Consider the following 63,558-nt stretch of genomic DNA (forward strand, 5'->3'; position numbering starts at 1 on the left):
GGATTCTCCAGGCAAGAATACTGGAGTGGATTGCCATTTCCTTCTCCAGGAGATCTTCCTGATCCAGGGATCGAAGCTGGTCTCCTGCATTGCAGACAGATTCTTTACTGACTGAGCTATGAGGGAAGCCTGAGGAGAAGCTGTATACAGTCAGCAAAAACAAGACCTGGAGCTGACTGTGGTTCAGATCATTAGCTTCACTAGCAAAATTCAGGCTTAAATTAAAGAAAGAGGAGAAAACCACTAGGCCAGTCTGGTATGGCTTAAACCAAATCCTCTATGAGTATGCAGCAGAGGTAACAAATAGATTCAAGGAATTAGATCTGGTAGACAGAGAGCCTGAAGAACTATGGACGGAGGTCTGTAATATTGTACAGGAGGCCATGAACAAAACCATCCCAAAGAAAAAGAAAAGCAAGAAGGCAAAGTGGTTATCTGAGGAGGCCTTACAAATAGCTAAAGAAAGAAGAGAAATGAAAAGCAAGGGAGAAAGGGAAAGGTATATCCAACTAAATGCAGGTTTCCAGAGAACAGCACGGAGAGACAAGAAGGCTTTCTTCAATGAACAGTGTGTAAAACTAGAAGGAATCCACAGAAGGGGAAAGACTAGAAATCTCTTCAGGAAAATTGGAGCTATCAAGGGAATATATTGCCCAAAGATGGGTACAATAAAGGACGTAAACTGTAGAAACCTAGTAGACGCTGAAAAGATCAAGAAGAGATGGAAAGAATACACAAAAGAACTGTACAAAAAAGATCCAAATAAGCCAGATTGCTATGATGGTGTGGTCAGTCATCCAGAGCCAGACACTCTAGAGAGCAAAGTCAAGTGGGCCTTAGGAAGCACTGCTGTTAATAAAGCTAGTGGATGCAATGGAAATCCAGTAGAACTATTCAAAATCCTAAAGGATGATGCCATCAAGGTGTTGTATCCAATATATCAGCACATCTGGAAGACCCAGCCATGGCCACAGGACTGGAAAAGGTCAATCCTCATCCCAATTCCCAAGAAGGGTAGTACTAAAGAATGTGCTAGCCATCAGACAAACACACTCCTCTCCCATGCTAGTAAGGTTATGATTAAAATCTCACATGCTAGGCTTCAGCATTATGCAAACCAAGAACTTCCAGATGTCAAAGCTGGGTTTAGAAAAGGAAGAGAAACTAGAGATCAAATTGCCAACATTTGCTGGATCATAGACGAAGCTAGGGAATTCCAGAAAAACACCTGCCTCTTTCACTGACTACACTAAAGCCTTTGACTGTGTGGATCATGACAAACTGTGGGAAAGCTGTTAGAGTGATGGGAATACCAGACCATTTTACCTGTCTCCTGAGAAACCACCTGTCTCCTGAGAAACCTGATTGGTTTCTGAGAAACCTGATTGGTTCAAGATTGAGCAAGGAGTATGATAGGGCTGTCTGCTGTCACCCTATTTGTTTTTGTATACCCTAGTGAATTTGTATCTATACACTGAGCACATCATGAGAAATGCTGGGCTAGATGAGTTACAAGCTGGAATCAAGATAGGCAGGAGAAACATCAACAACCTCAGATACATGGATGAATAGCATTCTGATAGCAGAAAGTGTAGAACTAAAGAGTCTCTTGATGAGGGTGAAGGAGGACAGTAAAAGAGCCAGCTTAAAACTAAATGTTAAAAAAACTAAGATCATGGCATCCAGCCCCATTATTGCATGGCAAATAGAAGGGGAAAAAGTGGAAGTAGTGACAGATTTCCTCTCCTTGGGCTCTAAAATCACTGCAGAAGGTGACTGCTGCCGTGAAATCAGAAGACATTTGCTTCTTGTCAGGAAAGCTATGACAAACCTAGACAGTGTGTTGAAAAGCAGAGACATTACTCTGCCAACAAAGGTCTGTATAGTCGAGGCTATGGTCTTCCCAGTGGTCATATATGGTTGTGAGAGCTGAACCCTAAAGAAGATGGAGAGCCAAAGAATTGATGCCTTCAAACTGGGGTGTTGGAGAAGACTCCTGAGAGTCCCTTGGACAGCAAGGAGATCGAATCAGTCAATCTTCAAGGAAATCAACCATGAATACTCATTGGAAGGACTATGCTAAAGCTGAACTCCAGTAACTTGGTCATCTGATGCAAACAGCTGACTCATTGGAAAAGTCCCTGATGTTGGGAAAGATTGAGGGCAGAAGGAGAAGAGGGTGTCAGAGGATGAGATGTCTGGATGGCATCACTGATGCAATGGACATGAACTTCAGCAAACTTCAGGAGGTGGTGAGGGACAGGGAGGCCTGGCGTGCTGCAGTCCATGGGGTCACAAAGAGTCGGACACGACTGGGTGACTGAACAACAACAACTGTGTCAGTCTGTTTGGGCTGCTAGAACAAAAATATCATAGACTTGGGTCATTTAAAAAACAAACACTTGGGACTTCCCTTGTGGTGCAGTGGCTAAGACACTGCATTCCCAACGCAGGGGACCAGAGTTCGATCCCTGATCAGCGAACTAGATCCCACATGCTGCAACTAAAGAACCTGCATGTCACAGTGAAGATCAAAAGATCCCGCATGCTGCAACTAAGACCTGGTGTAGCGAAATAAATAAATGTTTTTAAATACCACATTTCTCAGAGTTCTGGAGACTGGGAAGTCCAACAGCAAGGCCATTTTTCTTAATTCATAGACAGCTGTTTTCTCACTTGCTCTCACACAGTGGCAGAGGGGGAGGAACTCTCCAGTATCCTTTTTATAAGGGCACTAATCCCCATCATGAGGGCACCACCCTTTTGAATATCCTCTTAATCATCTCCCCAAAGCCCCGCCTCTGAACACCATCATATTGGGGATTAGATTCAATATACGAATTTTGAGGAGACACAAACATCCAGTCTATGGCAATAATATCTTGTGTAACCACAATCAAGGAATTATTCAAACAATCCACACACTTTGTTCAGATTTCACTATTTTATGTGTACTCATTTGTGTTTATGGAAGTTTATCACATATAGATCTGTGGGATCACCACCATAGTCAAGACATAAAATAGTTCCATCATAAGAAATTACACTAATTTTTACAGTAAAAAAGTAAAATCAACTTCAGCATCCAGCATCAGGAGATAGCTTACACAAATTGTGGTACAGTTATAGAGTAAACTATTATTCAGTCATTTAAGATTGTGAGTACGTAAATATTATAAAATGTTTGCAAAGATTATTTAGTATGGGAAAATGCTTATAGGGCTTCCCAGGTGGTGCTAGTGGTAAATAACCCACCTTCCAATGTAGGAGACTTAAGCGAGGTGGGTTTGATTCCTGGGTCAGGGACGATCCCCTGGAGAGGGAAATGGTAACCACTCCAGTCTTCTTGCCTGGAGAAACCCATGGACAGAAGAGCCTGGTGGGCTATAGTCCACAGTGTCGCAAAGAGTTGGACATGACTGAAGTGACTTAGCACTTAGCAGAAAGTTATAAGACACAAAGTTTTTTTTTTTTTTTAAGACACAAAGTTTTATGTATGATATATATGTATATTTTAAAGTAAATGTTGAGGAATACTTGATGGAAATATACCGTAAGTTTCTAACACTATTTACCTTTTGATGGTAGGTTATGCTTTTCCTGTTTTATTTTTGTGTATTTTTCAAATATTTCTATAATAAGCACCTATTGTGGGTTGAATGTGTTGTTGTTCAGTTGTTAAGTCATGACTGACTCTTTGTAACCCCATGGTCTGCAGCACACCAGGCTCCTCTGTCCTTCACTGTTTCCCAGAGTTTGCTCAAATTCATGTCCATTCAATGGGGTGGGATGTGGGAAAACACATGGGGGGAAAAAACAAAGGAAAATCAAAGCAAAAGAAATAACCTGATAAAAATAGCGACTCAAGGTTGAGACTCAATCACGAAGAGGGACTGCTCCCAGGGGAGGCAATTGCTCTGTTTACACCAGGGGTCTGGGAATGCAGGGGGCTGTGGCCTCTTTTCCCATCATCCAGTGCAGTTTAGAGGAAGTCTTACAGGCTCTGCAGCTCCCAAGCCTAAACTGGGTCCAGCAGGAAAATGAGAAAGTGAGGGCATCCTCTGGGTCTCAGCCTTGTTTATCAAAGACAAAAGAGGCGAACAGACTGAGTGGCAGGGCTCAGAGACTTGGGGCTGGGGGGGGAAGCAGCCAGCTGGTTTACCCTTGCCCGGTCCACACTCACCTTCCAGATCTGCAGCCCTGGAGGGAGAGGAAGGGAGTGTGGAAAGTGAGACAAAGGATGGGTGGAGCCTCTGTTCTGGCCAACTGCTCAGGCAGTGACCTGTGGGAGACAAATGAGGGCAGAACCTGGAATCTGTCCGGCCCTGGCCCACACCCACTTGGCCAGGACACCGTGCCCTATCTGATAAGAGTATTGGCCTGGGAGTCAGCCATCTGAGTCTCAGGCCAACTGTGCTTCAAAGCAGGGCAGTTTGGCAAAGCCAACTTGATATGGGAGATATTCTGATAGAACTGAGTCAAAATACAAAATTACCATTTAGAAAGTTATCAAGTAGCCTATAAAAGACAAACCCAATCCTTCCTTTCTCTCTGATGCTCACCCTACCCCTGACTTTCATTCCTTCATTAACCTTGACTCCATTCCTAATTCCTACCATGTCACTGAGCCCCTTCCCATCCTGGATTTCCAGAGGCGAGAGCTGGCACTGGGTGGGGCTCAGAGTGGAATTGAGGATGTCTGCTTAGCACGTACCACTTGAAAGCAAAATATACATATAAATTTAGTGGTTTAATTTTAGAGTAAATTTCCTCATATGAATATAGGGCTGCATCAAAGCATCCACAGTTGAATGGCTGCTGGAAAATCTGCCAAAGGGATTGGAAGTATTTTCTAAATAAAGTGAGAGATCTTAGGGAGGATTTCCAGGTGAAAAAGCCAGAAGTCCCAGAAGAGAAAGAAAGAGATGATGCCATCTGGGAACTAAATACCCTGGAGTTCTTATGAGGATATGGGTGGTCTGTCTACCTGGAACTTCGCCCTTAGAGGGTTCTGGCCCTTCTGCCATCCCACATGGTTCTGTAAACAGTCAGTCACAGTGCCGTGCCTGCCCCGGGCATCAGAGGGGGCCACGGCTCAGGCCCGGCCAATTTCAGTGCCTAAATCCGGTCCACAGTGGCTGGTCCAAGAAGGGGGTACAGAATCGAATCAGAGGCAACCTCCTTCCACGGGGTCTAACAATAAGGTCCCCGGAGAGAACATCTCCAGGGTGTCCCTCTGGGGTCATGGACTACAAGGATGAGGAGATTCGGGGCTGCTGGCGGCCATCTTGCTACCATGCAGTCAGTCAGCAACCCCACTTCAAACTTCCTAAGTCGAAAAATTCTTTTTGCTTAAACTGGATCAAGTCTGTTTTCTGTCGGTGGCAACAAACAGAACCCTAACACATTCCACTCTTTATTTTGGCACTTATGGAGACCCCAAGGCTGCTAAAGGGAAGCCTGCTTAATAAGCCCAGGCCACTTATTAGAGCCCACAATCAGACCTCCCACTCAGGAAAGAGATCCTCTGTGAAAGGAAAACTTAGATGCCTCAGAAGAAACCTAAACCAAGGTTTAGGTTTGATTAGGGTTGATTATCAATCAACCGAGTCCTTCATTCATAAATGTCTTTCAATCAAAAAGAGATGCATAACTAGATATGTATTAGTGAAGTGTCTGACCTTGGAGGATAAAGGTCAGCCTCCAAAGGTTTTAGAAGTAAAGGATCAAGATGTAGATTGACATCACATCTCTTACCCACAAAACTAAATGCTGGAAGACAAAAGAGTGAGGTCTTCAAAGTTCTGAGGGAAAAAATGAATTTGAACCTAGAATTCAAACTCATTTAGCATACATAAGGTTGAGGTCCTAGAAGTTTCCCTCTCATGCTTCATTTCAAAAAAGTACTCATACTCTATGAGTATGAAAATGGAAAATGAGTATGAAAATGAAAAAGGAATCCCCAAACAAAATGGACCTGAGTGGGAGACAGGAAACAGGGGAACTAACCTTAGAGACCTATGAAGGTGGCATTTCATAAACTGCATGAAGAAGAGCCTCCAAATTATTAAACCCAGGTGGTGAGTTTGCAGGTGTTACTTGTATTATTATTTTAACTTTTCTCTGCATTTAAATTTTTTCATAATTTAAAAGTTGGAAAAAATAAAAAAGTTCAGAAAGAAAAAAATGATACATATCTGTTATGTAAACATGAAAAAAGAGGCAGTTAAACACTAAGATGAATTAAAATATTAGTTACTTAATGTTTCCTAACTTATAAGTTTCTGCCATCTAGATATTTAAACATATGCTCATTAAAAAAACATGTGATTTTAGGGTTGTACAACAACCTGAAAGTACTTAATAGCATAGAACTATACACATAAAAATGGTTAAAATGGTAAATTTTATGTTACATATATTTTACCATACCACAAGAAAAAATTTCACGAAGTGTGACTTTAAACCATTCAATATTTTAATTATTCTTAAAAACTCTAGCTGGAACTTTCCGGGAAACAATAGCTTTAGCTGTGAGGAAATATTTATACACTGCAGAACCATTTTTGTGTGTGTTTCCTTGCACATGTGCATGTGTGAGCAAGGGTTTCTTTAGGCATACACCTAGGGTTAGACTTGCTGGTTGGAGGATATGACCATTTGGAGTTCTGTATTCCAACTCACCAACTCCCACAGCAGAGTGTGAGTGGTCCAGTGCTTCGGCACTCACGTTTTCAGACTTGTACATTTTGGGTGTGAAATCTGAGTCTCATTTTTAAAAATCTCTCATTTATTCATTTACTTATGGCTGTGCTGGGTCTTCCTTGCAGCACAAGGGCTTTCTCTAGTTGCAGCGAGCAGGGGCTACTCTCTAGTTGCGGTACATGGGCTTCTTATTGAGGTGGCGTCTCTTGTTGAGAAGCACAGGCTCTAGGGCATGTGGGCTTCAGCAGTTGTGATGCATGAGATTAGATGTCCCACAGAAAGGGATCTTAGTTCCCAGACCAGGGATTGAACTCAAGTCCCCGGCATTGGCAGGTGGATTCCTAACCACTGGGTCACCAGGGAAGTCCCCTGAGTCTCATTTTTATGGAGTAGGAGTAAGTGGCGTGTGATTGGTCAGCCTGGCTTAAAGGGTCAGGATAGCACCCAGCACCTGGTCCAGGAGGGACACAAGCAGGTATGATGTTGGTTGAATTGCATTCGTCAGGGATACTTGTCCCTTGGGAAGCGCTTTGTGTTAAGGGGGAACCAGAGTGCACCCACAAGCTCCTGGATCGGAGATGCACACCAAGGAAAGTAAAACTAACAAACCAGAGAGAAGGTGCTGGGCTAGCTGATGTGAGGTTTGCAGGGTAGGATTCTTGGAGGAGGAGAGCCAGAAGCAATGCTAGGAAGAGAGGAGGAACAGAACGCAGTGAAGGGCAGGGGGAAGGGGGTATTTCAGAGATTAAAGCCTGTTACAAAGCTCAAAAGCAGGAGAAAATTCTTAGGCACTGAGGGAGAGAAGTGGGGTGTGTTTGGCAGAAAAGAATTCAAACTAGAGAATAATCAGAAAATAAATTGATTCATGCCTCAGTATCTTCATTCATAAAATTTGGATGTTGATGTTACCTATCTCAAAAAATTGCTGGGAAAGTTACATGAAATAATATTTCTAAGGCATTTGGCATATTGCTTGGAACAAGAAAATTCAGTAAGTACTAGCTCTTGTTAATTAAGATCTCGTTAGGACTTCCCCAGTGGTCCAGTGGTTAAGAATCCATCTCTCAATGCAGGGGACATGGGTTCAATCCCTGGTCTGGGAAGATCCACAACAGGAGAAGCCACCGCAATGAGAAGCCAACACACCACAAAACAGAGTCGCCTCCGCTTGTGGCGACTAGAGAAAGCCTTCGCACAGCAACAAAGACCACACAGCCAAAAGTAAATTAATCAAAAAAAGATCTCATTAAACCAAGTCATCCAAGATCAAACAGCTGATAAGTATGTGTCTAGGATGTGAATCAGTTCAGTCGCTGAGTCGTGTCCTGGACCCCATGGACTGCAGCATGCTGGGCTTCCCTGTCCATTACCAAGATTCTCTGATTCCAAAGCCCAAACTCTAAACCACTGGGCTCTATCTAATAACTTCCATTTACTGAGCACAGTGCTCTATACTCTGCATTCCTTATCTCATTTAAACTTTGTAACATCCCCAAGCTGGGTGTGGCTATTTTACAGAAAAGGAAATTCAGGATCATTTAACTCACTTGCCCAAGCTCACGCAGTTGGGACTCACACCCAGGCCTGCCCAGCACCAAACTGGGAGTTAGGAGGCTCGGGTCCCAGCCCTAGATCTGCCACTGATCAACCTGGTATCACTGAGCCTGTTTCCTCTTTTTTTTTTTTTTTAATAACAGAAGCTAGGTTAGAAAACGGTCCCTCTGGTCCCTTTAAGCTCTACTGTTCTGGGAAGGTGGATTTAATGAAGTCACAGAGCGGTCCAGGAAGGAGGGAGGGGTGTGTCTGAGCCAGACAGGATCACCATCCCCAGCTGACGGCACAACATCCACCAACAGAGATCCAGAGGCGCCAAGGGACAGGCCCGGGTCTCCAAAGCATTAGTCATCGTCTGCTCCCACTTCCCAGGGGACCAGCTGGGAAGCTGCTCCAATTATACTGGGATGATGAGGGATCTCTAGGATGATGAAAGTGTAGGAGAGGAGATGTCAAAATACACGGTGGGAGATCTGACTTATTCAGCCTGGAGAAAGGAAGCCAAGAAGGGCCCGTTTTCAAGTCTCCAGTGAGTATGGGGCTGGGTGGAAAGGTTAAGACTTGGGGTGTCTGAGACCTGGGTCCTAGTCCTGGCTCAGCCACCAACAAGCAGTATGACTTCTGTTTGGCAAGTTACTTCACCACCCAATCTTCAATTTCCATATTAATAAGTTAGGGAAATAACTTTAAAACACACTCCACCAATTTATACCAAAAAAAAAAAAAAAGTATAATATTACAGCCAAAAACAACTAGAAATGCTCAAATACCCTGGCAACAGAGAACACTTTTTAAGCAGGCCTGGGGGTGGGAGAGGTGTTGATGCAACAGAATGTTAAAATGCCATTTGAGACACTGAATAATAACAAACATTGATTGAACACTGTTTGCTAGGTGCTAGGCAAAGGCCGTGACACACATGACCTCATCTAACTAATATCCTCAAGTATCTTCTGAGGGAGGTGTTACCACCATCTTTCAGATGAGTTAGCTGAAGTCCCGAGAGGTTAAGTCACCCAACAAGTTAATAAATGAGGTCCGCAGGACTTCAGTCCAGAGGTCCCTCTGATTCAGAGAGCTGTGCCCCTAACCTTTACACTCACTGCCTCAGACTTGGGTATGAGGACCATGCAGAAATAGAGAAATGTATATATAAGGGTTAAGCAAAGGGGAAAAAAATCCTCCAGATTGGTTATGTTAATACAAGAATGTTGTCATCAATGTTAGGTTTGGAAGTTTATAAAAATGGGCAATTTAGAATGCTGAGAACTTATTTAGGACTGCTCAAGTTTAGCTATTTCTGCTTGATTTTTGGTCATAGAGACAATAAAACATATAATACCTGACTGAGGAGGTGAGCACTGATGATAGGGTCTTTCTAGTTTTAATATTTCATTTCCGAGGTGATCAGAGGAGGAAAGTACAGCTACATTTCCTCATCACTGAGAAGATACTGGAAATCTGAGGACATGACTCTCCTGTAACAAGCTTCTCCGTTATTTCACATTGCCTACCGCACTGCTTCTCGGCCTTGACTGCATATTGGAATCACGTGAAAAATTTTAGGACCTGCTGGTGTCCAGGTCCACTCCCAGAGATTCTTACTGAATTGATATGGGTACAGCTTGGGCATCGGAAGTTTTAAAATTTCCTCACAATATTCCTTAATGCAGAAACATGTGAAAACCCCTGACCCACCCAATAAAGGCCTAACTCCTTCACTTGGCAGAGAAGGCCTTCTCTGTTTTCTTCAGTAAACTTCCCTATAGTCCTACTTTTCACCCGTTTTCTCCAACCCAATTAGAATGTCCTGAACATGCTCTGTTCTACTATTTATATTTCTGTGCCTTTACCTGTTACTTCCTCTGACTGAAATAATTTCCTCTCTTTCTTCTCTCTTGTCTATCTGGAAAAATCCATTCATCTTCAATAGCAGGGCAGTCAGCCTTCAAGATGGCCCCCAATTATCCCCACTTTGTATTCCTGCCTTTCTGTGGTTCCCCTCCCACGCTGAATAGTCCTGACCTGTGTGATAATGATATTGTGGATAATGATGGAGTATGACTTCCAAGGGTGGGTCATCCGAGACATCACAACCACAACCCTAACCCTCTCTTGGATCACTTGCTCTCACAGAAGCCAACTACCATGTCTTCAGCAGCCCTATGGAGAGCTCCACGTGGTAAGGAACTGAGGCCTCCCGCCACCAGCCACGTGAGTGAACCAGCTTGGATCCTTCGATCCCAGTCAAGCCTTCAGATGACAGATATCCCAGCTGATATCTTGACTACAACCTCATGAAAGATCTTAAGCCCGAATCACCCAGCTAAGCCATTCTGGAATCCCTGAGTCCTAAATTGTGAGATAATGTTTGTTGTTCTAAGCTGCTACATTTGGGGATAATTTATTATACAGCGGTAGATAACTTACACAAATACCAAGCTCAGGTGTATGACACTCTGTGAAGCCTTTTTAGCTTCTCCTCTGCTGAAGTTGAATTGAACCCTGTGTGCTGCTGAGTCTGACACCCTCTCCCTCCCCAGCCCCATCATAGCATCAGCACACAGGGCCTACCTGTGACTTGCCTTTTTTGCCCACTGCATTCTGTTCCAGGAGGAAAGGGGCAGCCACAGTGCAGGCTTCAGTAAGCACGTATGGAATGAATGAACACACATGAGAACGGCTACCCGAGTTTAGCCCAGGCTTCTTCCCTACAGAAACTCCAAGGTACGCTGACCGGAAATCATGGATGTCATGGTGGATGGGTCCTGATGATTTTATTAAAAATTTGACAAAACTCTGGCACCCATGGGTATATCTAAAGCGCTGGACTGGAAGTCAGAAAATCTGGATTTTAATTCTAATCTGTCAACTACCTGCTGAACTTCTCTGAGCATTGGTTTCATCCCCTCAAATCCTGAGGTGGGCAAGGCAGACACGAGTGACCCCATTTTACAGAAAAAGGAAAAAGGCTCTGAAGGGTTCCCTGGCTCTAGATCATATGGCAAAAAAACGTGTCAGTGTCTGAATTCAGACTTGGGTGTGATTCCATGAAAATGAATAATTATATATGCACACTTGGCAGGCTGAGCATCTAGGGACCATCTGGCTTAGCAGGCTGAGGAGGGCTGCATTTCTGAGCAGCTTCTTTTTTTAGATGAAAGCAAGATGGAAAAATAAGCTGTCAAACTACTTTCCCTCATTTTCCACATTGGTGAGATGTGCGCTCAGTTTTGCCGTCTTTTTTAACTCTCAAATGCTATATGTCCGTGTATCTCAGTTCACTCCACCTGTCTTTGGCTACTCTGTCACTGACTCTGCCCTGGGCCCCACAGCTGGGATCTGGGAAACCCCTCTGCCCCCCAAAAAGGAAGCAGGGGCAGCTGGAGACATCTGAGAGTGGGCGCGCACCAGCTGTTCCCAAGTCTGGATGGGGAACAAGAAGCCTGCAGATGGGGGGATTCAGAGGAGGGACAGTGATCCCTGCTCCCCTTGTCAGTCAACAGGCAGATGCTTTTCCATCCAACAGATGGGTCCCGCTCCGGGAATAATACAGTAAAGTGTAATACTAACTATGAGCCAGAATCTGTGTCTTCTGGGGAGCAGGAGGCCAAGAGATCAGATGTTAGCCGAATCTAATCAAGAAGGCTCTCGCAGGCAAAGTGGAACTCGAAATGAGCCTAAAGGAAGAGCAGGTGTTTGGATATACAGATGGGAGATTGGGAAGGCCCTGCAAGCAAGAAAACATTGTGAGAAAGGGCACACACGTTTTTTGGGGGGATGGGTAGGCATATTAAGGGAACTGAGGAAAAAGAAGGCATAGCAAGAAACAGAGAACCGAAGAGGTGGGGCAAGAATAGTGAGGGGAGGAGATGCAATTCTACAGAGAAAAAGGAGTCCCAAAGATTCTTGACAACTCAAGTGATGAAGACTCGACCACCAGCCCATATTCCCACTGACAGGGAAATTGAAGTCATGAAAGGAAAGCATGCACACGGGTCAGAGTGAGGGAGACAGGGGGACAAGAACCTGGGGTTCTGGGCAATCACCTTGGTCATCTTCCCGTGAGACCACCCTTGCAGGCTGGTGGTGTGACACAAGCCGTGTTTCAGGCAGATCTGGCAGCAGAATGCAAAGGAAGAGAGAGGTTTGAGTCCAGGAGACTGTAAAAATTCTTCCAGGGTGAGTTGATGGAGGGACTAGACTCAAGTGAAGTGGGGAAGATGTGCTGGCTGTGAGGATCATGGCAAAGGGAGAAACAAGAGGACCTGGCAGGAATCAGATCTGGCAGTAAGGCTGAGAGCTGTGGACAGGTCGTTCGCAGGACATCTTCAGGCCTGGGAGTTTCTCCTGGGGGGGGTCACAGGACATTTTAACTCCCTGACCTCAGACTCAAAGGCAGCAGACAAAAATTTACCAAATAGCCTCTACAATCAACTCCCTATCCCCAGGTCCTTTTCCCTTTCCCACCCTTTACACAGATCTTCTTTCTGAGTCTTCCACTCCAGATTTCCAGACCTTCGGTTTACATCTGCTGCTTAGGTGTCTGTGTTTGGATGATCAGGTGTGAAACTAAAACTCAAACCAGAACCTAAGAGTGTAGACTCTCCCTAGTGGTGAAGAAAACTGCAAAACTAGAACTGCAGTGTGAATTTTTATTTTTGAGGTGAGGAGCAGGGAGATCAGAGCGGAGAGAATGGGAAAACTCTCTTCATCTAGCTCCACCCTCCCATGACAGTGGGGCAGTTAGCACGGAGCTCACTGAAACTGGAGAAGCTGGAATGAGAATGAGACCAAGACCATGTTGGACCATTCAGCACAAGGACAGATTATCCCTAAACTTACAGGTATGTAAGAAGGGCCAAATAAAATAGTTATGATCACTAATTTTTATTTTTATTTATTTATTTTTCTAATCAGCGAATCCACCCAAACCCTGTTTTTCTGCAGCAGCACCATCAACGGAATCCTCTGGCCTTTCCTCAAGGGACTCCTAAACAGTCCTCCCACAGACTGACAAGAGCCATCATTTCCAGCAGACCCTCTCCGGGTCAACCCCACCGGACCCAAGCTCACCGTGTGCCTGTCGCTCACTTAGTCCTCCCCGGCCTTCTCTTCCGTGCACGTGGGAACAAGGGGCTCCCTCGGTGATGTCCGGCTACAAACCATTCTTAGTGCCCACGGTTCCGAGCACTGAGCGTAGAAATAGCCGCTTCCTCTCTGCCCCAACAGCACAGGTGCAGCAGGGCGGCCGCACCCGTGGTGCCGGCGAGTCTGGCATCTGCAGGGCAGTTGATCGCTAATTTTTAAAAAATTATTTATTTGGCTGTGCAGGGTCTTAGTTGTGCCATGCACTCTTAGTTGTGGTATGTGGGATCTGGTTCCCTGACCAGGGATTGAACCTGGGACCCCTGCACTGGGAGCGTGGAGTCTTAGCCACTGGACCATCAGGGAGGTCCTCATGGCTAATGTTATTAAGCCCTTAAAATAGACACTGTGCTAAGCACTTAACATACATTATTTCATTTAACTATTACAACAACCCTAAGTTATACTATTGGAATTCCCATTTTACAAATGAGGGAGTTAAAGCTTGTAAAAGTTAACAAGTTAGCATAAAGTCACAGGACTAATAGTGTTGGCGCTGTCTGATTTCAAATCATGTTCTTCGACCCTGAACTGCTTTCCTCATCTGTCAAATCAACAGAGCACCTGGCCCACAGTTCTCGGCAAAGCTCCGTTCTCTCCCAGATCTGTTTCTCAGGATGTCATTAAATCTCAATGCAAGTCACATAGAAATTGCTGGGGAGTTTAACCTTCTTGATTCAATCTCATTAAATTACATTCCTTATAACCTGAGAGTTTAAGGAGAAGGTGTGTATGTGTATGCTTAGTTATGTCTGACTCTATGCGACCCCATGGACTGTAGCCTGCCAAGCTCCTCTGTCCATGGAATTTTCCAGGCATGAATATTGGATTGGATCACCATTTCCTACTCCAGAGGATCTTTCTGACCCAGGGAATCAAACCTGTGTCTCCTGCATCTCCTGCATTGGCAGGCAGATTCTTTATCACTGCCCTACCTGGGAAGTCCTTTTAAAGAGAAGGGTTATCTATGAGGCAAAACCAAGGTTATCTATTAGGCCATGGGGCCTGGTGATTAAGAGTTTAGATTTTGATGCCTGAATTCCAGTTTTGTCAAATTCTTTCTGTGAGAGCTGGATCAAAAAACTTCTCTACGACCGTTTCCTCACACATAAAATGAGGCTAATACCATCTGACCTCATGGGCTTACTGTGAACAGCAAATGAGATGATGCATGTAAAGCCCTGGTCACAGTCTGGGACACACAGTAAGGGCCCAGTAAGTGTTGGCTATCATGATGATGATGATCGTCATCAGTGTCATCAGTTTCCATGCAGCTATGGCCAGGGACACTTGGCTTTTGCATCCACTTTGATGGGACAGAAAGTGAGCTTCCTACTGAGGCTAGGTCCCAAGTACAGAGTAAGGCCTCTCCTGTCCCTCTGTCACTTTGCAGGCCCAGGGGTAAGTGGTGACCCAGAAGGCAAAGGGGACAGACAAAGGTTCCCACAAGGCCAAGACACAGAGTTGGAGTCCATCAATTGACATTACAAGAGCCCAGTGGTCTTCTTGAAGAAGGGCAAGCAGGACACATACTGGAAAAGGGCTTGGGAACCGCTGAGAGGATAACAGGAACCCGGTCAATCTTAGTCTGACATGTCCAGGACCTGGGAGGGATGGGGACACTCATTCCATCTCGTATTTACTTACTGTCCTGCCTCATGCACCACCCTGCACGCAGCAATGTCACAACATACCTTACCACTAGGATGCCTCCGCAGGTATGGTCCAACAGTGGGATGGGAAACAAGAATATGCAAAAGAAACCTAGGACATCTTTGCTTTTGGAAAGGATTCACTAGAATGCAATTTATGAGCACATATCAGTTACCTGCAGGATTACTTTACCTATCTAAAAGGCCATTTAACTGGGGCCCTTCAGTTTGCTGGAAGCTAACAAAAAACTAGGACAAAAGGCCAAAGACCTGTGGTACCCACTCTAAGCAGTGAAAGGAATGATTACAAAGTCTAAGCACTAAAGGCTGTGCATTCTAGTTGCAGGAGTGTCCCTAAAGCCCTCTCTCAGTAAACTAAGCCCTCTTAGTTTTACTTTGTTGTTATTGCTGTCCAGTCGCTAAGTCATGTCCAACTCTTTGAGATCCCAGGGCCCGTAGCACACCAGGCTCCTCTGTCCTCCACCCTCTCAGGGAGTTTGCTCAAACTCATGTCTATTGAATCAATGATGCCACCCAACCACCTCATCCTCTGTCACCCCCTTCTCCTCCTGTCTTCAATCTTTCCCAGCATCAGGATCTTTTCCAAAGAGTTGGCTCTTCACATCAGGTGGCCAAAGTATTGGAGCTTCAGCAACAGTCCTTCCAATGAGTATTCAGGACTGATTTCCTTCAGGATGGACTGGTTGGATCTCCTTGCACAACAAGGGACTCTTGTCAAGAGTCTTCCCCAGCACCACAGTTCAAAAGCATCAATTCTTCAGCACTCAGCCTTCTTTATGCACCGACTCTCACATTTACTTTAGATGGTTGAAAAGCAACTAAGAGGCTAGCAGCTCGGAGCCTGGAGCAAAGGTGCAAACAGCTCTCCACATCTTCACAGACCAGAGGGTGCCATTGCACTGATAATAGATCTGGACACAGGTGGTTTTGTTCTCTGGGGACTGAATGGAATGTTAGCTACAGCCGGATGACTAGCTTTGACCAATGAACTGTAAATGGAAATGATGATCGTCACTTCTGGGCAGGAGCTTTAAGGACTTAGCAGTGCTTCTCCACTCTCTTCCTGCTCCACCACAGCCAATGGGAACAACTCTAGAGAGTGGCAGCTCTCCCGGCCTGGGTCTCCAGGTAAGGATAAAAATGACACCGAGGAGAGCCTTGAGCCAACACACAGAGGACAAGTAGCGTGGGCAAGAAGTAAACATTTACCCCTTTGGGGTCTCTTTGTTCCCACCATACCATCTGGTCTATCCCAATGGAAACATCCTAAGAAGAGGTCAGATCACAGTAAGAAGTATGTGCGTTATCTTTTTGGCAAATTACTGTTCAAAATAGTCAATACGACATTTTGTGACTTAAAGGATCATTTTCAGTGGGGAAGATTCCTCTACTCCAGTGACACTGGATCAATGAGTCATTGCCAGAACACGAACTGAATGGAGGAGATGGGTCCAGTCTCTAAACAACTTCCTTCTTTAGGAAGTTTCAGGTCTTCACAAGATATACCCATTATTGTTATGGGTCTAAGGCAGACGCTGGGTCTCAGGTGCTCACGCTGTTAGCACTGACTCCTCAGCATCTGTACAACCATCCCCGGGCACGAGGGATGGCTTCTGCTGCTTCTGTAAGCGCTGATGGGCTCTGGTCCCTGTCTGGGGCTTGGAAGGCACTTGTATGCACTCTCACAGAAGGAAATCCATCATGTATGCTTGAGTAAAACAGCAAGCCAAAAAACCTCAGAATGTACGGTGCTGCTAAGCAGACATGGAACATTTACAAAATTGACCTCACACTGGGTCAACAAGCAAGTCTCAGGATAAAAAAACCATGTGGGTCATTTTCTCTGACCAAAAGCAGTTAAGGTGGAAAACAGCTATAGGGTAACGACAAAAATCTCCCAAGTTTGGAAAGTAGGAAACATACTTTAAATAACACATGGGTTATACATCCTTTCACTTAATCCTAAGTGTGCATAATGCAGATCCTCATTTTAGAAACGCAGGAACTGAGACACTATAATTTGCTCAAATGTACGCAGTGAGCAGTGGTGGAGCCTGGCTATAGGAAACCAGATTATAGAACTTTAGAGCCTGGGGCTTTCATGACATCCTCCTCACGCTACGTCTCACTGGAATCCACAGATGCTTCCCAGGTAGGTCCACAGCCTCACTGGATGTGGTGCTTCACCTCTGAGAAAGAATAGCTGTTGATAGACGGGAGACACAGTCCCAGCTTGCCCTGGTGACACCGACCTTGGACCTGTCATATAGAGTCGCATTTCCCTCTTTCTCTTGCCTCCTCTGGGGTCTCCCACTTGGACTGAAGTGAGAGGTCTAGAGTAGTGGAGAGGGGTGTCTGAGGTTGATATTCCCAGACAGCTTTGAACTAGATCCCAAGGAAGACTTCCTTTCCTTTTAAAGATCGTTTTCCACACTGGCACCCGCGGTAAGCAATCAAAGAAAGACAGAAGGAAAAGTTACTTCCAGATGGCTCCCCATCTTGCTGTAATGAAGATTAAATATAGAAAATACTCCAACATATCATTAGGCAAACATGAGTATTAATATCATTCACATTACAAATGGGACAAAACGGAAATTCAGTCTATAGCTTGACTTAACTCTGAGACTAGGACCTCAGAGCCAGAAGACAGACAACTAGAGCACCCAGATTCTGAGCAAGTTGGAGGCTCACAATACCTAAGGTAAGAAGCGAAACCGAAGTGTTTCTAGGCTTCTCTCTAGAGATGGCTTCCTGCATTCGAACTGACCAAACTCTCTCCCTTTTGCAGTGAGGGCCTGTTCAAATGGCTACTTACCACTGTTATTCTACTTTCTCCATCAACCTATTTGTGTTGTTTCCTGTCAAGCGAGATTTTCAGCAAAACTCTAAGACATCCAGAGCTTATGGGGTACCTCTTGTCCCTCAGCCTCTCTCCCTGTGCTATCATGACAAGGCTATCTGCCCCTTCTACAGGCTAACAAGTATACCTTCTCCTGACTAAATGCCCAGGACTATGCTTCATGCAATGAGAAGGCTTGAAAATAAACAGAAAAATCTGATGGTGGTCCAGATCCTAGAAAGCTACCTAAAGTGCTCAGAACTCACCGAGCAGCTCTGGGGAGGAGGGAAAGGCAGAGAAGGAGGAAGAGACGGTGCCAAGATGGGCTAGAGGTCCGGAAGGTGGGAATTTTCCCTCCATCCTTTGGCTTCGTTTCTTCCACTGCAGAAGCCACACTGGTCCAAGGTGAGGGTGTTGGCTGGCTGGGTTAACAGGGCTCATAGTGCTCAGCTTAGGGCTTAGGTCTTCCCCAGCCCCATCTCACTGCTTGTTCCCCACACCATCAAGTCTCAGTCCTCAGAATGTCCATTTGCCCATCAGTAAGTGACCCAAGTCCCAGTAGGACTTTAAGATCAACAAGTCTGAGATTCAAGTGCCCCGTTACCAATCAGCAGTGTGATTATATCCTCTCAATCAACACAGAAGGGTCATGGCAATCACTTCCTGACAGGAGACCAGGGGTGTCCCTGGGCAGGCCCCACGTGGAAACTCAGCTCAGTGACCTTCCACAATGACCAGTTGAGCCTACAGGCTGGACAAATGGTGTGGGGCCCCTGGGGTTAGTGATGGTCCAATGCCTTCAATGAGGTTGTTCCATTGGTCATAGTCCTCTTTCAGGTCTGAATGGGGGAAAAAAAAAAACACAGAACGGTTAGGTAAACTTGTAAAGGAAGATCAGAGAGTAGCTTCCGTGGATTTAGTGGGTCATCCCAGAGACAGGAGCACCTGGGATACTACAAGGACTGGTTATGGTGGTTGCAACTGGTAGGAGCAATAATGAAAACTACTGTTCTTTCAGTGCTTTTATGCATGTGCTTCTTAAACAACTTCCTTAACCCATAACAACTCAGTAATGACAATAATAACAGAAGGGAGCATTGATTGAAGGGCAATTCATTCTAGGAACCTTGCTAAACATGTATTGTTTAATTTAATTATCATAATATCGCTATGTGTCAAGTACTGCGTGCATGCTAAGTTGCTTCAGTTGCGTCCAACTCTTTGCGACCCCATGGACTGTAGCCCACCAGGCTCCTCTGTCCATGGGATTCTCCAGGCAAGAATAATGGAATGGGTTGCCACGCACTTCTCCAGGGGATCTTCCCAACCCAGGGATGGAACTTGTGTCTCTTAAGTCTCCTGCATTGTAGGCAGGTCCTTTACCACTAGCGCCACCTGGGAGCCCTGTGTCTTGGCCCAATTTTACACCTCAGGAAACAGGCTCAGTGAAGATACCAGATTCATCCTATGTCAATACAACTGGTTAAGTGGCAGAGACAGAATTCAAGCCCCGGTGAGAAAGGGTGAGAAAGTGGAAATGCCACTTCTAAGTTCATGGATGTTGCTGAGCAAGAAGAGATCCTCCATAAGCCAGCCAGTGAATATGAATCCATGGCTGCCTCAGCGAAGGCCAGAAAGAAGAGGACAGTAACATCATGAAGCAGCATAAACTAGGTACGATTCCAAAGAAGGCTCTGGGACCACAGGCAGATGGAGCTAATGACATGGTAAGAACAGTCAGGAAGGGCCCAAGGCCGCAGGCTGAGGGAGCAGGACACAGCTGAGGAGGCAAATGGTGTTTCTGTTCAAAACAGACAAAAACCTGGGACATGGGCAGCAACCACTCTCCTTCATCTTCAGATTCCCAAGGCCCTGCCAAGGACCTGGCAGGGAATAGGTCCTCGACAAACAGTATGCCATATTCATCACTTAAAAAAATACAGAGCACGCTGCTGTGTGCCACAGTTTGTTCCTGATGCCAGAAATATGCCACAGACACATAGAAACCCTCATCCTCAGAGGGTTCACAATCTAGGAGGCAGAGATAACAATAAACAAAACAACCTACATAGGATATGAAAAGGTGAGCAACGCTGTGGCAAAAAAGCGAGCCAGACAGAGGCAGTGCTGGTGGCCGGGGCCAGGGGTGAGGGGAGGAAGGGATGGTACAATGTTTTTAAAGAGGGTTGTCAATGTAAGCCTCCCTGGGAAGGTGAGATGTGAGAGAAACAGTGAAGGAGGTGAGAGGGAGACACGAGATTACACAGGAAGACGTTCGGGGCAGCAGGAAGAGCGGGGCAAAGGCCTGAAGCAGGACTGTGCCTGGGACGTGGAGGCCTGTGCAGCGAGAGGTAAGCAGGCCTGGGGAAGAGCCACAGGAGGGACGCCGGGCGTTGACTTTGCCTCTCAGAGAAACAGGAGCCACTGATGGACCCTAAGCAGTGGAGTGACAAGACACGGCTTTCTTTCTAAAAGGGGGCTTCCCCGGCAGCTCAGCTGGTAAAGAATCCACCTGCAATGCGGGAGACCTGGGTTCGAGCCCTGAGTGGGAAAGATCCCCTGAAGAAGAAAACAGCTATCCATTCCAGTGTTCCGGCCTGGAGAATTTCATGGACTGTATAGTCCATGGGATCACAAAGCATCGGACATGACCGAACCACTTTCACTGTCTTTCTAAAAGGATCACTCTGAAGGCTTGATAAAGAAAGGAGTGTAGGGACTTCCCTGGTGGTCTAGTGGTTAAGAATCTCCCTTCCAGGCTTCCTTGGTGGCTCAGCAGTAAAGAATCCACCTGCCAAGGTAGGAGACAAGGGTTTGATCCCTGATCTAGGAAAATCCCACATGCCGTGGAGCAACCAAGCCTGTGCACCACAACTACCGAGCCTGTGCTCTAAGAGCCCACGTAAGACAACTACCGCAGGCTGAGAGCCGCAGAGTCCGTCCTCTGCAACAGGAGACGCCATCACAGTGAGAAGCCCACGCGCTGCAACTAGAGAGTAGCCTGCATGGCAAAGAAGACCCAGCATAGTCAAAAAGAAATTTTAAACATTTTATTCAATGTGCAGGACTTCCCTGGTGGTACAGTGAACAAGAGTCCACCTGGCAATGCAGGGGCATGGGTTCGATCCCTGGTCCAGGAAGATTCTACACGTCTCAGGACCACTAAGCCCGTGTACCACAACTACTGAGTCCGTGCTCTAGAGCCTGCAGCCACTGAGCCTGCATGCCACAGCTCCCAAAGCCCATGCACCTAGAGCCCGTGCTCTGCAACAAGAGCAGCTGCCACCATGAGAAGGCTGAGTACGACAACCAGAGTAGCCCCTGCTCACTGAAACTAGAGAACGCCTGCACGCAGCAATGAAGATCAAGGGCAGCCCAGAATAAAATAAATAATTTTTTTAAGGTGCAAAATCTCAAGGCACAAAATACAAAGTATTATTAGGAAAAAAAAAAAAGGAACCCACATTTCAATGCAGAGGACATGGGTTCGATTCCTGGTTAGGAACTAGGATCCCACATACCATGGGGCAACTAAGCCAGAGCACCACAATAGGAAGCCCATGCATTGCAGTGAAAACCCCACATGCCACAAGTAAAACCTGACGCAGCCAAATACATACATAAAATAGTTTAAAAAGAAAGAAAGGACCGTGTGGGGACGCAGGGGTAGCAATAGGGAGTGGGTTGTCTATCCCCTCTCCAGTGGATCTTCCCAACCCAGGAATCAAACTGGGGTCTCCTGCATTGCAGGCAGATTCTTTACCAGCTGAGCTAACAGGGAAGCCCTTAAAAAGAAAGGACTGTGTGGGGAGGCAGGGGTGGCAACAGGAGGACCAGTTAGGAAACTCTTAAGTGAGAGACGAGTTGGACAGGATGGTAGCTATTGGGGTGGTGACAAATGATGACTTTCTATTTGTATTCTGAAGGTAGGGCCAATAGGATTTTCTGAGAGACTAGATGGGAGGTGTAAGATAAGAGACAGGAATGGAACTTTGGCTTGAGTAACTTGAAGGATGGAGTTACTATTAACTGAGAAAGGAAAGACTTGCAGTTGAAAGCTGTTTTTGTGTGTGATTCCCCTTAGAAGGCCAAATAGAGATGTTGAGTTAATAAATCTGATGCTCATGGGCAAGCTTGAACTGGAGACAAACTGTACAGTTTTCAGCATGGAGATGGCATTTAAAGCCAGAAGACCAGAGGGCATCGGGGGATACAGGTAGAGAAGAGGTCCAAGCCCTGAGCCCTGGAAGCACCAAGGCAGACAGAGGAGGAGCGGACACTGAGAGGGGAGAAAATCTGCAGTGAGGCATCCTGGAAGCAAACACGGGGCTTCACGGAGGAGGGCCTCACCAGCTCTCCCAGCAGCTGCTGGGAGTTCCAGTGACATGAGGCATGAGAGGTGACCGCTGGATTTAGTACTGTGAAGGTTTCATGGAGGAGTGGGATGCAAAAGCCTGACAGGCGTAAGTTCAAGAGAGAATGGGAAGAGAAGGATCAGAGAAAGTGAAGACACTTGTGTGAGGAGTTCTGCTATCATGAGGGACAGGGAAACAGGGTGGTAACTGGGGGCCAAAGTGTGGGTCAAGACAGATTTTTTAAAAGAGAAATTTCAGCATGAGATGAGCCCACAGAGAGGGAAAAATTGATGATCTAATGTAAAGAGAAAGAAAATTGTTGACACAGTCCTCTTGAGCAGACCAGAGGGTGAAATCCAGTGCACAAGTGGAAGGGTTGGCCCAGTAAGACAACTGACTAGGAACCTCTAGGAACCAGACGGAAGGCTGAGTCTCTGCAAGAAGGTAGGGAGATGCGGTGTTGGGATTCGAAGACGTGCTGATGGCTTCCATTTTCTGAGTGAAGTGGAAGACAGAATTAATCAGCTGAGAGACCGGATAGGGGAAGAAGGTAATAGAGGTTTCAAGAGAAAGAAGGTGTGAAACTGTCTTCCAGGAGCGAGGGAGGGAGGATAAGCAGGTGGAAACAGGAGCTTCATGCAGTTAATATGAAAGATGCACCAAATCTTCTTAACAGAAGGTAACACAACCCCTGTGTCAGTAGAACGCTGCTCTCAGAGGTAATTTTTAGGATCAAAGGTAATTTTTTTTTTAAGTTTTCTATTTTATTATTTTAATTTTAAGCATAATTGCTTCACAATTTTGTGTTGGTTTCTGCTGTCCAACAATGTGAATCGGCTATAAGTATACTTATACTTCTTCCCTCTTGAGTCTCCCTCCCACCCACCACCCCTCTGGTTTATCACAGAGCAATGAGCTGAGCTCCCAGGATCTGGTGAGAGGTTCAGCTGAGCCACTTACAACCTATTTTAATTTCCCACATGACACATACTGTATGGTCACCAAAAGGCTTTTCTCTCTTTGCAAAACTAATTACCCCAAGCTGAGAGTCTTTGCTTTTTTTCACCATCTTATCTCTCTCTCTCTCTCTTTTTTTTTTTAGTTCTCCCACTTTATTGCTACCAACCCATCTCCCTCCACCCTCATGCACCCATGCTCAGTCATGTAACCCCATGGACTGCAGCCCGCCAGGCTCCTCTGTCCATGGACTTTTCCAGGCAAGAATACTGGAGTGGGTTGCCATTTCCTTCTCCACATCTTATCTCTTATCAAGTGGATACTGCAAGAGCCTCCTACCTGGGCTCTTTCCCTCTCAACCCACCCCATCTTGCCCATCCTCCATGACGCAGTCAGACTATAAACACAAGTCTAATGACGACAATTCCCTGCTTATCCACGAAGGGCACTCACAGCCTATGGAGTAAAATTCAAACGTATTCCAGGCATACATGGGCTTCTAGATCTGGCTTCTGCCCACTTCTCTACCTTTATTTTCCAACAATTCCACTATCCTGAATGCCAGATACACTAAACACAGCTTCGCAAAACTGACCAGGGCCACACCAACCTTTGTGCCTTCTGTCTAGAAGACTCTTGCCTGCTGAGCCTTACTCATCTCTGACATTGAAGTCAAGTATCATTTTGTCCAGAGAGGCTCCTCTCCTGGCTGTCCTTTCCGTCCCGTCAGGGTTAGGATCTGTCTTCTGGGTCTCTTGAAGACTGAGAGTACCCCTGGGAGCCACTGGCAAAGCAGTGCAGCCGTGAAGCTCCTGGGCTTTCCAGTCAGAGAGCCTGGCAGCCACTCCAGCTTTGTTGTTGTTTCGTCACCAAGTCATGTCCAACTCTTTTGCGACCCCATGGCCCAGCCTCCTCTGTCCATGGGGTTTTCCAGGCAAGAATATTGGAGTGGGTTGCCATTTCCTTCTCCAGGCGAATCTTCCTGGCCCAGGGATCAAACCCATACCCCCTGAATTGGTAAGCAGGTTCTTTACCACTGAGCCACCTGGAAAGTCCCAGTTCTTGCTTTGCCACTTACTAACCAGATGACCTTGACAAATTACTTAAATTCTCTAAGCTTTAGTATCCTCATCTGTAAAACAGACTAATAATACAAGTACTCACTGGGAAGGGCCATCTTCAGGATTATACAGGCTGAAGTAACTAAAGGAGTTTAGCAGAAGGACTGGCATCAAGCCTGTCCTAAGATTGAGGACAATCTTAGTCTTAGACAATCTTCCTCAGTCTAAGACTCTCCTAATCATCTGCTGGTCTCCAATAATGAGTATCTTAGTTCAGAAGACATGGCTACTCAACGGAATCCAATCATGCCATGGAGAGGGCCCCTGTCATCTTTAATTTTTTAAAAAAATTTTTATTGGTCTTATCATGAATCATGTGGGATCTCAGTTTCCAGACCAGAGATTGAATGCATGCTCCCTGCACTGGAAGCACAGCGTCTTAAGTTCTGGACCACCAGGGAAATCCCTCCCCTGTCATCTTTAGCTCTTCCCTAATGATACAGTTTTCAGTCCATCTGCCCTCTGATGGAGAAGGATCATTTCCAGTAGTCATGTATGGATGTGAGAGTTGGACTGTAAAGAAAGCTGAGCGCCGAAGAACTGATGCTTTTGAACTGTGGTGTTGGAGAAGACTCTTGAGAGTCCCTTGGATGGCAAGGAGATCCAACCAGTTCATCCTAAAGGAGATCAGTCCTGGATATTCATTGGAAGGACTGATGTTGAAGCTGAAACTCCAATACTTTGGCCATCTGATGAGAAGAACTGACTCATTTGAAAAGACCCTGATGCTGGGTAAAATTGAAGGCAGGAGGAGAAGGGGATGACAGAGGATGAGATGGTTGGATGGAATCACTGACTCAATGGGTATGAGTTTGAGTAAACTCTGGGAGTTGGTGATGGACAGGGAGGCCTGGTGTGCTGCAGTTCATGGGGTTGCAAAGAGTTGGACACGACTGAGCGACTGAACTGAACTGAAGTGAATGATACAGTGCCTAAGAGGAAACAGGGAAAGTGAGCAGCAGACCATGTAGTCAGGGCCCATTAAAGTCTTGAGACAGATCCATTCTTCTCTTACCAGGGGATAAGAATGATGCTCTAAGGTCTCTACTAACCCTAAAGGCTCTAAACTCATCCTAGTATAATGGCTCACGATGAGCAAGATGAAACGAACAGCCATAAATACTGAAATGCAAATTTAGATTTAAAAAGTCCACACATTCAAAACAGGACAGATTCAGAGACTTCCCTGGTGGCCCAGTGACTCAGACTCCACACTGCTAATGCAGGGGGCCTGGGCTCGATCCTTGGTCAGGGAACTAGATACCACATGCCCCAACTAAGAGTTCACGTGCCGCAGCTAAGGTTCAACACAGCCAAATAAAGAAATAACAAAATAAGATAGATGCATTTTTAAAGGAAACTCAATCCAAATTAAATTTTTTCAGCATTTAGTGGAAAGGTTAATACACTCAGGCCATCCAGCTGGAAGTCTAGTGTCCAGAACACAGAGGCAACAGTCCCACTGAACCAGGCACTGGCGAGACCACATCTGGCATGTTGTATTCAAGTCAGGGCAGCACACATTCAAAGGCACACCAATGAGCAGCCCATTCAAAGGGGGAAATTGCACAGGGAACAGGTGGAGGTACCAGGAACATTTAGCTTAATGAAAAGAAAACTCAGAGGGACACCAGAGGTGACTTCAAATATCTAAAGAGCTGCCATGTACAATGGTCTGAGGCTTCTCGGGGTGGTTCTTGAGGGGATACCCAGGGCAAGTGGGGCGGATTTACAAAGAGTCAGGTCTTGGTCTTAGGTTAGAGTTAGGTCAAGCCTTAGAATCCCAGGCCAGCGTGGCTCCCTTCTGAAGGATGCTGCCCTCTGCATAACACGTGCTGAGGGGTCAGCCTGGCACAGTAGGGTAGCCTCCTCCATTCTGACTGGATCGAAAAGAGACATCTGATCGAGAGAGCTCCGGGCCCAGGCTGAGCAGTGGCCCACAATATGTTTTGGCAGGTAAAGATGGGCTGGTACCACCAAGCTATCTCTCTTGGGAATCTAGTCTAAGAAATTCCCGAAAATGCAGCGGTTACGAGTAGGAGCTAAAGAGGAAAGGATGCAACAAGGGAGAGAACAAGATGCAAGTGGTTCAAGTCGACCAAACTGATGAGGAAGTAGAAGCTACGAATAAGCAGATGTTCTCAGCAAGAGAAAAAGCACGGCAGAGAAAGTACAGAGGAAACTGGAGCAAAGAGAAACAGAAATATCATGAGAGGAAGAGACAGACAGACTGAGCCCAAGAGAGAGACAGAGAGAGAAGTCAGTCCTACAAACTTCCTCCATTCCTGTAAATTTTCCCTTCCCACCTGGCCAGGTGTACTCTCAGAAATAAACTCCCCTTTTTCCTCGAGGTACATTAGTGAATCTCTAGTCCTTTTCACCAAAAAGCACCTAACTAGAATATCAATTCTTCAAACTATTAAAAGTTTCCAGGGATGGAGCAGGCTGACCCTTGAAGCAGTGTACTCCCCACACTGCATGACCACACAGCAGAGAAGATATGAGAGGACGTGTCCCTTGGGTGGGAGGCTGGACCAAAGACCCTACAGGCCTGGCCATTTGCTGGCCTATGATTTATGACATTAGTCATCATCCTAACCCACAAATGTAGCCCATCTATCATCAAAACCTCCTCCACAACACAGATAAGGCGAGTGATAATGAGTTAGAACAGAGAGGGTAGAGTACAGCAAGGTGAATGTTCATTGACAATGAGGAAACCAAGGCTCAGAGAAGTTAAATGACTAGGCCAAGGTTACTCAGGTGGTAAGAGACACAATCGGGATTTCCAAAATTTCAGCTAAGTGTTCTTTCTAGAATCCTATGCCATTCCTTCACTCAGGTTTTGCCATAAATCTCCCTGATACAAGACATGTCAGAATAGACCACAGTGCAGGGAAATCTAAGAGACCTCTCCCTGCTGGCTGCCCCATAAGCTCGTTCTCTGCTTACCAAGATGCTTCTGCAGGAAGGCCAACATGGCCCGCACCACGGTCTCCTGACCTTCATAGGGGTCCAAGCTTCCACGGGTCTGACTGGAGAAGAATTTACTAATCCAGTTACCAGCCACAAAAACAAAGTCGGTTAGACTCCGATGAACAGAACCACTAGAGGAAAAGAAAAACAAGTATCTGGTAGGGGTCTAGAAGCCAAGGCACACAAATATTTAAGCACCTACAATGTGCAAGGTGCTTTACATGCATTATATCACTTAATTTTCACAACAATCTAGTAAGGGAAGTATTTTCCTCTTTGAAAGAGCCAAAGGAGAAAAACGATCTACCCAAGTTCACACAGTAAGAGACAGAGCTAAGGTCTGAAAGCAGGTGAGCCTGGCTTCAAAGCTGCCTCAACTCTGAGACCACAAGGCCTGACCGTGCAGGGAAAAGGCAGAGTCAGCTGGAGAGGGGTCAGGACAAGGAGGTAAGGTCTGGAGCCCTTGCCACTCCCATGTTATTATGAACTATCACCCCATGGCTTTTACCCCATGACTTCTGAACATTCACAAAGCATATCAGCTCCTTCTTTAGCTCAGAACTGCACCACAAAGTAAACCAGAAAAAAAAAAAATAACTTGCCTTTAAATAATCAGGAAAGTTAGGGCAAGTGCTTATAAAAGAGGGTTTCTGGATTACAATTTGTCATTTGACATCAAATGCACTTAATTTGAAGGTGAAATTCTCACTAGGTTCATGTTGAGCTAAATTACTCAGAACTAATTTACTAGTCAATTCAATGAGGGAAGGAAGATCTACATGCCAAACTCTGTTTGATATGGTGAAGAAAAGCTGACTTTAAAATGTATTATTTAAGGCACACAGGAAAGTATAAAGAAAAATATAATGGATACTTTGAGTATCCAGCATTCAGTTTAAGAAATAATACGTTGTCAAGAGTTAAATCCACAGTCCCTGCATACATTTTTCCAACTGCTCTCACCCGCCCTTCCCTCTAGAGGTCACAATTATCCTGAATCTCAATGACTTGGGGAAACTCTCCAGCAGTTCTCTGCTGCCATGAAATCAAAATGAAAGGGGAGAGGCTGGCCCCACGGAAGACAGCACGGGCCAGCGTGGGCAAGGGAAGAAGCCAGGGCCTACTGAGCAGCCCCTAGCAGTCCGGCTCTCGGATCTGGCATTTCAAACACCTGAATGAGTCCGGAGGCCCATGACACGCAGTTACTTGTTGTTTTGCTGATTTGGGCTCCTTGAAGCACGTGTGTTATTTGGCTCAAGTACAGGGCAGATCAAGTCAGAGACTTATCAGTGAGACTTTAGCCCTTCAACTGTAGCTGTAAGCCACTTCCTAGGTAAAGTTCATTTCTTAAAGTCACTCAAAATCTTCTCTCTGAAAAATGGCTCCTAAAATCAAACCATCTGACAGTGCTAATGACGGACATGAAGAGAATGTGGCTTTTCTAAGGCAGAAAATAGATGGTTTATGGAAGATACCTGAATTTAGGTATTCATGAAGGTCTCTAAAAATCTGTCTTGTGAATGTCATAGGTCTGCTATCTCCACACTCTCCAAAAGACTCAATAAAATTCCCAAAGGAGATTAGAGATTTCTGGAGTCCACCCAGACCCTCACCTCTTCCTCTGCAATGCACAATCCCACAATATCCTTTTCCAGAAAGCAAAAGGTAAATCCTGCCATAAAGTCATGCCAACTAGTGAAGAAATCACTGCAGGTAGAGCTAAGTGGAGAAGGACGGATATGAAATTTGAAAGGCATTAAGATTTTGAGATATAGGAGGTATTTGGACATTCTATCCATGGGTAGAACTTCCAGATAATTTAGAGGGAGCCACACAGCTGAGTAGAAAATGGAGCAATCCCTGGAGATTAGGCATGACCTTGGGGCTTACTCACAGGACAGTTATGATCCTGGATTGGTCATGCTGGTCACAAATCTTCTTCATCAAGTTGACAGTTTCCGCTGTTTGGAACTTCTCAGCATTGATGAAGAAGATAGGGCCTCGGGCTGTGGGGTAAAAGTCACGTTCCAGAGGAAACATCCAAGCATCCAAAGCCACAGCACACCTGGAACAAGACCAGACATGTGGGATGGCCATGGAGAAACCCAAGCAAGAACAGTTAGGGTAGTGAGGGGAGAGTGAAGTTCTCCCTTTAGTGAGGCAAAGGCTCAGAAAGCCAGGAAGGGGAACCAGGGCCCACATCCTTCGGTTAGGATCTTTTTTAGAGACCCCTTTTCAGTTGAGTTCAGTTCAGTTGCTCAGTCGTGTCTGACTTTTTGCAACCCCATGGACTGCAGCACGCCAGGCTTCCCTGTCCATCACCAACTCCCGGAGCTTATTCAAACTCATGTCCATTGAACTGGTGATGCCATCCAACCATCTCATCCTCTATAGTCCCCTTTTCCTCCCACCTTCAATCTTTCCCAGCATCAGGGTCTTTGCCAATGAGTCAGTTCTTTGCATCAGGTGGCCAAAGTATTGGAGTCCTTCAGCATCAGTCCTTCCAACGAATATTCAGGACTGATTTCCTTTAGAATGGATTGGTTGGATCTCCTTGCTGTCCAAGGGACTCTCAAGAGTCTTCTCCAACACCACAGCTCAAAAGCATCAACTCTTCGGTGCTCAGCTTTCTTTATAGGCCACCAAAAATTCTTCTAGATTTTTAAACTCTCTGAAAGCACGGATCTGATTTCCTCCTTCTCTTGGCTCTACTCTCAGGCAGCAGACTTGAGTCACACAGAATGACACTTCATTCATTACTCACTCATTCATTCCACTCATCCGGTACCTACTCGGTGCTTAAGCCTTGTGTTGTGGATCCAGAGATAAATGACACAGTTCTGGGAACTCCGGGAGCAGTGGAGACAGAACACACAAGGCAGCAGAATGTAGCTCAGTGCTCTGATCATACAAGCTGCTAAGTCAGCCCAGAGCATACACAGCAGGTGGTCAGGGAAAGTCTCCCTGGGGCCACAACTCCAAGTCATGGCCACTTTGTCAAGCAGCAGTCTCTGTCACCAAGGGCAAAACTAAGGTCCTAAGATTAGCATCCTACCCGCCCCCACAATGCTCCCCCCAGCTCAATAAAGGATGATCATCTTCCCCTCAAATGATGGGCGCACAAATGGAAAACCCGATTCCTCTCTTTCCTTCTTCTCATACATCACTAAGTCTGGAAAATTCTAAAACCGATCCTGACTCCACCACCTCTCTCCATCCCCCCTCCTCCATGCTAACGCAAATCCCTCATCTCTCATCTTGACTCTGAAACCACCTCCCTCTAACCAGACTCCTTGTTTCCAGTCTTGTCCTACAGCCCGCTCTTCACATGTATGCATGCGTGCTAAGTTGCTTCGGTTGTGTCAGACTCTTTGGGACCCCAAGGACTGCAGCCTGCCAGGCTGCTCTGTCCAGGCAAGAATACTGGAGTGGGTTGCCATGCCCTCCTCATGGGATCTTCCCAACCCAGGAAAAGAACCTGCATCTCCTGCAACTCCTGCATAACAGGCTCTTTCTTTACCGCTGAACTACCGGAGGAGCCCTCATTCTTCACAGAGTGGTTTTTAAATGTAAATAAGATTTTTCTATACTTAAAATTTTTCAGTAGTTTCCCATCACACTTAGAATAAAATCTAACTTCCTTATCTGGCCAAAAGGCCCTGTGATCTGGCCGGTTTATCTTCCTAATCACATAGTTCCCCATCCTGCCCTGCTCCCTCTATGCTCCTCCCACACTAACACAGCAAGCTTCTTTCTACCTCAGGGCCTTTAGCTGTTCCCTGTGCCTAGACTGATCTTCTAGACCATTATGTAGGTTGACTTCTTTTCCTTAGTCTCAGCTTTTGTCACTTTCTCAAGGAAGCCTCCAGATACCCTAGCTTATCAGCCTGTTTCCTTCTCTTCCTTGCACTTGCCTGCAGGGGATCTGATTACTTGTTACTTTGTTTACCTTGCTTTCTTCTTCACCACTGAATCCCCACCTCCCAAAACAGTGCTGGGTACATAATACTTGCATGCATGGCATGTGGAGCTAACTGCAGCATCACTGGGAAACTCACCTAAATTGCGTCTCCTTGGCCAAGGCCAGAATAGCTGTGGCCCCTCCAAACGAATGTCCCATTACAGCCACGCGGCTCACGTCAATGCTGCCCTGAAGGAAGCCAAGTCAGAAAGGTAGGGGTGCTTTTTTTAGGGACTCTTCAGGGCAAGAGGAAGAAACAGGGAGACGATGACACAGAAGCATAATACAGAGCCCTCCAAAACCACGTTATTAAGCACCTCTTGCCCACTGGAGAGTAGCCACTCAGGCCATCCCTGGACCGAACAGCCTTCTCTAGGCAGGAATCCTGAAAACCACGTCTTTCACCTTTATTTTTATAATCTTACCATCTGTAATAGCTGGACCAGGTAGAAACTTGAATATCTATAAATAAATGAATAAACTGAAATTACGTGGCCAATCAGTGGAAGAGCACATTAAGGATGAGAACTCTCAGGAATTCCCTGACAGTCCAGTGCTTAGGACTCAGCACTTTCACTGCAGGGGCCTGGGTTCAACCCCAGGTCAGGGAACTAAGATCTTGGAAGCCATACAGCGCAGCCAAGAAAAAAAGAATAAGAATTCTCTTCATCTAGATCCTTGCCTTACAACAAGAGGGATGATACATGCACCAAATCAAGGGTAGAATGGGGGCGCTCCTGCTGCCCCTCCACTTTGCTCTGAAGCAAGGACTGCTTGTACTGAAACCGCCTCAGGTTCTACTTCCTCTGATATATGTCCTGACTTTTATCCAGCAGAGTGAGTCTGCTCACTCTAACAAGCTCTGCACGCATCTATTTCTGGTTGTCCCCAGAAGCCTTCAGGACATGGTTATATAAACAGCCACTGCAGCTGCCTGCTAAAGGGCTCAGGAAATCTCTCTTGGATTCACTGTCCAGCCTCTGCCCTGAACCTGTGCCCTCCTTTGCTCTCTGCAAAATCTAGCCCAAGATTTTGTATCTAAATTCTCCCCTTCATGGGACTTCCTTGGTGATCCAGTGGTTAAGACTTTGCCTTCCAGTGGTTAAGACTTTGCCTTTCAATGCCAGGGGTGCAGAATCCTGGTGGGGAAGCTAAGATTCCTACATCATTTCAGTTCAGTTCAGTTCAGTTGCTCAGTTGTCCTACATGCTTTCAGGTCAAAAAACCAAAACATAAAACAGAAACAATGTTGTAACAAATTCAACAGAGACTTTGAAAGTGGTCTGCATTAAAAAAAAAAAATTTTCTCCCCACTTTGCTAAATTCCTTCAGATGGGTCCAGGCCTCTTCAGCTTTTTTAATGGTAATATATTCACATAACTCTAAAAATCAGGAGCATACAGAAGTCTTCCCTTTCCACACAGTTGCCCACTCCCTACCCAGACAGGTAAGTTTCTTGTGTCTTTGCAGAGCTTAGTTATCCTATACAGGTACACATGAATATATACTTTCTTGCTTTTACATAAGTGATACTGTACCTCACTTTTTAATATAAGAATATTAGTATATCAAGAGCTTCCTTATCCTTTTTTACAGCCACATTTGATTTCACCATGCTACAGACCACTAGTGATCACCAAAACTGTTCTTCTTCCTGGACACATAGCTAGACTCTATTTCCCAGCAGTTAGATGCAGCCTTGTGATCAGATGTGGTAGTGGCTTTGTGATAGAATGTGAAAGTGATTATCTCCATTTCCCAGCCTGGTTATAAACACTCTTCTGTACCAGCCTCTACACCCTTTCCCATTCCTGGCTTAAAGCACATGGTAAAGGTGGGTTTCACAAGCGGAAGAGAGTAGAGCAATTAGAGGAAGGTAGCCGGTTCCCCGAGTCAGTCCTTGTATAGAAGCATCCATTTTGGACTTCATGTGGGAGAGAAATAAATCTCTTCTTGTGTAAGCCACTGAGATTTGGGGCTTACATGTTATAGCAATTGCTTCCAAGTGGCTCAATGGTAAAGAACCCGCCTGCCAATGCAGGAGCCGTAGGAAACTCGGGTCTGATCTCTGGGACAAGAATATCCCCTGGAGATGGAAATGTCAATCCACTCCAGTATTCTTGCCTGAAAAAAATCTCATGGACAGAGGAGCCTGGCAGGATACAGTCCATGGGGTCGCAAAGACTTGGACACAACTGAGCGACTGGGCATGGATGTTACAGCAATCAGTATTATCCAAAATAATACAACCATTGTTCCATAATCTATTAGACCAGTTGTGCTCACTTATGGGTGAACATTTAGGATACTATCAATCTTCCGTTACAACACACGACACTGGGATGAATAACCTTGTACATACATCATGTCGCAAGTGTGCAAGGATATGTAAAATAAATTCCCAGCATTGGAAATGGCTGGGTCCAACACAATGTGCACCTGTGCTGTTGACAGCTATTGCCAAACTGCCCTGCAAGGGACAAGCTGCACTCACACCAGTTACAGAGCAGCGCCTACTTCCCCACAGCTTTGCCAACAGGGTGAGTAATCAATTTTTGGATCTTGCCCAATCTGACAGATGAAAATTTACTTAGCTTTTTTTTTTTTTTTTAATATTTATTTTATTTACTTGGCTGCACCAGGTCTTAGTTGCAATATGCAAGACGTTCTAGTTGAGGCATGTGACTCTCAGTTGCGACACATGGGATCTAGTTTCTGGACCAGGGATCGAACCTGGGCCCCGTGCATTGGGAGCATGGAGTCCCAGCCACTGAATATTAGGGAATCCCTTTCTTAGCTTTTTTTTTTTTTTTTTTTTTAATTCTCTATTTCTCCAAAAGGCTGCCTCTGGAACTAATCCAGCTACATGTAGCCTGCCATTCCCCGATGCCTGTTTCAGGCCCATAGGCCTGAACTGCAGTGCCTGGGGCCTGCTTCTCCAGTGGGAACTGACAACACATGCTGGTAAAGTTCTCTGGATTTCAGGTCCTGCCTTATTTATTGGCTATCCAGGCTGATGCTTCTTCCCGGAAGACTTTACCAGAGCCTTTAAAAGATATTGTCTAAAAAGACTCTGGGACACAGGTTTCAGAGTCAAAAAGCCCCAGTGTAAAGTTTGACTCTACCACTCACTTAGCTATGTAACCTTGGGCAGATACTTGGCCTATTGGACCCTTGGTTTCTTTCTATGTTAAGATATAACAATGTGTGTTTGTGAAAAGAGCTCTTATCATAGAAAGTATTCATAAAGGACTCACTGTTATTTTATATATATATATATATATATATATATACATATACATACAAACCATTTTATAAATTTATGATTCTCATTCATACAATGGAATGTTACATGGCTATTAAAAAATCACACCACAGGAAAATACTAACTGGCATAAGAAGACATTCATACTGTTTTGCTAAATGAAAAAAAGGCCACAAACTAGCTTATATTAAATAATAACATTATTGTTTTTTTAAAAGCATTTTTAAAAGACCTAGAAGGACCAGGATCAAAAAATTCTGTTTCATTTTCTTTCATGCTTATGTGTGCTTTCTTGGCTCTCTAAATAAAGGCTGAGCTACTTTTCAGATTATGGGGAAAAGGATAGGATGGGGGAGGAAAATATACTTTTATAGGCACCAAATTTCATAGCAGGGATAGCTTCTCTCCTCCCAGGGGTCCTTAGGAGTCCCTTAAGAGAAGGAACAAGCCTGCAGTAGACGCACAGTGTCTGCAGCTCCACAGGCCTTCCTGTGTGAATGAACCATCTCTCCCTCACCTGCGTGGCCCCAACGGACTGTCAGCCCTGGTGCTCAGGTTCCCCTAATGCAGAACTGGGTGTATAACCTAGGCAGGCCAACCAGAATACCCTATCCCTCTGACATAGTGACTGGCTCAGAATGGGCATATGACCCAAGCAGAGCCATGGCCTTTCCAGATCACTGGAAGCTAAAAAGTCTCTTTTCCTTTTAAATCTACAGCTGAGTTGAAATGCAGGCTTGGAATGCCAGCAACCACCTTTCTTGCCTGATGGAGAGAGTCTGGTGAGAATGAAGCCCATATACACAGAATGGAGCTGAGCCAGGAGAAGGGAGACAGTGCCAAGAGCTTTGATGACAATGCTTGAGACCCTGGATCTAGCTACACTGGCCTAAAGCCAATCTGCCTTTGGTCTTCCTACTTATTTGAGCCAATAAATTATCTTTTGGTTGAAGCTAGTGAGTTAGGTTTCTGTTATTTGTAACCAAGAAAGTCTTGATGAATAAAAAATGTTCCAGGTCATACCAACTTCTGCCATACCTTCAAGGTCATCAGATCCAACCCGCCAGGCAAAATGTTGAGAATGGTCTGCCCAGCAGTGACCTCTTGTAGGATCTTCAACACCCTCATACACTCGCTTACCCTCTGATGCACCTGCAACAGAGACAGTCCTGGTGGGAGTGGAATGCCACGCAGCCATCCAGTGGGAATCTCAGTCCCCCTCAGAGCCAAGGAAGAATGCAGGGATGGTGTGCCCACCCACATCTCAGCAAGCACTGCGGGCCCCACATCCCGAGAAAGCCTCAGCTCCCTCACAGCCACTCACATCAGCCCCACCTATCAGCACAATGGAGCCAACCCAGCTATTCAGACTCTACCTACCTTTCCATGGCAAACAGAGGTGTAATATGGGTATACTGTGTGGCATATGAAAGCATCTCAAAAACAAAAGGACATAAAAGGGTTCCTATTTTCAACCCTGTACTGGATTCTGCTTGACCATTTATAGCATATGTCTACTGCTTTTGTCTGCTAGTACTCATCCACCCTTACTTCTATTAACCTTGACTTCTGAGGATTGCCCCTCACCAAAAATCTAGCAATGCATTTCTGATGGGAACTTCATATTTTGGTACTTCTCCCCAGCCTAAGAGTCTCTATCCAGGATCTTTTATATTATATCTTGGGGAAGAAATTGGGGACAACCCCCAAACAACCCTATTCTCTTAGATGGTGAGGGCGGACATGCAACCTCGTAAGGTAAGCCGGTTAGTAGATGAGACCAACCAGCAAGGGGACAGAAACGACAGTGGTTCCAGTGGTCCCATCCTTCCTACAGTCTGCTATGTAAACCAACCAATTCTCCTTTTGTGGAACAAGCTTGAGTTGGGTTTCTGTCACTTGCAATTGTTAAGAGTTTTGATTAAGACCTCATCTCTCAGCTGTGACGAGCTCAGGACCACTCTGAGTGAGATTTCAAAAGAAGTGAGTTCAAAGTCTTCTTAGTGAGTGTCTTATACAGAAGACAGGCTTAGTAAACTCTCTCTCCCTATTGGCATAAGCCTACCTGATAGTTCCGAACATAGAATTCCTTCTCCCCTTCCTCAATTTGACGGTGGGGGATCCATTCCTCCTCCAGGGCCTCATCATCAGGCTGGTTCTTCTCTGGGGTCTGCTTGCAGAAACAGGTGGCCGCAGCTGACCCATCCCTGCAACACATGTGGCCCAGGGACTTATCTCTCCCCTTTACCAAATCCTCCTTTTCAGCCAAGCCAGTCTAGCTTATCCTCTAGCTAAATGTGAAAAAGATAGGGGGCATACATAGGAGAGTAGAAAAACATGGGGATTTGGGGGACTGACCTGGGTTTGAACCCCAATTCAGCTGTGTCACTTTCAGCAATGTTAGTCAATATCTTTGAACCCTGGTGTCCTCATGTTTTAAAACGGATATAATCCCTACCTTGCCTAACACTAGGACTGGAAATAATATATCCACAGGAAACTAGCCTGTAGCCAAGCCCAGGGCGGCAGGCACCTGACCCATGATGGTTCGCTGTGACTGTCATCCTCACCTGTGCTCTGGTACAGCAACCACAAAGCCACGAGATGCCAGCTCCATGCAGAAGGCCGAATACAGCGTCCTAGAGATCCAGGAAGGAACCGAGGGAAGTGATCAAAGAATGGCCTGCCCTTAGCCTCCCGTCCAAACATGCTCTGCTAGTAGCCATCACAAAAGATGGAATGGAGGGAGCTTCATCTGCAACAGCCCTTCTTCAGGAGCTTTCCCCAGACAACATACCCCAACTCTCACCAAAGCTCCAAGTGTCCTCCTCCAGGGAGCATGTGCAGATTGATCCACCATGTTTTGCAACCCCATACACTGATTCATCTCCCTCATCCCAACCCCAATACAGTTTGGCTACTTCAAACAATTCCTTTTTTATTGTCTAAATATTGTGCATGCTGCATGCCAAGTCACTTCAGTTGCATCTGACTCTTTGCAACCCTATGGACCACACCCTGCCAGGCTCCTCTGTCCACAGGGTTCTCCAGGCAAGAATACAGGAGTGGGTTTCCATGCCCTCTGTATATTGTACATCTCCCAAATTAGTTGGTAAGCTTCTTGAGGACAGAGACTCTGGCTACTTTTTAACATGCAAATACACATCTGTGATTTAGCGTGTGGGTTCTTTTGGTCTGTCCTCCAACATTCAAAAAAAAAAATATGGCAAGCCCTGCTAATTGCCTACTCCAAACACCTATTTTCCCCTTCCTCCTTAATAACAGAATCTAATTTTCAGCTTTTGAACTGTAGTGTTGGAGAAGACTCTTGAGAGTCCCTTGGACTGCAAGGAGATCCAAACAGTCCATCCTGAAGATCAGTCCTGGGTGTTCATTGGAAGGACTGACGCTGAAGCTGAAACTCCAATACTTTGGCCACCTGATGCAAAGAGCTGACTCATTGGAAAAGACCCTGATGCTATGAGGGACTGGGGGCAGGAGGAGAAAGGGACGACAGAGGATGAGATGGCTGGATGGCATCACCGACTTGATGGGCATGAGTTTGAGTAAACTCCGGGAGTTGGTGATAGACAGGGAGGCCTGCCATGCTGCGATTCATGGGGTCGCAAACAGTCGGACACGACTGAGCGACTGAACCAAACTGAACTGAAGTTTCAGCTGAAGACACTCTCGTGGATCAAAATGACATTTCCCAACCTCTCTGTAGCCAGGTTTGTCTACATGACTACGTTCTAGTACAGCAACAGGAATATAATGCTACTCTAAGTGATTTAAAATTTTCTAGTAGATATATTTTTAAATAGTGAAAAGAAACAGAATTTTTTGGATATTTTGATGTTTGTCCTTCCAGTTCTTTTAAAAATGTATTTAAAAAGCAATAATGTTATTATGTAATGTAAGCTATTTTGTGGCCTTTTTTTTCATTTAGCAAAACAGTATGAATGTCTTCTTATGCCAGTTAATATTTTCCTGTGGTGTGATTTTTTTTAAAGCCATGTAACATTCCATTGTATGAATGAGAATGGCAAATTTATAAAATGGTGTGTGTGTGTGTGTGTATAATAACAGTGACTTCTTTATGAGTACTTTCTATGATAAGAGCTCTTTTCACAAACACACATTGTTATCTCTTTACATAGAAAGAAACCAAGGGTCTAAAAGGCCAAGTATCTGCCCAAGGTTACATAGCTAAGTGAGTGGTAGAGTCAAACTTTACACTGGGGCTTTTTGACTCCAAAACCTGTGCCCCAGAGTTTCTTTAGACAATATCTTGTAAAGGCTCTGGTAAAGTCTTCCAGGAAGAAGCATCAGCCTGGATGGTTAATAACCCAATATAGCTAAAACATTATCACTTCAACATATAATCAAGATTTTTAAGTTAACAAAGTATTTTATTGCACTATCTTTTTTTTTTCATATGAAGTCTTTGAAATCCAGTGTGTGTTTTATGCTTACAGCATATCTCAGTTTGGACCAGTCATACTTCAAATATTCAAGACACATGTGGCTAGACGTTACCATAACAGACAGGGCAGCTCTAGTCAATGGTATGTAAGCAGTTGTGTTATATATAGAACTTTCAGGAGAGTTCTCCCTTCCTATAGCATGGACTGTGGATGTAATCGCTAGAGCTAAGCAACCTCTCTAGGTCATGATATATTCTTAGAAGCAGAAGCCACACACACAGAGTAAGATTATAAAAGAAGTCTGCTTTTTTACTTTATAGAACTACCATATTAGCTCTGTCTAGTTTTACTTTATCTGAGCAAAAAATAAACTTTATATTATTTAGGTCACTATTGTTTGGAGTTTTTCTATTAAATACAACTTGCCTATACCCTAACTGATTCAGGAAGGTCAGTTACTTAAATTTCTTTTCACCTTCTCTCACTTCTCCTGGGGAGGCAATGAACAGGATTTAAGAGCTAGAGATTTCTGATCCCTCCCCAGTTCAGACTGTAACCTTGAGCAAGTCCGCCTTTCAGAGTTGGTTTGTTCATCTGTAAAATATTCTTCCACCCACCTACCTCACAAGACTATGTGGGAACCAAAGAAGACAGAGGCACATTACAAATGGTTAGGTAATATTTAAAAATACACACACCTCCCTGGGATGGAAAGTCACAAGTCTGTGACCCATGAGAAGGATTTCAGATCCTGAATTAACCATAGATACAATGAGAGGAAACCATGACCCTTTATCTCCCTGCCTATTTTTCTTGGAATTTCACTACGGTTAATGAAGAGTATTTATAATTGATTCACCCAAGTCTATTTAGATGTGAAACCTCAAGACAAAGTCTTAGACCAAAAAGACTACGCTAAAGTCATGCACTCACCTGTTCTCTCGAGAAAATACCTGTGAGCTTAGGAAAGAGTATTTCTTAGCTTCTTTTCTCCACTAGACTACAATCTGAAGGCAGGGACTCTATCTTATTCACTACTGAACACCCAGCCACAGCATAGGCCCTCGCACATTGCAGGTACTAAATTTACTGAATAAGAAAGCAACATTGAAAACCATCTTGCTGTCCTTCTAGCCTCATCTCTACATCTGCTCTCCACTTCCTGCCATAGACTATAATTATGTGCATCTAGATGCAGTCTCCTGTGGATTAAATTCCTTGATTTGTTTTATTTCTATATGTCCCACCTTTTTTTCATGCCAAGAAACTGGCACAGAGCAGGTGCTCAACAGAAATCTGCTGAATGTATGGAACCTAGCAAAACAAATATTTATTGGGAAAATACTGTTTTCCAGGTACTGCCCTAGACATCAGGAAAGAGAGAAGACAGACATGGTCTCTGCCTTCATGGAGCTTACAATCTAGTAAAAAAGACATATTTTAAAGAATAATCACATAAACAATTAATTCATTACAATTATGTTAAGTACTGAGAAGTACAGATGGTCTTATGAAAGCATGTCAGGATGGGTGTCCCTAAGAAGGTGACACCCAAACTAAGAACCTGAAGGTAATTTGGAATTAGCCAGGCAAAAGACTAAAGGTGGGGAGAAGAAGAGAGGAACAGAACAGGAAATATTCCAAGCAAAGGGAACAGCCACAGAGCACAGCACAGATGAAAACCCTAAGGCAGACATTTGCAGCATCATGGATGGACTGAGTGAAGTAGTGAAAGGTTGTTGCTGAGCCGTGAAAGAGGCCGGGATTCTTGGCTTCTGGAGGAGAAGAATTCAATCCAGGGCCAGTGATGAGGCTTGATCACTCAAAGCTTTTGTGTAGTAGTTTTATTAAAGTAGAAAAGAGATAGAGAAAGCTTCTGATATAGACCTCAGAAGGGGGCAGAAAGAGTGCCCCCCTGCTAGTCTTTAGCCAAATGTTATACAGCTACTAGCAGTCTGCTAATTAGAGAAAGAAAATGTCTCAAAACTCAGAGAATGGCATCAGGCCCCTCACCTACAACATGCATTTTGAGATAACACATAGGCACAAGGTGAGTTGTTGGGGCCATAAAATGATTGACAGGAATCTTGAAGAAAGGCAGGTTTCCAAGCAATACAGCCTCATTAACATAGCTTAAGAGAACATTTGCATGAGTAAAATAAACTGGTTCTGAGTCTTAGGCGGTATCAACTAGAAGACAGAGTCTAGAGTAAATACATGGTTCATTAACATAACTTAAGACAAACATTTCCATAAGAAAAAAGCACTGGTTAGTTCAAGGTTTGAGAAAAGATAAGTTCTGTGAGAGCTGGACTATAAAGAAAGCTGAGCGCTGAAGAACTGATGCTTTAGAACTGTGGTGTTGGAGAAGACTCTTGAGAGTCCCTTGGACTGCAAGGAGATCAAACCAGTCCATCCTAAAGGAGATGAGTCCTGAATATTCACTGGAAGGACTGATGCTGAAGCTGAAACTCCAATACTTTGGTCACCTGATGCAAAGAACTGACTCATTTGAAAAGACCCTGATGCTGGGAAAGATTGAGGGCAGGAGGAGAAGGGGACGACAGAGGAGGAGATGGTTGGATGGCATCACTGACTCAATGAACATGAGTTTGAGTAAGCTCCAAGAGTTGGCAATGGACAGGGAGGCCTGGCATACTGCAGTCCATGGGGTCACAAAGAATTGGACACGACTGAGCAACTGAACTGAACTGAAGTTCTGGTGGAACCAGGTGCCCTCATGGCAACACAGAATTTTAAAAGATACCTCTTTTTAAACTTGTATAGAGAAGGGGAAAAAATCTAACACTTGTAGTTTGTTTCCTCCTGCCACTTAAGAGAGAGATAAAAAATGTCTGATACTTGCTACCTATTTCCTCCATTTGGAGATCCCTGGCCTTCCTGCCTGTTACCCTTTCAGTAAGACAAAGAAATATTGCTAATTATATGTGGAATCTTAAAACAAAAAAAAGATACAAATGAACTTATTTACAAAACAGACTCACAGATTTAAAAAGCAAAGTTTTGGTTACCAGGGGGAAAGGGATAGTTAGGGAGTTTGGGATTGACATGTACACACTGCTATATCTAAAATGGGTAAGCAACAAGAACCTACTGTATAGCACAGGGAAATCTGCTCAATGTTATATAACAACCTAAGAAAAGAAATTTGAAAAGGAATAGATACATGTATATGTATAACTGAATTGCTTTGCTGTACACCTCAAACTAATGCTATACTGTTCATCAACTGTACTCTAATCTAAAAATAAAATTTTTATAATTAATTAAAAATTTATAATTTATTTTATTTTATAGTATTTATTTTATTAAATATTTTATAATATTTATTTTATTAAATAAAATTTTATAATCTAATTTAAAAAATAGAGCATGTCTCAAAGACAAAAAAATAAAATAAAAATTCCAGTATCTTCAAACAAAGAAAAAAACTCAAAAACTCTGAGGCAGAAACTAACATAGTACCTTTAGGGCTGTTTGTCTGGAAAGCTGGAGGTGGGCAAGTCGCAAGGAATGAGGCCAGAAACTTTGCCCTGTACCTGCCTTCAGATAAGATCATGACAAGAGCTGAATTAAGTTCAAAGGGCTACTAAATATAAAAAGGAATGCATCTGAGTTGGGTCTAATGAGGTGGACGAACCTAGAGCCTATTATACAAAGTGAAGTAAGTCAGAAAGAGAAAGACAAATATCATATACTAACATATATAAATATGGAATACACCTAGGTGCAGAAATAAGAATTCATGGGGAGAATTCTGAATGGATACTGACTTGGAAGGGTGGTACTGATGAACCTATCAACAGGGCAGCGATGGAGATGCAGACATAGAGAACAGACTTTTGGACACAGCTGGGGAGGGAGGTGGGATGATTTGAGAAAGTAGCACTGAAACATATACACGACCATAAGCAAAATAGATAGCCATTGGGAATTTGCTGAATGACACAGGAACCCAAAGCTCATGCTCTGTGACAACCTAGAGGGGTGGGATAGGGAGGGAGGTGGGAGGCAGGCTTAAGAGGGAGGGGACATTTGTATACCTATGGCTGATTCATGTTGATGTATGGCAAAAGCCAACAAAATATTGTAAAGCAACTATCCTCCAATTAAAAATAAATAACTTTTTAAATAAATAAAAAGAACTTATTGATGTTCCTCAGAGCAGGAATATGCCAAAGCAAAAAATAATAATAATAAAATAAAATAGAGTGCTCGCTTTGGCAGCACATATACTAAAAATTGGAACAATACAAGAGAAGATTAGCATGGCCCCTGCGCAAGGATGACACGCAAATTCGTGAAGCGTTCCATATTTTTTAAGAGCACCATGGGCAAGATCCAGCATCTGTACTAAGGCACAGCTTAATAAACCATACTAAACTATCAAAAAATAAATAAATAAATAAAATAAAATAGAGCTCCCTGGCTACAGTGTAGACAGTCGTTCCAGTGGAGGTGGGCTGTGTTAAGGCAAAAATAGATGACGTTGTGTAAGATTCTTGGACATAAACTAGACTTAACATGTTGACGAATGAACATACAGTGAGAATATTCACAAGTTTAAACAAGAACCACATGCACAGTAGTTAATACATAACTACATAACACACCAAGGGGCAGAAATAAGAATTCATGGGGAGAATTCTGAATGGATACTGACTTGTAAGGGCTTCCTGTTATCTCAGTTGGTAAAGAATCCGCCTGCAATTCCGCCTGCAATGCAGGAGACCCTGGTTCAATTCCTGAGTCAGAAAGATCCTCTGGAGAAGGGACAGGCTACCCACACCAGTATTCTTGGGCTTCCCTTGTAGCTCAGCTGGTAAAGAATTCGCCCAAAATGCGAGAGACCTGGGTTGGGAAGATCCCCTGGAGAAGGGAAAGGCTATCCACTCCAGTATTCTGGCCTGGAGAATTCCACAGACTGTATAGTCCATAGGGTCACAAAAAGTTGGGACACGACTGAGTGACTTTCACTTTCACAGTTTCACTGTCTTGTAAAACTTAGGCCAGCGTTCCCTGAAGTATGATGAAGGGGATCTTACAGTTCATCACCCCACAATCCTCCATGCAGAGAGATGGACAGGAGTACAGGCATAAGTGTCCACCTACTCGGTGCCTGTCCAAGTCCTCACTTGGTGCCTCATCTGAGTCTGTTTGACAGATGAATTAATCTAGGCTCAGAGACTCCTACCATGGTCCTGAGTTCACACAGCACAGTGCTATGGTTGAGATCAACAGCTGAGGCTGCAAGCTCCACGGGAGCAGGGAGCGAGTCTGTCTTCATCACTGCTGTCCCCGATGCATGTTGAATAATTGACTCTCTGAACATAAAGCTCAAGCTCCTTCAAGCACTTCTGGGCTGTTATAGGAGAAGAAGGCTAAAACAAGTATTTATATAAATGCTAGAACAAGAGAAGGGAAAGATATGAAGGTTGCTGAAAGGCTCCACCAGGTAAAAGGGGCTTGGGGAAGACCTTCTAAAAAAAGGTAGACCCAGTGCTTTGGGATGAAGCAGATGATAGATAAGAGAGCTGACAGATGGAAATATGGGTATCTCTGCCTTTTGAGAACATGCTGACAGTCAGAAGCTGCAACCAGGCGAGGAATGTGACAAGGTCTGGGGGAGAGCAACTCTTACCTGAAGGCTCCCATGCCATGAGAGAAGATGATCAAGGGGTATCCAGAGTCCTTTGTCTTAAAGGGGCCATTCCAGCTAACAGGCAGGCGACAAGATCCTAGTAGAGACATGGGATATAGAATCTCTGGCTGCCACCAAACTGTAATCCCAAGGGCAGCCTGGGCAGAAGCATGGTGGGAACCCAATGGCCCTCCTCTAAAGAGACCCAGCGTTCACCCGAGCAGCCCAGGACAATCAGTTATTTACTCTTTTCCTTTTTCTCTCCTCGGGAGCATGAACACAACAGAAAATGGGAAAAGAAATCCAAACGGGAAGTACTGAACAACTTACAGGGTAAATCCCTGAGATGCTAAGGCAGTGGGCACAATTCCTAATGGTGAGGTGTTTGGGGGACGTGGATGACTCAGTGTGATCTCACCCCGAAGAGGGAGGAGCCAGAGGGGTAACTGCAGGAGACGGTATGCTCCTTGGTGGTCAAGAGTGTTCCTTTAATCTACATTATAGCTGACACAGAGGGAAATAATGCATTCTGGATAAATGAGTAATAGCTGCCACCTATGGAATACATTCTACATCCCAAGCACAACACTAGAGTGCATCTTTTATATACGTCCGACATTACACTCCTACAAAGGTAGATATTCAGACACATTAAGTAACTGGCCCAAGCCCCACGCTAGTAAAGGATAAGGACTGGATTCGAATCCAGGGCAGTCTAACCCTATAACTAAAGCTCTTATGTTTGTAATTCTCTCCACTCTCCATACCACACTGACTAACGGATGCCCCACTACAAAAGGGCTGGACAACACAAACTATAAGTTACTGTGTCTGCCTGGGGATCTCCAAGGGACATAATCAAGCAGCTGGGAGAGCATCCAGGGGTGAGACCAGCTCTTACCCACAGCCAGGCTGAACAGCAAACCCCCCCAGCGCTTATTAAATTTCAGGTATTCGGCCAGGCCAGCACAGTACTCATAGCGGGGAATCCACAGGGGCTGCTCCAAGGTCTCCTCTGCCTCTTGGCAGGGGTAGAACAGTCGAAAGAAGCTACCCTGTAAGAAAAATAAAGACAGCAGCTGCTCAGAGCAAGAAGCCAAAGCATGGCTACGTTTCCCAACGGACACGATCAGCAATTGTTTGTGGTTACCAGTCAAGTACTAAAACAGGGAAACTAAATTAAAAAAAAAAAAACTGGGAAACTTTACCTTCAATACATACCTGAATTTTATGCTCAGAAAATCCAGAAAGAAGCAATTTTATGTTCAGCATTCATGTAAGGCTTATGTTATTTCAAACAGCCAACTGTATTTTGAATTACATTGGAGGGGTACTAAAATATTTCCAGTGCTTGGGCTATCAAAAGATTTCAATTTGGCCAGAAGCCCAGGCCTGGAGGAGCCCCAGAAGTGAAGGAGTAGCTCTTGGGTTGAATGGGGTGACATTGGTGGCACCCAGGGCAACCCTGGAGCCTGGCCCCTGGGAAGCAGCAGCAGCACATTCATTTTACAGGGGAGTAAATGCCTCTCACAAGGGAGAGGGAGAGTGCAAGGGCCAGCCGAGAATGACCTAGGAACTGAAGGAAGGAAAGTCTCAGGCTAAAGTAGGAGGGGGGAACAGATGAGAGCAGAAGAGAAGAAAAAGGAGACTGTCTTCCTATGTGGGGCCAGGGAGTCAAAGGTCAATGGGTACATAGCCCACTGCTCCTCCTCTCATACACTCAGATTAGGGCGAGATCCAAAACCTTTCCAGGATCAGGCACCTGCTCTCATGACATCAGAGAGCTACGTTTGAAGTTAGAGGCCCCAGTTCCTCCAAGTTGGGAAAAAGAACCCATCATCTCTTGTCTATGGAGATGTTTTTAATTGAAAAGAGGAGAAAAGTTCAGGGGAAAGAAACCTGGGCGCTCGATGATCAAATCCAGACCAGCTCTAACTCAGGTTTCCCCTAGCTGGAATTACATCATCGGACTTGCTGACAGACGCAGCGGGGACGTGCTGGAGACACTTACCTGGAGGCTCTGACCCTCCATCACATCCCCACAGCCTACGAGGTGGGGTCCCGTGACAGGTGGAAAGCTCACGGACTGGTTGACCCCCATCTCATCACCAGCTGAACTGAACAACGACTTGGGCAGTGGCTGAACTTGATGGCTGGAGGGTGGAACACAGAACAGCCTCTTGCTGGTTTCCTCTCAGCTTCCTGTTGCTTATTCATGTCATCAGCCACCCCTCTCTACCCCTCCTATCACTCCTCCTCCCTGCCAGTGACTCAGCCGATCTTTCAATCATCCACCTTGCTACACTGCCCTCACCAAGGTTTGCTGTGCTATGCTTAGTCACTCAGTCGTGTCTGACCCTTTGCAACCCCATGGACTGTAGCCAGGCTCCTCTGTCCATGGGGATTCTCCAGGCAAGAATACTGGAGTGGGATCCTCCTGGGGATCTTCCCAACCCAGGGATCAAACCCAAGTCTAGGGGGCTGCTTTTTCTGTTGCTACTGGTGGAGAGGTGAGGAGAAGATCATGGAAAGGAAGCCTCCATACCCCTCAAAACCCACTAACAAGTGTTCATTTAGCACTATGTGCCCAGCACAGCAGCAACTGGGCAGAGAACATAACACAGACCTTGTCCTCAGGAGGCTAAGAATAACAAAAACAACCACTAACATCTATTATTTACTATGTGTCAGCACTGACTTAAGACTTTTACATATTCTGAGTCATTTCATCCTCTCAACAACCATCTGAGGAAGGTACTATTTAGACCCTGTTTTACAACCAAGAAACCTAGGGCATGAAGAGGTTGAATAACTTTCCCAAGTCACACTGCTTCTAGGTGGCAAACTCAGGTCTGTCTAATCTAGACCTGAGCTCTTAACCCACACTGATCCTGCTAGTGAGGAGACTCAATGACATACGTACAAAATCACTGACCTAAACTATAAACTATAAAAGGCACTTATCTGGGTCTTAAATATGAGGAAGATTTTAGAGGCAGGGGAGAGGGAAGCATTTTTATAAAGGACATAATGTAGGAGCAGAAAGGGCCAGAAATTAAAGGTTAGAGTACAATGTGGGCAGGAGATCAAACAGGAGCCTCCCACGTGGCAGGCGTGCATGTTCTGACTAGAAAGCATTCCTGTAACTTGGTTGCTTCTTGTTTGTTTTTTTAAAACAAGTATGTCTTTTTTTTTTTTGACCATGCCGGGTCTTAGCTGCAGCATGTGAGATCTAGCGCCCCTGACCAGGCCCCTGCATTGGGAGCATGGAGTCTTAACCACTGGACCACCAGGGAAGTTGAGGTTACTTTTTAAAACGGGACTAACGCCACTGCTCTCCCTCCCTCTTCAATTACATCACCACCAGCAGCACGCTTACTCTGTGCCAGGAACTGCAGCAAGGGCTTCACATACATGCATTATTTAATGAAATCCTTCTAATAATCCCCTGCGATATGAATTGTTAGCTCATGAGGATGCTGATGCTTAATAAAGTGAGGCAATTTAGCCAAGAGCAGTGAACAGAACCAGAATTTGATCATGGGCAGTGTGGCTGTGACAGTAGAGGCTGTGGTCCAACTTCCTAACATTCATCCTATCCTTCCCTCCTACTAGATCCCTGGTGATCTGGGTGGGGTTGACACCTCCCTAACCTCTAGAGTTGGACCAATCAGCCCTACATATCCCCATCAGTATCTGGATGAAGAGTGGGCTCCTGACACATATTGGGCCAACCAGGGCAAAGCCCAGGACTTTGGTTTGATGCTCGAGTGTGGACAAGTTCTTTCTTGTTTTGAACTAGCATGATGTGCGGATGTGAAGCCTTGAACTGTCGCAGCCACTTTGTTACCTTATGAATGAAGTTACCCGTGGAGGATGCAGAGCTGAGAGAATCATAGAGAAGTGGACTTATTTCTGAAGACATTAAGAATCTCTGGATTAGACCAGAGATCAAATTGCCAATATCCACTGGATCATCGAAAAAGCAAGAGAGTTCCAGAAAAATATTTATTTCTGCTTTATTGACTACGCCAAAGCCTTTGACTGTGTGGATCACAATAAACTGTGGAAAATTCTGAAGGAGATGGGAATACCAGACCACCTGACCTGCCTCTTGAGAAACCTGTATGCAGGTCAGGAAGCAACAGTTAGAACTGGACATGGAACAACAGACTGATTCCAAATAGGAAAAGGAGTAGGTCAAGGCTGTATATTGTCACTCTGCTTATTTAACTTATATGCAGAGTACATCATGAGAACGCTGGGCTGGAAGAAGCATAAGCTGGAATCCAGACTGCCAGGAGAAATATCAATAACCTCAGATATGCAGATGACACCACCCTTATGGCAGAAAGTGAAAAGGAACTACAAAGCCTCTTGATGAAAGTGAAAGAGGAGAGTGAAAAAGTTGGCTTAAAGCTTAACATTCAGAAAACTAAGATCATGGCATCTGGTTCCATCACCTCAAGGGAAATAGATGGGGAGACAGTGGAAACAGTGCCAGACTTTATTTTTCTGGGCTCCAAAATCACTGCAGATGGTGACTGCAGCCAAGAAATTAAAAGACGCTTACTCCTTGGAAGGAAAGTTATGACCAACCTAGATAGCATATTAAAAAGCAGAGACATTACTTTGCCAACAAAGGTCCATCTGGTCAAGACTATGGTTTTTCCAATGGTCATGTATGGATGTGAGAGTTGGACTGTGAAGGAAGCTGAGCACTGAAAAATTGATGCTTTTGAACTCTGGTGTTGGAGAAGACTCTTGAGAGTCCCTTGGACTGCAAGCAGATCCAGCCAGTCCATCCTGAAGGAGATCAGTCCTGGGTGTTCATTGGAAGGACTGATGCTGAAGCTGAAACTCCAATACTTTGGCCACCTCATGCGAAGAGTTGACTCATTGGAAAAGACCCTGATGCTGGGAGGGACTGGGGGCAGGAGAAGGGGGTGACAGAGGATGAGATGGCTGGATAGCATCACCAACTCGATGGGCATGAGTTTCAGTAAACTCCGGGAGTTTGTGATGGACAGGGAGGCCTGGCGTGCTACAATTCATGGGGTCGCAAAGAGTCGGACACGACTGAGCGACTGAACTGAACTGAAAGGAAACTTGGCCCACTCCTAGACCGTCTGGTTACAAGAGCCAATAAATCCCTTTTTATTGTTTAAACCAAGGGGGTTTAGATTTCTACTGCTTGAACCAAAAGCATCTAAAGTGACCCACTGAGTCCTGGGCCACATTTTCAGTCATTGTGTTATTCTACTTTCTTTAAGACACTCTGGGATGGATTAGGTAGTTCAAGTCAAAACATGCCTGGGCAAGAAGAGACCTTAGGGGTCACTTCTCCCATCCCCTGCACCACCACCTCGACTCAGCTCAGTACAGAAATGTGCTTCACTGATGAAGAGATCAGGGTCCTAAGAGGTTAAGTGAAATGTTCAAGGTCACCAGAACTATTGTTACACATAGATCTCCTCATTTCCAACTTCCAGTTGTCTGGCCTAATGGAAAACTCCAGACAAGCAATAATCTTAATGCCATTCTACTTAACTTTGGAAGACAATAAGTGGTATTCTTTCTACCACAGACTTGCTTCATCTCATTTCTCTGAAGCAAATTTAAAAACTGAATTCTTTTTAAAAAGAAGCTAAGCTCCTGATCTAGTCAGTGGACTATTTAGCCAAAGGGAAGTTTAACATGTGCTGCTTAGTCGCAGACCCTGACCTTTTCCACTTGAGGGCAAATGCACCGAGGACCCACAGTGGGAAGGAAGGAGGCATAGGACAGGTCGCCCACAAGACAATGAAGCAGCTGACAGGTCACCCACAAGACAATGAAGCAGCTGAAGTTTTGTTAATATTTGCTGATTGAGTGAAAAGGAGAAATAATAGGATTTGGGCAACTAAGTGGATTTGGGGAGTTATGCAAGGAGGGAGAGCCAAAGATGAGTCAGGTTTCAGGACTGGGTGACCAGAATGATAATAGCTTATAGGAAGAGATGCTAGTCTTAATCCAAAAACAGAACACTGCATGAGATAGGAATCAGGACAAGGGCACTTGAAAATGCCTATAACAGAAGGGGAGCAGAATTCTCTGGTAATCCTGGAAAGTTTCTGGGAAGGCCATCAACTAAATTGAATTTGGAAATAAATAAAAATTAAAGAAGCTAACGGGACAGAGTAAGGATAACAAGAAAATGGTGCCTGGCTCATACTGACTGATGCTCAAGTAGAACGGGGAGATGGGAAAATCCAATCTAACCTGCAAATTTTTGCCTAAGAAACATCCACACAGAGCATCCAGGGTCATACCTAATAAATGTCAAGGAATTCTCCAAGGAAATCAGTCCACATGTCTCTACCTATTCTGGCTTACCTTATCTAAACAATTTGGGGTGATGGCTACCTAAAAGCCTCTCTACCCATCCAAACCTGCCCCGCCCATCAAAGCCTAGTGAAATCTCTGGTACTCTGTGAGGCTTCCCAAGTACTTCCAATCTTCCTCTCAACTCGAGTATGTCTGCATCACTCACTTGATAACCAATCACGGGCTGCCTCAGGACAGCTCTTGAATTAGTTCCTACTCTAGCAGTGGAAACAGTGACCGATTTTATTTTCTTGGGCTCCAAAACCACTTCAGATGGTGACTGCAGTCAGGGAATTAAAAGACACTTGCTCCTCAGAAGAAAGCTATGACAAACCTAGATAGCATATTAAAAAGCAGAGGCATCACTTTGCCAACAAAGGTCCATACAGTCAAAGCTATGGTTTTTCTGGTAGTCAGGTACAGATGTGCGAGTTGGACCATAAAAAAAGGCTGAGCACCAAAGAATTGATGCTTTCAAATTGTGGAGCTGGAGAAGACTCTTGAGAGTCCCTTGGACTGCAAGGAGATCAAACTAGTCAATCCTAAAGGAAATCCACCCTGAATATCTATTGGAAGGACTGATGCTGAAGCTCCAATACTTTGGCCACTTAATGTGAAAAGCTGATTCATTGGAAAAGACTCTGATGCTGGGAAAGATTTGAGGGCAGGAGGAGAAGGGGGTGACAGAGGATGAGATGGTTAGATGGCATCACCAACTCAATGGACGTGAGTTTGTGCAAACTCCAGGAAATAGTGAAGGACAGGGAAGACTGGCATGCTTCAGTCCATGGGGTTGGAAAGAGTCAGACACGACTTAGCGACTGAACAACAACTAGCAGTTTTCAATCAGCGACTTGCCTCCAAGAAGTGGTCCAAGTAGAAGCTAGATCAGAGGGTCCTGAATCTATTATCACAATCACCTGGAAAACTTTTCAAAAACAAAGCTTTTAGGGCACCCACTGCCAGAGGCCAATTAGTTTATAAAGCTTCCCAAGCTTTCTGATCTGCAAGGTTCGAGAACCTCTGGTCCAGATGGTATGCAGGATTTTTCTTTTTTTGAGACGTGTGCAAACAATAAACATTTACTGAGTGGATACGGTATTCCAGTCCACCATTTTCATAGTAATGAAAAGATAATGATTATGATATCACTTGGTTTAATCCCCATGGCCACCTAGAAGCATGTTCCTGGCTTAATGTAGTGATTTGAACTGGTCTCAGTAATTAGTTGATCCAATGCATGCTATTTAATTTTTTACACACTTATGCCTTATTTCTTCAGATATGCTACAGAGGTAGAATGTGTTTTATATTTCTTTGGAGGATAAACCATCTATCCTCATGCTTTCCCCACACAGAGGAACCCCATAAATGCTTCCTTTATTTGGCTTTGATTTAAACCCTTTCAATTCTTTAATCTCTGTATTTTTGATCTAAAAATTAGACTATATGGTATAGTGGGAAAAGAAAGGCTTTGGTGACAGTATGAATTCCACCTCCACCATTTAATTGGCTGTTTAACCTTGAGCAAGTTCCTTCAATTCTAAGCCTCTGATGATTTTTCCACATGATAGAAATAACAGTCACTCATGAAGTTGCTGATGAGGATTAAATGAAAGTATGTGAAACACTTAACATATAGAAGGCATAATAACCATAACTAGCTACATGACCTCTTAGCCTAAGTTGCTTGAGAGTAAAATGAAGACACTTCATAAGTGAAATTTAGTAACAAAAGTGATATTGCCTAGGGTCTGGTACATTTTAAGTGCTCATAAAATGTTAGGAATTAATTAACAATGTTATGTCTCTCTTTCATTATGCCCAGCCAAGCTTTTTTTGGGGGGGTGGGGGTGGTATTTGTAGTTTTCTGGATTAAATCCTTTGACAAAATGGTTTCTTTTCTTCCAGTCTTATCAGGTCTGAGACACCTATTCCAAAATCAGTCCCAGGTCTCCTGCATTGCAGACAGATTCTTTATCATCTGAGCCACCAGGGAAGCCCTTAAACAGGCCCAGAAGAGCCCAAAGGGAACAGAGAGGGTTTACATTGCAGCTGTCCATCTCCTGCTGGGGCCCCAATTCCAGTGAGCAGGGCCCACCCTTCTGCCAGCTGTGTGGACTTATCATCCCTGGCTATTTCAGGACACAGTCCAAGATAAGCACTTCTCTGGGGCTTCCTTTCAGACAAAGCTCTCATTAGCCTGTGGTCTCTGGGGAAGTGAGGAAATATCATCCTGTTCTTAGAGAAAGCAGACTCCAGGCACTCAAGGGGCAGGTCTGAGCAACAAAGGGGCAGAGCTATAAAAGGAGCCAAGATGAGAGTATTTCAGAGCATTAATAATTACAGTAAAAATAATCTCTCTCGCTTGTGGAGGCTTTACAGTTTACAAAGTACTTTCACACATATTAGCTTATTGGCTCCAGAACATAGCCTCAAGCTAAGACTGAGAGCAACTGTCATCTCCACTTCGTAGATGAAGAGAGTGAGTCCCAGAGAGGGGGTATGATCTGCCCAAGGTCACGCAGCAAAGGAGTTAGAGAGCTGCAATAATAAAACCCAGCTCTGCTGAATTCCAGTTCTGAGCAACTCCGTGGATTGGGAAGAAGGAATGGTGACCCCTGTTCCATTAGCATGAAAACCAAGAAAGGGAGGCTAAGAGTGAAGCACATAGAAGGTGCGAAGCACAAAGAAGCCCAAGTTTCTGAAAGGGGATGCTGAGAGCTCACGGTGGGGCTCCAGGGGCACCAGGCATGACAATGCAAGATGACAGTGGGAGAATAAAGGGTGCGGGTGGATATTGGCGGTGTCTCAACAGGAAATAGAAAAGGTGAAAGACTAATGGGGAGTTCCTGGGATTGAGACGAGGAGCCCCCAAACCGGGCTGGAATGGGGCAAAATCCGCAGACACCTCAGTTCAGAATAGAGGTTTTCTCCAAACTTACCCAGTCACGTTGATCCCTCAGAAGCAGCCCGGACGGTCAACTCGACAGAAACGAGAAACTGCCCAGGAGCCGGTGGCCCCTTGGTAATTGTAGTTTCCAGAACTCGACATTGGCACTTACAAGCATTTCCCGCCTCTGTCCAGAACTATAACTCCCGAGGTGCACCGCGAAGATTGCCTATAAGATCCCAGGACTACAATTCCCAGAGTTCTACACGCCCGCCCCCCCCCCCCCCCCACTTCGTTCTGTGAAACCGTCCGAAGTTCGGAATGAAGCACGATTCCTCCCCCTGGTGGTCGAGGAGCCGCCACCAGGATGACAAAGCCGGAGCGGAGGGTTACTGTATATAGTCCCGGTTAGTAACCCTCCGCCTCAGCGTTCCTCAAATAATTCCTGGGTGTGCCTGGAGATAAACAAGGATTAGCTTTATTCACAGGGGAGCTGAGGAGGAGATCTGAGCATGTCTTGTGTCCTTTACGAACCTGTACCTGTTGACACGTGTGATATTCAATTGTCCTTCAGAAACTCCTGGCCAAGAACTGAGAGGAAACAGAGATTCCTCCCTGTCCCTCTGTTCGTAGCCCCTCCTCCATCCACCCTCACTTTGCGGCCCTATGCGGGTTCTTAGAGACATCCTGGTGAACAAGTTAGTGTTGCTAACCTCAGAAGAATTCACAGTCCAGCGGAGGATCCTGACAAACGAAGAATTACACTGCGATAGTTGCTCTAATGGGGAAAGCGCAAGGGGTTATGGGAGCCTTCTTGAAAGGGCGAACATACCCAGGCTTGGGGGAAATAGGACCGTGTCTTCAAGGCTTCGTAGAGATCTTAGAGAAATGTTAACATTGCGAACTGAAGGAATAGGACTTGGCCAGGAATACAGAGAGTATGAAGAATATTTAACACTCTGACTGGAGCACAGAGTGTGAGGAATGGAATCGCGAGGCACGCCTGAGGGGGGAGACAGGGTCACGTCCTCAGGATTCTGGTAAACTTCATAAGAAAATTGGATCATCCAAGCAACTTAGAAACTTTCAAAAACTTCCTACTCCTTACTGAATGAGGTCCCAGCTTCTTAGCTTGACATTCTAGGTCCTCCCCAACCTGCCCCAAACTACCACTTACTCTGAAGTGTTGCTCGTGGTTTTTTCTTTTCTTTTCTTTTTTCTGACAGGAATCGCTCTTCTGCCCTGCCCCCAGCTACGTTCACCCACTCTCAAGATGTCGTACTCATTGTTCCCTCCACACTTTTATTCACGCTCTTCTCTCCACCAAACACTCTGCCCTGCTTTGCGGCTATCTAATCCGATTCTTCTTTACAATTCCTCTTGATCCTCCCTCTCCACGGAGCTTCCCTGATTCCCCTCCAGTCCAAACGACCTCCGCCCCCTCTCCGTTGCTGGGATATTTGTCTGCACCTCTCAGTTGGGGGTTTACCTCACACTGCCCTGTGCCATCTCCTCAGTGGGAGGTCTTGACTCTCCATTAAACTGTGAGTTCTTTGAGGTCAGGTGATGAGTCCTACAGCTGATCCCTCCTCCCTCCCAACCACATACCCTCAAATTGCCAGTGTCCAGATTCCATGCTTCAGGCTTTTAGACCGTCGTCTCCTCCTGACACGCTGTCATCACTGGGAACAAAATAAAGGCATCAGGGGAGAATGATTTCAGCACCACACTGTGTAATCAAGCCCAGATTTAATTAAAGCTGTGGTTGGTGGCCGTGATGGCAGAACGTAAAAAGCTTAGTGCACATCAGAGATGGTTCTCTTCGGCTAATTAATTAGTGCTTTGCAGCTGGCACAGAACTCATGACTAATCAGAGTCCCTAGTTAGGAGGGGGGCCACTGCAGTTTGTTTCTCTGTTTCCGACTCCCAGACTAAGCCATGCTGGGGACATCTGCTGGCCAAAAGTTTTAAACTTCCCAGGAAGAGGAATGTCACAGCCTCCTTTGTCAGTGTTAGGAAGATCTACCTTGGGCCCAAACTCCTGTTGCAAAATAAAATACTTGAGTTCAAACACATTTCCTTCCAGTCTAGTTTTTTTGAAGATAAACAACCCAAATGCTTTAAGTTTTTAACAAGTGCTTAATTTCCCAGGCTGTCACTATAGATCCCATCTTCCAGTCATCCAGGGATCTCTTCTGGTTGACTACCATCCCACTCCAGCCTTTACTTTGTTGCTGAATTACTTTATTCATTTTTAAACATTTGTTTGTTTATTTGGCTGTTCCAGGTCTTAGTTGCAGCACTCCAGATCTTTGATCTTCATTGCAGTGTGCTGATTCTTTGGTTGTGGCATATTTAGTTGCAGCATGCAAACTCTTAGTTGAGGCATGTGGGATCTAGTTCCCTGACCAGGGATCCAACCTAGGCCCCCTGCATTGGGAGCTTGTACTCTTAAGCACTGGACCACCAGGGAAGTCCCTAAGTTACTTTAAGTTGGCATCTGAGTGACCAGTTTTAGATTTCCTCTTCTCCTCCCTGCCTGCTGAAGTTGATGGACAACACTTCGAAATCAAACTATAACATGCATACAATAAAGTGTGTGAAGTGCACTAACTGTACACCTCAACCTTTAAAAAAAATCTGATGTAACCGTCACCCAATTTGATATGTAGAACATTTCCAATGCCCCCAAGATGTTGTCTCTATCCCTTCCCAGTTTACAGTCACTCATCCCCTCAAGAGAGCCGTCAGCTTTTGTCTCTATCATCTCTGGACCCATTTGGAGTCCGGATGAATCCTCTTTTAATGTCTTGCTAACAGGCAGAGTGTATACGTTTAATAAAGATCAACATGACTTAGTGACTGAACAACAACAAACAGGCAGAGTGTATATGCTTAATAAAGATAAAGAACAGTAACTGTCCTTCTCTATTATTGTTGCCATAATAATAATAGGACCTAGTATTGTTACTGTAGTAACAAAATTAAGTGCTGGAAATAGGGCAGCAGTGAATAGAGAGGTTAATTCCCTACCCACATGGTACTTTCATTCTGTTGAGTGGAGACAGATAATAAACAGATAACCAAGGTAATTGCATACTCTTTAAATTTTATTTATTTATTTTTGGCAGTGCTGCATCTTGATTGCTATGTGTGTGGGCTTTCTCTAGTTGGGGTGAACAGGGGCTACTCCCCAGTTATGGTGTGCAGGTTTTTCATTGTGGCGACTTCTCTTGTTGAGGAGCACTAGCTCTAGGCTCTTGGACTTCAGTGTTTGCTGTCTGACCGCTCAGTAGTTGCGGAGCGTAGGCTTAGGTGCCCTGCAGCTTATGGGATCTTCCTGGACCAGGGATTGAACTGGTGCTCCCTTCTTTGCAAGGTGGATTCTTAACCCACTGGACCACCAGGGAAGCCTGATTGCATACTCTTAAATGTTCTAAAGGAAATTAAGATGCTTTGATGGAGAATAAAAGGAGTGAGTTATTCTCAATAGGATAATCAGGGAAGGATTCTCTGAGGACCTGGCATCAGAGCTCAGCCTAACCATACCTACTGTTTTTTTTTACCTACTACATGTCAGACATGTCATTAGGGACTTTCAAATCCTTTAGGGAAGTATGTCAAATCCTCCTGGGAAGTATGTCATAGTCTTTCTGTTTTTCAGACAAGAAAACAGAGGCTCAAAGAGGTAGTAGCAGACAGTGTTGATCCCTCTCTCCTATCCCCTCATCCCTTCTGAGCCCCGATGCCAGTGTGGTGGTCTCCAGCAGCTGGGAGTCCCTCCACTCCAAGTCCCTTTTCTCTCTGCTTCCTTGATTGAGGGCTTTCTTAGGCATCTATGAACGAGGAAGGGAGAGGCATGTGCCCCCTACCTCAAAGGCAACCTTCAGCCATCATGGAAACTGATGACTCCCCATCCTTAGATAGGATGATTCTGAGATGCAGTTCATACTGTCTCTTAGAGTTTCCAGGGAGCTGAACGCAACTGATGTGCCTCATCTTATTTTCTCCCCTCCTTGTCTCACTTTCCCCATGCTCTCCCTTCTGCTTTGAAACCACCTTCCAAATAGATCATGAGCACCCCAGTCTCAGGGTCTGCTTTTGGGGGAACTCAAGCCACCCCTTGCTCCAAGCACAGCAAAGTAATTGGGTACATAATAGTCTCTAATTGTGCCACGTCCTTTCACTCTCCATGCCTTTGCAAGTGCTGTCTCCTCTGCCAAAACGTGTGTTGAATCCGCTGTGACCCATCCAACATCCACTTCACTCCATCCCTGCCACCCTCCACCCGATCATCTCCAGCTTCCAGTGTTCAGAACTGGTAAGAATTGTGTTTGTGCCAAGTGCTTGGCAAACCCCATCTCATTCAGTTGGCAGAGATTCTGAGGCATCAGTAGTACCATTCCTGGTTTGCAGGTCAGGAAACTGAGATTCCTGGAGGCCAGGAGACTTGCCCAAGTCTTGCAGTTAATAACTGGCAAAGCCAGGGACCTAAATGCAGATCTACTTATTAACTCTGGGCTGGAGGGAAAGGGTAGGAATCGGGGTCTCTGAAGTTGTTTCAGCATTTCCTGCCCATCAGATTCACTCCTCCTCATCCACAGTGACAAGCTGGTCCATGGACAGGCATGCACTCAGCCACTCACATGTGTTTGTTTGTGCTCTTCCCATTTGCTGGGGCTGTGTCTTTCCTGTCTGCTCTCTGTCCAGTTTTTCAAACTGAGCAGAGATGTCAGTTTCTCTGGGAAATCCTTCCTGGTTGAATCCCCCTGGGCTATCCTGACACTGGCATCCCTGTGACAGCACATATCACAAGGCAGTGAGGTGCCCTGTGTGCCCGTCTCCTCTGAACACAGCCTTGGGCTCTGGAGGGCATGGATGCCATCTTATTCATCTCTGTGGGTCTGGCACTGTACCTGGCACAGTGGGTGTTGGTTAAAAGATTGAAGAACTTCCCTGGCGGTCCAGTGGCTAAGACTCCACTCTTCCAATGCAGGGAGAACAGGTTCTATCCCCAGTCAGGGGACTAAGATCTCACATGCCTTGAGGCATGGCCAATATACTATATATATATATATATATATACACACATATACATACATAAATGAGTGAATGAGTAAGAGGCACCCAGTAGAGACTGCAAACATGAATGCCTTCAGGGTCCAAGCAAGTCAGGTAAATTGGTGCAAGACAATAGGAAGCAGGAGGGGCTACAGCAAACTGGACAGCCAGTGGCTCACCTGACATATTCATATTCAATTGAAGAACATGGGTGGGTGAAATTCAGCCTCTGTTCAGAACAATAGTAATAATAATAGTTATAGTAAACGTCCTCTGCACCAGGAGATAAGGTGCATGATTCAGAGTGTGGGCTCTGAAAACTGGCTGCTGGATTTGAATCTCAGCTCTCCTACCTGTTAGCTGTGAGACTTTGGTCAAGTCACTCAACCTCTCTGAGCGGCAGTTTCCTCACTTGCAGATGGAAATGATAATACCTACCTTACAGAGTTGCTGTGAGGACTCAAAGAGCAAGTACATGGAAAGTACATAAAACGGTGCCTGGCACATGTGAACACCTGAGATGACAGGCTATTGCCATTCCTTGACAGTGAGTGCTCAGAGAAGGCCTCCCTGAGGGGGTGACATGTAAACTGAGCCCTGCATATCCATAAGGAGCCACCCATGATGAGCTCTGGGAGAAGAACATTCCAGGCAGAGGGAACAGATGGGTGAAAGGTCCTAAGGCAGAAATGGCTTTGCTGGATCTGGAGCACAGTGGCCAGAGACGGGGGCTGGAGACAAGGTCTTGAGAGCAGACAGAGCCCAGATCATGGAGGGTCTTCTAAGCTGTGGAAAGAATATTCTCGAGTGATGGAAGCCACTGGGGCAAGTTTGTTTCAAAACATAGGTTTTATTACTATTTAGGTGCTGTGAGACTGACAGACCAGGAAACAACTACCATTGAAAAAATAGTTTGGGACTTTCTTGGCGGTCCAGTGGTTAAGACTTGATGCTTCTACCACAGAGGCCCCGGGTTCCGTCTCTGATCTGGGAACTAAGATCCCACATGCCATGCAATGCAGCCAAAAAACAAGAAAAAAGAGTTTGTTATACATACAGACAGCAAGAGGAAGGGGCACAGCATGCCACAGAGGGGCCACATGGGAAGTATCAGGGTCAGTCAGGAGGAAGAGGGAGGGAGGGGAAAACACGGGCAAGGGCCTTTATTGTGGTTTCCATGGGAGGAGTTGGTGAGAGAGCAGGCAGGCTTAGAATTGGCTGGTGTGAATAATTTCAGTGGACTCTGAGGCATGGGGACTATTTCCAGTTGTTTCTGGTACCTGACCCTGGAGTGCATAGGGTGGTGGAATAGTGGCCCTGAGTGTGAAAGCCCGTGTGAAAGGATGTGATGGATTCAGTTCAGTTCACTCAGTCGTGTCCAACTCTTTGCGACTCCATGGACTGCAGTACACCAGGTTTCCCTGTCCATCACTAAATCCCAGAACTTCCTCGAACTCATGTCCATCAAGTCAGTGATGCCATCCAACCATCTCATCCTCTGTCATCCCCTTCTCCTCCTGCCTTCAATCTTTCCCAGCATCGGTGTCTTTTCAAATGAGTCAGTTCTTCGCATCAGGTGGCCAAAGTATTGGAGTTTCAGCTTCAACATCAGTCCTTCCAATGAATATTCAGGACTGATTTCATTTAGGATGGACTGGTTGGATCTCCTTGCAGTCCAAGGGACTCTCAAGAGTCTTCTCCAACACCACAGTTCGAAAGCATCCATTCTTCGGCACTTAGCTTCCTTTATGGTCCAACTCTCACATCCATACATGACTACTAGAAAAACCATAGCTTTGACTAGACAGACCTTTGTCGGCAGTGGTTGGTTTTGCCTGGATTGGTTGGGTTTTTCTTTTTTTTTTTTGGATTGGCTTTGTCTGGATTTGTCGGTTTGCATTTGAAAAGCAGGCTCAAAAGATGAGCTGTTTACTATCTGTAGGAAATGGCTACCCTAGGAGGGGAAGTCCCTCCCGGGTCAGCAAGGCCCTGGTATCAAACATCAAAACACAGAAACTAAAAACACAGGGTTAACATGGAATTACAGCCAAGGCGGCATGGGGTTTACATTTTATCAAATCCCCCTGGCTTCTGTGAGGACACAGTGAGCAAGAGAAAAGCAGAGACCAGAGCCCAGTGCAATGATCCAGGTGTGAAATGATGGTGGCCTGGACTACAGAGGATGCAGGGGATGTGGGAGCTGGCTAACATCAGGGTCTACAGGACCTGATGGACATCCAACAAGGACACCTTTGGATTACAAGAAGTGACCTGAAGCCCATCTTGTTCTTATTTCTGGAGTTCACACCTGTGTTTCCTTCCCCAGTTATGAACTGTACTATCTCACTTTTTTGATGTTGATGGTGTAGCAAAGGGATTCTCGGAAATACTTCTGGATTAGAGATTGAAATAAAGTGTTCAACATAGTGCCTGACACACAGTAGGTACTCAACAAATCAGTAGCCTTTTGTCCCATGAGGGAAAGTAGAAAGCCAAGCAGATCTGATGTCAAACAGATTGTGGTTTGGCCCCAGCTCTACCGCCCACTAGCTGGGTGGCCCTAGACAAGTGATTTCACCTCTGCATTTTCTGTCCCTAATCTGGAAACAGGAGTAAGAGCCCCTCACCCTTCTGGTGCTTGTAAGAATTCAATGAGGCAATGTACAATATGTCAGGGTCTCCATCAACTGCAGTAATAATAATCGCATCTTTAGGAATGTCAGTCTAAGCCAGACTCCCAAGGTAGGGCCCAGACTCCAGAAAAAGGGGACTGAACCCCTTTCAGCTCCACCTTGGAGCACCTCTAGGCTTGATCCCTGCGCCCAGCTCCCACCCCTCTGCTGAACATATCCTGAAAGAGCCAACAGAAAGCTGTGTTTACTCTGCCAAGCAGCATCCCTGGGGAGGGAGGTGAGGACAAATAAATTTTCCTGCCTCAGCTCTGGAAAGCAGGCTGTTAGTTACCTGTGGTTCCAGGCAGCCTGCCTGCTAGGTAAACACTTGCTAAGCTGGCCCCAGTGCTTAACCCCTTGGCACCCAGGGCTGAGGTGGAGATGTTCAGGCGTGGACAGCTCTGGGAGGTTCCAGGAACTAGAGGAGGCTGGGCATGGCTTCTGGAGTCTACAGAGAAGGTCTAATTCATGTGAAATACTCAGGAAGATGGCATAGAATGACTTCAGAGCTAGGGTTTTAAATTGACTTTACCTGGCCTGTCCAGATCAGCTGTCCCCCAGTCCCTACCCTCAACCCCTGCCCCAGGAATGCAGGCTCCAAAGGAGCAGCAGGAGCTGAAAGCTCAGCCTATGGTTTTCAGCAGGCATTCTGGTTTGTGATGGGCTGGACCAGAGATGCCCACACACCTCAATCTCCCCTGGCTTTCTCCAGATAACAGAAAAACCACCGTGCAGGAAGTAGAGGCCTGCCTCCCTGGGGAGAGGAGCCAGACCCTGGGCCACAACTGGGTGGGCCAGTTAGAAGGTAGTCTTGGGCCGACTATCATTATTCATATATGTGTATCCCTGTAAAGTTTGCCAAGCACTTTCCCACATGTTGTCTCATTTAAGGAGCCCCATAATGAACCTGTGAAGCAGAAATTACCCCCACCTGTGATGTAGTGGTTCAAAACCAGGCTCTATTACTCACTAGCTGTGATGCCTTGGAGCAATCTCTTCACCTCTCTGAACCTCATTAACCTCACCTGTGAAACGGGGCTGATAGTTGCCCTGGAAGTTTCACTGCAAGGCTTAAATGAAATCATGGATCCAAAGAGCTCAACATCAGCTGGCATGTGGTCAGCAAATCTGTAAGCCCTTCTCTCAGATCCCTCATTTTATAGAAGAGGAAAATGAGGCTCAGAGAGCTGTCAACTCATAGTCTTCAAAATGTTTTTAAAAAATTATTTGAATGAGTAGTGAGGGGCTTCCTGGTGGCTCAGTGGTAAAGAATCCACCTGCCAATGCAGGAGACTCGGGTTTATATCCTGATGAGGGAAGATCCCACATGCCATTGAGCAACTAAGCCTGTGTGCCACAACTATTGAGCCTGTGCTGAAGAGCCCAGGAGCTACGACTACTGAAGCTCTCGCGCCCTAGAGCCCTGCTTCTCCGCAACAAGAGGAGCCACTGCAATAAGCCCGAGCATCACAACTGGAAAGTAGTCCCCACTCACCACAACTAGAGAAAAGCCCATGCAACAACGAAGACCCAGCACAGTCATATGTAAATAAATATTTTTGTTTTTTTAAATTCATCATTCTGCTGCTGCTGCTGCTAAATCACTTCAGTCATGTCTGACTCTGTGCGACCCCATAGACAGAAGTCCACCAGGCTCCTCCGTCCCTGGGATTCTCCAGGCAAGAACACGTGAGTGGGTTGCCATTTCCTTCTCCAATGCATGAAAGTGAAAAGTGAAAGGGAAGTCGCTCAGCCGTGTCCGACTCTTATCGACCTCATGGACTGCAGCCTACCAGGCTCCTCCGTCCATGGGATTTTCCAGGCAAGAGTACTGGAGTGGGGTGCCATTGCCTTCTCCAAAATGCATCATGAGCACCTATCAAAGTTGTATTTCACTCATTCATGAGGACTCTCTCAGGA

General features: G+C 45.3%; 1 protein-coding gene and 3 non-coding genes across 7 annotated transcripts; 1 reads left to right on the forward strand and 3 right to left on the reverse strand.

Annotated features, from left to right (window-relative positions):
* Positions 1-12,900: 12,900 nt before the first annotated feature.
* Positions 12,901-54,090, reverse strand: PAFAH2 (platelet activating factor acetylhydrolase 2). Of its 4 annotated transcripts, none has more exons than XR_009693797.1 (11): positions 46,658-46,859; positions 45,548-45,701; positions 44,647-44,743; positions 37,128-37,196; positions 36,623-36,764; positions 35,596-35,709; positions 31,390-31,481; positions 29,226-29,396; positions 27,308-27,462; positions 13,336-18,761; positions 12,901-13,035 (listed from the first exon to the last, which is right to left on the reverse strand). XR_009693797.1 is itself a non-coding variant. In XM_061148266.1 (11 exons), the coding sequence occupies exons 2-11, from the start codon at positions 46,745-46,747 to the stop codon at positions 18,667-18,669; spliced, it is 1,179 nt and encodes a 392-aa protein (XP_061004249.1). In that variant the 5' UTR covers positions 46,748-46,799; positions 53,958-54,090; the 3' UTR covers positions 12,901-18,666. The 4 variants fall into 4 exon arrangements, 3 of the variants coding, with proteins under 3 accessions (XP_061004249.1, XP_061004251.1, XP_061004252.1); XM_061148266.1 differs by adding an exon at positions 53,958-54,090 and having other exon boundaries at positions 12,901-18,761; positions 46,658-46,799; XM_061148268.1 differs by lacking the exon at positions 29,226-29,396 and having other exon boundaries at positions 12,901-18,761.
* Positions 13,408-13,541, reverse strand: LOC133061075 (small nucleolar RNA SNORA43). Its single transcript, XR_009693908.1, has one exon. It is a non-coding gene; the product is annotated as a small nucleolar RNA SNORA43 (small nucleolar RNA).
* TRNAW-CCA (transfer RNA tryptophan (anticodon CCA)) lies at positions 13,641-13,713 on the reverse strand. The gene has a single exon. It is a non-coding gene; the product is annotated as a tRNA-Trp (tRNA).
* Positions 43,217-43,325, forward strand: LOC133061114 (U6 spliceosomal RNA). Its single transcript, XR_009693944.1, has one exon. It is a non-coding gene; the product is annotated as a U6 spliceosomal RNA (small nuclear RNA).
* Positions 54,091-63,558: the final 9,468 nt, after the last annotated feature.

The sequence above is a fragment of the Dama dama genome, chromosome 8 (assembly GCF_033118175.1).
Source record: "Dama dama isolate Ldn47 chromosome 8, ASM3311817v1, whole genome shotgun sequence".
Taxonomy (NCBI): Eukaryota; Metazoa; Chordata; class Mammalia; order Artiodactyla; family Cervidae; genus Dama; species Dama dama.

Bases quoted from the DNA above. Each gene is read 5' to 3' on its own strand.
- PAFAH2 (XM_061148266.1), bottom strand. From the start codon at position 46,747: ATGGGGGTCAACCAGTCCGTGAGCTTTCCACCTGTCACGGGACCCCAC. The intron at 36,765-37,127 runs GTGAGGATGACA...CATGTGTTGCAG, and splicing joins GTTGCTGTACCAGAGCACAG to GGATGGGTCAGCTGCGGCCA. The intron at 29,397-31,389 runs GTGAGTTTCCCA...GTCTTGTTCCAG, and splicing joins GCCAAGGAGACGCAATTTAG to GTGTGCTGTGGCTTTGGATG.